This window comes from Phalacrocorax carbo, chromosome 34 (genome assembly GCF_963921805.1).
Source record: "Phalacrocorax carbo chromosome 34, bPhaCar2.1, whole genome shotgun sequence".
Lineage (NCBI taxonomy): Eukaryota > Metazoa > Chordata > Aves > Suliformes > Phalacrocoracidae > Phalacrocorax > Phalacrocorax carbo.
The window spans coordinates 636,838-705,137 of NC_087546.1; the positions used below are offsets into that span (position 1 = coordinate 636,838).

A 68,300-nucleotide genomic window follows, 5' to 3' on the forward strand; every position below is an offset into this window, starting at 1 on the left:
GCCGAGGGCGGAGCGGAGCGGAGCTGTGGCCGAGCGTCAGCGGGCTGCGAGTGTAGCGAGGGAGGAGGTGAGCGGGGGCTGGGTGGGGGGCCGCTGCGTGCCGGGTCAAGCCCCGAGGAGGGCTGCGGCGGGGCAGCGGCGGGTCGGAGCGGGCGGTGGGGAGAGCGAGGCTGTGCTGAGGGCTCGGTGGGGCTTCCGGGGGCATCGGCGGGAGGGACGGTGCCCCGCAGGGTGAGAGAGCGGGGAGGGCGGGCTCGCGGCGTGGCGGGAGCTGTGGTGGTGCGTGTGGCGGCTGGGCGGGCGGCCGTGTTGTGGCGCAGAGCATGGCGGGAGCTGTAGTCCTTGTGGCGGGGGGCTGCCGGGCGGCCGTGTTGTGGCGCAGAGCATGGCGGGAGCTGTAGTCCTTGCGGCGGGGGGCTGCCGGGCGGCCGTGTTGTGGCGCAGAGCATGCCGGGAGCTGTAGTCCTTGTGGCGGGGGGCTGCCGGGCGGCCATGTTGTGGCGCAGAGCGTGCCGGGAGCTGTAGTCCTTGTGGCGGGGGGCTGCCGGGCGGCCATGTTGTGGCGCAGAGCATGCCGGGAGCTGTAGTCCTTGCGGCGGGGGGCTGCCGGGCGGCCGTGTTGTGGCGCAGAGCATGCCGGGAGCTGTAGTCCTTGTGGCGGGGGGCTGCCGGGCGGCCGTGTTGTGGCGCAGAGCATGGCGGGAGCTGTAGTCCTTGTGGCGCGCGGCTGCCGGGCGGCCATGTTGTGGCGCAGAGCGTGCCGGGAGCTGTAGTCCTTGTGGCGCGCGGCTGCCTGGCGGCCATGTTGTGGCGCAGAGCATGCCGGGAGCTGTAGTCCCTGTGGCGGGGGGCTGCCGGGCGGCCATGTTGTGGCGCAGAGCATGCCGGGAGCTGTAGTCCTTGCGGCGGGGGGCTGCCGGGCGGCCGTGTTGTGGCGCAGAGCATGCCGGGAGCTGTAGTCCTTGTGGCGGGGGGCTGCCGGGCGGCCGTGTTGTGGCGCAGAGCGTGCCGGGAGCTGTAGTCCTGGCGCAGTGGCTGCCGGCCCTGTCACGTGGCTCGCCGGGGCGCGGCGGGAGGCGCGGTGTTCCGGCGCTCGGGTGCCGGGCGGCCGTGCCGCGTACGGTAGGCGCGGTGTATTTTTGGGGTTGGATTCGTGTTGATTTCTGGGGGCTTCCAGGTGCGGCCGCTCCCCGAGAAGCGGTGAGTTCCCCGGGAGCTGACAGAAGGGAAGAGGGAAAGGAGGAGGACCTTTTCCCCCTGCCCAGGGCGCAGATGATGGCCGCCGCCTCCCCGGCTCACCGGAGCTCCCGCTCAGCCTCCCCTGGCCCCCCCCTTGCCCCGTGCGCCTGCCCCCAGCCCCGGCACCTCCCCGGAAGCGTGCTGCGTAGCCCTTGGCCGCCCCCAGGCCCTGTCGTGAAGGCAGCGAGCCGGCCCTCGAGCGCACTGGATTCCCCCTCGGCGCAGGGGCCCTTAGCAGTAGCGCGGGGAAGGGGCGGTGTGTCCAGAAGCCCCTGCGCAAGGAGGGGCTTTGGCCAGGGTCGATCGACGGTAATGACGGTCGCTGTTTCTTCTTTCCCTCTCCCAGAGACCGTGCTGAGGACGTGGTTGTCTGTCCTTCCCCCGGGGATGCCGTTGACTGCAGCCGTCTCAGGCTTGCGTGGCTTCTCTCTGCCCGGCCTTGCCATCCTCGCAGCGCGGGGGCGAAAAGGGACACACAGAGCCCTTCCCGGCTGTGGACAGGAGCTGCCTCGGCTGAAGCTGGAGACGCCAACGAAAGGTAAAGCAGAAGAAACTGAAGGCGCTCTGGCTGCCAGCTGCCTTCCTGCCGCAGGCAAGAGAGAGCCTGTCCCTGCAGGTGAGGGAGGGAGGATCCCCCTTCGTAGCCCGCAGCGGGCCAGGCCACCAACGTGCACCGCAGGGTCTGTACGCGTAACCGGGAGCTGGGTACGGGCGTGTAGTGCACGAGCGAGCTAGGCTACGTGCCTAGGAAGCCTCATCTCGTAAGAGCGGTAAGACACCCGTGTATCCTCTTTAGGTGGAGGACGGCCTAGAGTCTGGAGCTGCAGAAGAGGCAGGGCGGAGAGGAGGGGAAAGAAGCATCTGAACGGCTAAATTGTGCCAGCAGCGCTGAGAGCGAGAGTCGCGGTGAGTCCTGGGCCACTGGGGCCCCGTTGCCTCTCTTGTGCATCCTGGGCCCTCCCTGTCTCTCCCCTGGCCCCCTCTCTTTCCTTACCTGCTGCAAAATTATTTTTAGGTTTTTTTTTTTTGCGTCCCCCCGCCCCTTCTTTCTCCATCTCGCTCTGAGTGGCTCCCTGCCTCCCCGTCTTTTTGGTCCTCCCTCTCTCTGTCCTGTAGCCTGTGGCTACTTGTTCTTTCTCCGCCTCTCTCTGCCTGGCTCTGGCTCAGTTTTTTATTTTATATTTATGGAGAGAGCATCGGGCGTCCTCCTGTCTTTGCAGGGCTGACCCTGAGGAAGTGTGGTCCGTCGGTCGATAGCATGAATATATATATATTTTGTGGGTGCACAAATCCTTTTCAGAGTGTCAGAGGGTAAGGGTTTTGTTCTGTTCAGCGTAAACATTGTTCTGTTTGGTGTATTTGTCGAAGATGAGAGTTTAGTGGGGGAGGTAGTCAGCTCTCTGGCTGGTTTGAGGTGGGCTATACGTGTTTGTCGGTCACCTCTCACCTGCCAGTTGTTTTGAACTAGTTTTATCTGGTTTTCCTTGGGAGTCACAAGGGGTTTGGGGCTCCCCGGTGGCGGGTGCTGTGGCCAAAAGAGAGAGCAGGGTCACAGAGTGCTTCATTTATGGGGCTGGCCTCGGCCATCTCCTGCACAAACTTCTGGTATGTAGCGATCGGGATTTGATTTCCTGAAGGAGAGGATGATGGAGCTCATCATAAGAGCATAATCATTTTCTCTTCCTTTGGCAGTACGGGCACCCGAGGGCCAGCCTGCTTTTGAGGAACAGCATGAGGATGTCGGTGTCGATGCTCAGCAGTGGAAGGAAGCTTCTTTTGGAGGCCAAGAAGATGAAGTGGAGTACTTATTTGTTGTGTTTGATTTTCATTGCGGGGATGGGGAGGGGTGGGACATGGAAAACGCGGTCCCAGGCAGGGGAGGTGTCTATGATGTGGGAGGCCGTGAGAGAGATCATGGACGCTGCTGGACAGGCGTTAGAACCCGTTGCTCAGGTTGGACGGACCCGGCAGAACCACCGCACCATCTTAAGTAACGCCTGCTCACATACTGAGATTTTGGTAGTTGCCCCCACATCCCCGTTGGCTTTTCCTCGTCGAGCTTGTATTTTGGCAAGAAGCGTCTCTCGTTAAGCGTTTGGGTCTAAGGGGTGTCCACGAGGCTACGTGGTGCCCATCCCCATGAGATTTTGTGACCATCAAGTGATATTCAGCATCCGTCTTATGCCCGTCTCCTGTAACTACTCTGCAGTTTTCACTTAAGGCTTGATAGCGCAGCGTTAGCTGAGGGCGGCATTTCCCGCGCTGGCCCCGCCACGCCGACGGCGTTTCCCCTGCCGGCCGCTGTCCGTTCCCTGTAACTGTGACTCTTGTCCTGGCAGAACCTTTGCCAAAGCCACCTTTGTGCTCCACAGCAGTCTGTTTTCTGTCTCGAGTATGTTTCTTTTCGGTATCGGCTACCCCAAAGCTGTGTACCGTTGGCTCAGGTCTCTCCGTGAGCTTCTGTGAGTAGAGAGAGCCTTCCTCTGTTTTTATCGATGCGTCTCCTGGGGTGGTTTTTTGTTGTCCTTTACAATTTAGTTTTGTCCCAGCTACTGAGGTGTTAATTTAGCTGCTTCGTACCGTTCCCGATACGCTTGTATATTTCCACGTTTCTTTTCATGTTTTTTGTCCTTTGAGACTGATTCAGTTCTGTTAAGGGACTGAGCGAGAGAGAGCGTTGAGGTGACTCCGAATGGTTGATGGTTTTACAGTAAATGATTTACTTTATAACCAGAGATAATTTTTGAGAAGGGGCTCTTAAAAGATTTCATTCTGCTTTGCCATTCTGCTGGCGTAGATGAGCCCCAGCCTTTCTTCGGGAGGCTCATTCTGCTCCTGGGCTTCTCTGGTACTGTTCCTTGAGTTGGTTGCAGGTTTTGAGCTGTCTAAGCTCTTTGGGTAGGTGTGTTTTGACATTTAGAGAGGGGGAGGTTTCTGGCTGAGGTAAGAGAGCAGTCAAAGTTGAGCAGCAGATATATATTAGGAAGTATACTTGTACGAGCTTTTGTTTTTCCTCGGGTCAGTAAGTTTGTGTTGGGTGTTCAGGGGTAGCAAGATGGTCTAATAGTGTGTTTTGGATTGTTTGGTTTTGTGGGGGTGTTATGGTTTTGTCTGGGGTTTTTTTGGTGTTTTGTTTTTGTGTGTGGTAGGTTTTTTGTTTGGTTGGTTTTGCAGGAATTTTATGACTTGGCTGAGGGTAGAAGCGTATATTTTTCCCACCAGTTTTGCCTGTGTGTTGTGCAAGTTGTTGACGTTATCTCTCAATAGGACTGATGCTGAGATGCTGCGGTAGGGGTTAGGGTGAGCGTGTTGTACGCGTCTGTATGTGGAGCTCTAGCCTTCCTTCAGAAAGCAGCAGGGACGTAACGCATAGTGTGTGTCGGGGTACGGAACTGCTCGTCGCCTTTCCCGATCGCCCGCAGAGTACCACGTTGTCCCGAGAACCTTTGCAGCTTGCGGCAGGTCCCTCGTAGATTATAAGCATCGGGGCTTCCGTTATTTTGTGGGCCTGTAGAGAGCACGGAGTCTGCGGGAAGCCGGAAGGTGGGAGGTGCTCGCAGAGCGCGGGGCGGAGGTGGGAAGGGCAGCTCCCGAGGAGCGGCTGACAGAGGGGCTTTAGGGGTGCAAATACAGGGCGGGAGCTGTCGGGAAGGAGTGAGGTTCCTTCCCTGACAGTTCAGGAGGAGAGGAGGGGTTTTTGAAGTCTTGGTACCGGGGGATGGTTGGGAAAGGGGTGTTCAAGTGTTAGCTAATGGTCGCGTTCTGTGTGCAAGCAGCCTCCGGTAGCCCAGTCTCCTTCCCCGTACGTGTCAGCGCGGCCGCTCGAGCATGCTGTCTGCCGAGAGGTTCTCCACGCGGCTGTTCACGGAGTCGCTCAGGAGTGAGTTACCTACAAAGGGAGAGTGTGTCACTACACCAGCCACGCCCGTTTGCTTCCCGTACTGCTTTTGGTGTTTGCCCTATCGGTGTAATTTTTGTGTGTTGCGTGGTTTGACTTTTTCTTGCAGTTTAAGTCATAGGTCTAGGGTTAAGCAGGACAGTCGAGCGAGGCGTGGCAGCAAAGGCGAGCAGATGGCGTCGTGTGCTGTGAAGGGGCGGGCTGTGCGGTCACTCGTCTGGGATTTCTGCCTTTGGGGTCTCTGTGTTGCCAAACAAGTCAGTCAAAACGATTTGTTAGTTTGTTTTGCATGGTGAGCTCTTGCTTTTGGAAAGCAGTGTCTAATATCTGTGTGCCTCTCCGTATTTCCCCAGAAGTGGGCCCGGCATTGAAGGTGACAGTTCCCAGCCATCGGGGACGGACCGAGTACGTGAGCAGGCGCCTGACGCGGCCACTGACCCGGGAGGCACGGATCGGGAGGTGAGGGAGCCGTGTTGGCATGGTAGGGGAAAGGATGAGTCTGGAATGTGGCTGTTGGTGGAGATGCACGGCAGGGAGCCGGACACGGGAGGGAGGGGGCGAACAGAGCATCGTGAGGAGGTAGGTCAGCACGTGACAACGGAGGGGTCGTGCAGTGCGAGCACCTATGTGACTAGTTAACGAAGGGACTCACAAAACTACATGCAAAGCGGGATGTCTGCCCCGAGCTCGTCGGGCAAGGTGAGCGATGAACAGGAAACTGTAGCAGCGGTTATTTTTGAGGTGTGGAATTGTTTGTGAGCGGGCGGCCGCTTCCAGGCGCAGCGGTCACCTTGTCTCTCTGGTTCTCTAGGCGCCGTAGGTGGCGGCGGCCACGACATCCAGCCTCATTAGAGCGTGGGCGAGCGGAAGTTCACGGCGCTTCCGAGGAGGCTGTCGTTGCGGAAGTGGCCGGCGTTGAGTGGTGCGACGCTGAGTGATGGCACCGCACGTTTGGAGATGAAGAGTGTCCGTGTGACCGCAGCCCCATCCTACGTAGCCTGTGTGGCCTTTTTAAAGGATGGCTTTTGAGCCCCCGGATTTGGAAGCGAAGCTGAGGGGCCGATGCGGTCTTTGTGCAGGTGGCCGGTCGGTTGCGGGAAGCGCAGGGGGGGCAGGCAGGGGTTGTCAAATCAGTGGAGGGGACCGTTCAGAGACCGGACACGTTTGGGCCGAGAGAGGTTGTGTTGTCCTTTCTGCAAAACAGAAGCATCTGCCAGGCAGGGGAGTTCCTGCCTGTGCTTGTGCTGTTGTGTGGATTTTGTAGTCTGTCTTTGTTCCTTCCTGTACTCGGGTCTCGATGTGTCTGTTCTCCGTGCTGAGCAGGCACCTAGGTAGCAATATTGAGGGTTTTGCAAGCCCTGGCTCATCGGCATAATGGTAACCGAGAGCTTCCTTTCTCGCATTTTAAGTCTACTGCATAGATTTGTCTTGTGTCTTAAATATTAGACCTTTATAGAAGGTCATCTTTTTGCGGCGGTGATTAAGGCGGCCTCAGTACTGCTGCTGAAGAGCAGTCTGAATACGCAGGGCCCTTTTCTGGGACCTGTTCCCTGCACCTGAACGTTCTGAGGTCTTTAAGAGCGGCTCGTCGCTCGTGCGTCGTCCTAGTTGTGGGTATATGGTTTTTTCGCAGGTGATGATGGTACGTGACATCTCCGCGGATGCTATAGCTGCTTCCTCGCTGCCCTGCAGATCTTCTCGCCCGGTGGCATCTCTGGGCCGGAAGTCCGTGGTCTCGGTGAGAATTTTCTGAGGTGCCGCGATCACGTCGCTTGTAGTATTTGTGAGCAGTGTCGGTCCGTGCACGTCGATGCCTGTGTCAGAGCTGCTCCTCCGCCTGGGGGTGTAGCAATGGTAGAGCGGGGGAAAGAACAGCAATAAGAGTATATGGTTAACGTTAATGTGCGTAGACTGTTTTGGCAACGCCCGTACAACCCTCGTCGGAGCGAGTGGCCGTTGGCAGCGGGCGAGGACGGTAATTTCCGGGGCGTTTTGTGGGTGCCGAGGGGATGACCGTAGCCGTCTGGGAGAGGCAGCTAGAGTGCTAGCTGAGCAGAGGGCATCTCTCAGCTGTTCAAGCTTGTACGTGCGTGGGGCTTAACATTTGATTGAAGGTATTTCCTTTAATGGCATGCAGTAGTTGGGCTCTAGATGGTATTCCTACGTGGAAGCAAGACCTGTGGAATGGTTAAGCTGTTGCTGTGCGTCCAGGTGACTTGTTCTCTCATGCTGTCCTTGCAGAGGATGAAGATGGAGCTGTGCAGGGTGATAGAGCAGAGCTGAGTAGAGCACACTAAGGCGGCGGGTCCGTGTGCAGGATTAAAGGGAAGATGCGACTGAAGGCTATTTGAGGAGCATTTCAGGTGAGCTGGGTCGCAGTGAGGAGGCTCATGGGGCTGGTGACTTTGTTCTCTTTGCTCTCAGGAGCACAGCGCTATCCCTAGGGGCTGGCAAGGTTCTAATTGTGGGGCCGGCGCCCATCGGGTGCCTCATTTTTTGCGTTACAGTTTAAAGTGTGGGTCGCTCTGGTGTCTGAGGAGTTTCTGGGCAGTTGTCTGCGGCGTCGTTCCCAGATGCATGAACAGCTCTGCTCTGTTGCTGTCCATTTTCAGGGAGCGTGACTTCTTTCCTGCATCCTTACAGTCTTAGGTCTTGTAGCTGGGCTTCTTGTGCCTCCTCCCTCTCAGTTTTGAGAGGAACTTCTTGTCACGGGCCCTGACGCTCTTCTAATCTTTTTGGATCGCGTTAGGGCCTCCTTGCGTCACTGTCAGGGTTCCGCAGGTCTTGTTGCTGGACGAGCTCTTCCGTCCAGTTGTCCCTCTGTTTGCCGAGAGCGTTCTCTCGTCTCGGAGGCGCGCAGTTTGTAGCGTTTCTCATAGCGTTGGTGTGTGCGTTTGAGTTTGTCTCGGACCGCCTTGCTGGCCCTGTAGAGTCGGGTAGGTGGCACAGCGAGGAGAGGTTAGGGTTCATCTGTTGCTGTGCCAAGGCTGTTGGGGGAAAGGTTGTACCGTCATCTCGGATTGAGTGGCCCTCCTCAGCGGGCGAGGACCGTAATCACCGTGACATTTTGTGGGCTCGGAGGCCGTGACCGTAGCTGTCTGGGAGAGGCGGCTAGAGTTCAGCTGAGCAGATTACCTCTGCAGGGTGTTCAAGCTTGTACGTGCGTAGGGCTTCATGTTTGAAGTCATATGTTTGTTTTGATGGCAGGTTATAGTCGGTCTTCAGGAACCGTTAAGGTACTGCTGTGCAACCAGGCGACTTGTTTGGTATTGGTTTTGGAGATGCCGAGGGACGAGTCGTGCAGGGCGACGGAGGGGAACTGAGGGGACCGATGTAAGCGGGTGAGGTGGTGCGTGGTGTATATAGAGGGAAGATGTGACCGATGGCTCTATGACTCCGTTGCTCCTTGCGTTTGTCTTTTGTTTTGGGTTTGAAGTAGCGTAGCAATGAGCAAAGGAGGCAAGTCGAGCAAGGCGAGTGGTGATTGGTGGGCTGAAGTAGCAGCTCTTTTCTGAGGTGTTGTGTTGCTGGGGAAGTTATAAGCAATGCGTGTTGTTTGGGTGTTACGGACGGCGGGCGAGCTGGACACGGCACCTGGAAGTGGCGTAGGCTGGGAGGGAGGCTGTCGAGGGAAAGGGGTGCGAGACGGGGATCGGTGCGGGCAGGCTGTGGCATCGGGCAGCATCTCGGGAGGTGCCTTTTCGCTTGGCTTTTTGCAGGTGCCGCTGGCAGGCTCGGAGCGGTGCTGCCGCGTGCCTATGAGAGGTCTGAGAAGGTGGGGCAGCGGCCAGCATCTGAGACCAGAGAATGCTGTGGTCCGTCGTCGAGCTCTTCAGTTTTGTAGGTAACACGTGGGCCGTCTTTGGAACGGCGTATGAGCATTAGAAGCGAGCTGGGTAGTAACGAGGAAGTCACGGGGCGGTGATTTCTCACGAGCGTAACGGTAGTTTACTGTGTGTTGATACATTTGGTGCCACAAGCGATGACGGAAGCGGGGTGTGATGCTGGAACCTGTGCAGAGCAGGTGAGCCGATGGGCATGTTCCTTTTGATGAGGGGGGTGCTCTGGAAGAGAGCTGTGTTGACCCGTGTGATACTTATTGCTGGCTCTGGTGTTTTTTGGGGTGTTTTTTTTTGTTGGTTTTTTTTTTCACGTGATGAAGAGGCACCTGGCCACTGCGAGAATATCCTGGTTAGCTGGTGTGTTTCTTGTTGTGAAAGGATTCATAATCTGGCCCATCTGAAAGCCCCACAGTGTGACTTTTGTTAGGAAGAGATCTTGAAAAATTGAGATATTTCTTATTCAGTGAGGTTGCATTCTATGAACTTGCCATCAGAGTGCATCTTAGAGACAATGTCTTTGTCAGTAGAACTCATCAGCACAAGACTTGCGAAGTACTGCTTTTTTTTCTAAGATGAAAAAATCAATGGTCCTTGCGGAGATCCAAGCACAGCACATACTCCAAATGTTGATGGCATTGGTAGTGCTTGGGTTCTCAGTTGTAACAGTCGAGATCCCATAAAAATACGGTTCCCCTGCATGCTTCGGTACAGCCAAACGCATTAGCATATCTGCCGGTCCTTCTTGGTAGCCCCATGTATTGCAACACTGGGGATTTGATTTGCGTGGGTTTTTGTTGTGGTATTTTTTTTCCCCAAAAGAATTAAAACCGTATCGGGGATCTCTTAACTCACCGATTCTTCTGTCATAAATGAAAGTTTAAAAAAAGCTAACAGCGTCTGATTTACGACGTGACTTGCGCTGTTTCAGCTGTAACTGCCGAGCAGATGTAGCGTACGATTTGTTAGGTGTAATTAAGCAGGTAGGTATTTGTTGTAAATATTTAACGAGGGGCGACTGAATGTTGGGGTGGGGGCGGTTTTTTCCTGCCGGTATTTTGAGGGAGCGCTCTTAAGTATTTTATTTCAGTCTCGCTTTCGATGCGCGTTTCCCTGGCAGTTCAGCAGCATCTCTCGGGCGGGGTAGCTGGGCGGACGTCCCTCCCGACTCCATAACACGCCAAAACCCCCCAGTCACGTTGCTGCTGTGTATTTTGGAGATAGATAATCTTATGGCGGGTGTGAACGGCTGTGTGAGTTAAATGAACGCAGAAGGAAAATGGAAAGCTTTCAGAGCCTAGACGCTCATATTGGATGTGCGTAAACACGCGCCCGCCTTCTCAGCACAAAGTGCATTACTGAGATTTATTCTTAATTTTTTACGTTACTCTTTCAAGTTTGACGCTTCGCTTCAGGCTTCATGGAGCCAGGCAGCAAGACGTGCGGCGGCAGGGCGAGGGCTGTAGCTGCTGCGGCGGATCTGTAAGCGGAGGTTCCGGTTACGGTACAACTTTGCCCCGCAGCCTCACGGGGTTATCTCCCCGCAGCGGTGCCGTAAGGAAGGGATGAGACGTTTTCCAGCACCAGCCAGAGCGTTCAGTGTTACGCGAAGAATCTGTTCAAAATGGTATCGGTTAGTCTTAATACCGTTTTCAAGTGTTCCAGTCCCTCTAGCTTTTAAAGGAGGTGTTGTGTTTTGACGTGACCCGTTTGCCCAGAATCTTGCTGCGGCTCAATTTCCTTCCTATCCCTTGTGCTGACTGAGTTCCTCCATTTTCTTCTGTGCTATTTTATTCACGTGCTGAAATATAGTTTGGGATTTCTGTTTTTCAGATGTCTTCTCAGTGTCTCGTGATGCTCAAGAGATGCCCCCCGGCCCGGGTTTGCCTGCCGGTCGTTAAGCGTGGTGAAGGTAAGGGGCCATCCCTCTGCCTGGGGGCTCCCGGCTCTGTCTCCAGCGGGTGCCCCGCAGGTGCGGCCGCGAGGGCTGCCTGGTGGGGAGAGTCGGGGCCCCCAGGGGCCGGGGCTGTTTGTCGCCCCGGGGAGCCCGTCCCAGCGCGGGAACATGTCCGAGCAGAGCCCGAGAGAGACGTGACACCGTCCTCTGGCACGCTCCCGCTCCGCCGTGGGGCGGCCGCTAGCCTGCGGACAGGGGCTGGGGGGGCTGCAGCTGTTTGGGGGGCTGCCCCACCTTTTAGATTTTAGCAGAGCTCCCCCTTTTCTGGGGGGTGTGGGGGTATGTGTGTGTGTACCTTTGTAAATGGCACTATTAAAGTAATGAGCTGCAGGTTGGAGTAGATTCCCTTGTTTAGTGCCCTTCTTGGGGGTGAATAAAATTGGGGGGGGGGGGGGGGGGGGGGCGGTGTGATGATGTCATGCGGGGCGCCCCGGTGTCACTGGGGGAGCTGATAATGCGTCAGAGGAACAGGTGAGTGGGGGCGTCATGTAGGGGTTCCCCCCCAAAAAGGGGGGTTGCAGCCCCAAAATGCCTGAAAATTGAGGGGGGCTATTACAAAAACCTCTTATTTTATATATATTGACATGTCATATTAATTGATAGATGTATAAAGGGATTTTAAAATAAGAACTTCTCTCTCCTATATTATATAACGGATTTCAGGATACAAAAATTCTACATTGAGATACAGGGTTTTAAACCACAAAAGTAACTCGACTGTCTAAATATCTAAATTAAAAAATAAAGGAGTTTAAAATGAAGAAAAAGGATAGATGAAGGAATTCAAAGCAGAAGAAAGTCTGACTAGAGCGAGCATCTACGCTTAGTGTGTGTTACATAGTCTAAGCAGATGTGTAATCTAAATCGAGGTTATATAGAGTGAAATAAGCCTAGGTATAACTGTAAGTAGATGTCTAAATAGAGAAGTCGAAAAAGATTGAAGTGTCAAAGGGTAAGTAAGCAGATAGCTAGCCTAAATAGGTGGTTTATATACGTGTTAATATGGAAGTCTGAACAGGTATGTGTAAATAGATATGCTGTGTAAGTGTAAATAGCCTAAGTAGGTGTAAGTGTAAATTTAATAGCTAAGTCTAAACAGGTGTTGTATGTAAATGTAAAATAGATAGTATATATAAAATATAGATGTACTCTGTAAGGATGTGTAAGTAGACACACAAGTGCAAATGTCTATGCTATATAAGGTTTTAAAATGCAAAGAAACCATGTTGACAGAGATGTTTATAGAGAGGATTTAAAAATTGGACACACACCCCACCCCCACCCCCCAATCAACTGAAGACACAAAAGCGCTTTCAAATGCTGCCCCTTTCCCGTTCTCCTTCTCCCATCCCGATTTGGGGCCGATTCCCCCAGATGGGGACTTCCCCCTCTGGGGCTGCGCAGGCAGCCTGGGAGCTGCTGCCAGGGCAGACAAACACCCCAAAGCCCCCAAGTCTGGGTCTGCAATGGGGGGTGAAAAACCCCAAACAGGCAAAACACCCAAACAGGTTTGGGGGAAAGAAAACAATTGGGGGCTCCTGGGAAAGCCCACTCCTGCTGGGTTTGTGCAGCTGGAAAGGAAGGGGGGGGGAAAAAAAGCGGTGGCGGGTTGGATGGGTTGGAACCCCACTAACCATTCTCATGCACAAAACCAGGAGCAAAAATCACCGATTTCTTTGTTGTGGAAAGGGCCAAAGAGACCCAGAAGTGAACCGTTTGGAAAAGCAATCCCAACTTTGTTCCTTTGGCTTTTTTTGCTTTTCCATAAGGTAAAACCCCCAAAACCCCCAACAACAAAAAAAGCCAAGCCATCCAAACAGAAATCAGCACCACCAAACGATCGCCCCAAAAACCCCAAATTGGGGAAAATTTGGGGTGAAACAGCAGCAGTTTGAGGGGCATTGCTGGGGCTTATCCGGAATGGATTCTCCGGAGTGGGTCGGTTATCTGGAGCGGATCATCTGCTGCAGGTAAGCCCAGGTGAGTTGCCCGTTGTGGATTATCCTGGGGGGACCCCCCTGGTGTCAGTCATCCCCATGCATGTTCCCCATGGCGTGTCTGCCCAGACATGCCCCTGTCCGGCAGTGTCCGCCTCCTCCCCCGCCCTCCCTCTGCGTGTGTCTGTGCCCTCCCAGACGCTGTCCCCTGAGATGGCCCCCCTGCATGACTTTTTTTCCCCGGTGACATTCCTCCCCCCCGCTTCCCCTGGCCTCCTGTTCTGTGCTCGCTGAAGCCTCGTGCTTACGCAGGATGAGCAGTGGCGAGGCGAGGCGCTGCCAAGCCAACGAAGCCCAAGGCTCAGCAGCGCACAACTCCTTTGCAGGGCAGCCGCTGGCATCTGGTCTGCCTGGCTGCCCTGTGCCCCGACGCACAGCTGCCCCCCTCACCCCGGGCAGCCTGCCTTCAGAGGGGCAGCTGTGTTCCCCTGATGGATTTTCTTCTTTAACCCTCCAGGACCTGTTGACTTGCTGCTCTCCCTGTCCCAGCCCTGATGCCGCAGGCCTACAGCAACTGATGGGGCTTACTCCGGGGGGGGTGTGGGGGTGGGAAAGGGGACCTTTTTCCCCAGGTGGTTTGTGCTGCTTCTCCTCCCTCGGGCGTGGGGTGGGGGCGAGTGGGGCAGGCGGGAGGACAGTGCGCATGCGCAGTGGCGCCTTTCCTGCTCTCTGCCGCCACCGTGTGACCAAACCGCGGTACTGCAGCCAGCAGCCGTGCACGGGCTGTAGCGACACTTCGCCGCGCTCACTTCTCCACGCCACTTAGTGACACCCCCCCCCGCTACCTGGTGACGGCACCGTGGGGGCTGGAGCCGTGTACCACAGCCCTTAGCGACAGGTGTTGACCCCTTGCGATAGCCCGGTGAGGGTGGTGCTGATACTCCTCGCCACGCTCTTAGCAACGGGCCCCGCCCCCGGCGATGGGCGGGCAGGCGGTCTGATGGCTGACCCACCTGGCCCCACCCACCTTAGCGACAGGCCCCGCCCCCTGGCAACGGCCCGGGGGGCGGTGCCGGCTCTCTCCCCTTAGCGACAGGCCCCACCTCCTGGCAACGGCCCGGGGGGCGGTGCCGGCTCTCTCCCCTTAGTGACAGGCCCCGCCCCCTGGCAACGGCCCGGGGGGCGGTGCCGGCTCTCTCCCCTTAGCGACAGGCCCCGCCCCCTGGCAACGGCCCGGGGGGCGGTGCCGTCTCTCTCCCCTTAGCGACAGGCCCCGCCCCCTGGCAACGGCCCGGGGGGGCGGTGCCGGCTCTGTCCCCTTAGCGACAGGCCCCGCCCCCTGGCAACGGCCCGGGGGGCGGTGCCGGCTCTCTCCCCTTAGCGACAGGCCCCGCCCCCTGGCAACGGCCCGGGGGGCGGTGCCGGCTCTCTCCCCTTAGCGACAGGCCCCGCCCCCTGGCAACGGCCCGGGGGGCGGTGCCGGCTCTGTCCCCTTAGCGACAGGCCCCGCCCCCTGGCAACGGCCCGAGCCTGTGTTTGCTCCGCTCGGGGGGGGGGGCTCGGTTTGGGTGTTTTCTCTCCCCCCCCCTCCCGCGCCGGGAGCTCCAGGCGGCTCCCGTACGGCTCCCGGGGCCTTCCCCCCTCGGGGGGCTCGGCCCGCCCCTTTCGCGGGGCGCTGTGGGAAGGGCGGGGGCGGGGCCCGGGGGTCGAAGAGCCCCAGCCGGGGCTCGGGCAGCTCTCGCTGCCCCCGGGCTCCTCTGGCGCCGGGGCTCCCGTGTTCCCTCGGGCGGTCGCAGCTCTGGGGCTGTCTCAGCCCCCCGGGCAGGCGTGCTCTGGCGTTTAGAGAAGCGGAGGCGTTGCCTGAGGTAAGGCTTCCAGAGCTTGGCGCTCTTTGGCAGCAGCTGTACTAGAAAGGTCCCTTGTGGCCTGCTTTGCTTTTTTTCTCCCGGGATGCTGTTTTGGGCGCTGAGGGGGCGGTGAGGCGGTTTAGTGGTATGGTGTTCTGTTTGGGGTTTGGTTTTTGCTTTGCTGGTTTTCTTCCCCCTTGTGAGATCATTTTATTCGTTTATCATTTCACATTATCATTTACCCCGCGCCGTTTCCGTCCCCTCTGGGCAGCAGCGGATCCGCCGCTCGAGGGCGAGGAGCTGGGCCGACAACGGGCCGCTGCAGACTCTGGTCAGGGTACGAGGCTGCTCCCTGGGGAGCCGGCGCAGGGGGCGCGGAGGTACGCGCGGGCACTTGTCGGTGCCCCTGACCGGTGAAGGGGAGGTTAAATTGTAGGAGTGCAAATAAACACATATTATTTAGGGAGGAGTCGTGACTCAATTTAATCGCAGCTATTACTGAACAAACCAGGCAGTCATTATTCCTAATCTGTAATTAAAAAAAATAAAGGCAGTCCTTTTTTATGCCATAAATAGAGTTGCGAGTCATTAATAGCTCAATCTAAATGCAGCCGTTATTAAATCAACTGCAGGCATTAATGACTCCTGATCAGAAACAAAATAAGGAAATTTTAGAATCTAGAATGAAAATCGACCCGGAAAGCTAAATTGGGAGCGGGTAGTACTGAAATTGTAACAGGGCTGTTAGAAAGTTCAGAGGCAGCGACAGCTCCTGCTTCCAACCCAAGCAGTAAACGAAGCTTTAGGTTCTTAAATGAAGAGAAATAAAGGTGAGCTGTTAAACAGTGGCTGGGGTCAAGCGTAGCTATTAAGAAAATTTGCAGGTACGGGTGATTCCTGACCAGAACTAACAATTCCAGAAGATTTAGATTTAAAAACTACAGAGCTAATGGAGTGCCACAACCGCCCGGATGTAACCGCAGCCGCTTTGGGGGAATGCCCCAGCCCCCCCCGCCACCGCTATTAATTACTGCCAAGGAGAGCGAGAGTGAAAGTAGAAGCGGTGCATGTGAAACGCGAGCAGTACGCTTTTCCTAAGTCATCCCTTCGTGTCAGGAGAGGAAAGCAAATGGAAAGAAGATGTTTGCAGGGGGTCTGTGCTGGGTTACCTGCGCGTCTCTTCCGTGCATCCTTGAGGAGACATTTAGCTCCTGTTGGGCGCTCGCAGGTGGGGATAGGGCGAGCTGGAGGCAGGATCGGTGCCGGCACTGATAAAGGGATGGGCGACGAGCTGAGAGAAGAGGGGGCAAGGGCTGAAAAAGGGTCTCCAGTTCTGCAGGGAAGGCAGCGGGATGTGACTTGGCAACCGCTCTGACGAGTGCAGGGTCATTCGCTGCGATGAAGTCGGGGTCTGTGGCTGGCCCGGAGAGGCAGCAGAAATCCCAAACTCTTTGCGGGGGTACCGGCCAGATTAGGGCAACACCTGAACAGTAAAACCATTTAGGGGAAGCAGAGCTGGGCTGCACCGCGTGGCCAACCTCCCTCTTCTCCGTGAGTCCCAAAGGGGCAGCTCCAAGAATGTGCTGAGAATTAATGTCTTGCGCTAAAAATGAGACGCAAGTAGCACCCACCCGTGAATTTTATTTTCTCTCTCGCTCTGCCGCTCCTGCCTGCTTGTCTCTCCTCAGTGCGCACCTGCACCTGTGCTCGGATGGGGCAGCTGAGGGAAGGTGCTGCCATCTCCCCGGCCCCGGCGGACCGCCCCTCAGCTGTGTCCTCTGTCAGGGAGCGTCGTCATCTCTCCTGCCCCCCAGAGCGTGTCCTGTAGTGGCAGACGCGCGGGCTTTTCCCTGCACGCGCATACGGGAAGGGAAGGGAAGGGACGCACAGTGAGAGCTGGGCTTGTCAAAGCGTAATGGGGGTGGTGGGAAGCGTAGCTAGAACCGGAGAGCTACAGCGCAAAAGCGAAGCGGACGGGACACAAAAGTAAAATGGTGCACAGGAATGCTGAGGAGAGAACTCCCGCAGCACGCAGGAAATCAGTGTCAGAATCTATTTTCTTCTGACTGCCGAATTAAAAATAATGGCACGCTTTGCAACGCCAAGCTCGCTCTAATCGTCTGAACTGTTTCTTTCCAGCCCCCCACCGCCCCCAGCACACTGTTCAGCCTCCTCAGCCTGAAATGCCTTGTTTTCCTGCTTTTTTTTTTTTTTTTTTTTTAATGACAGGGCAACTTCTGTTCCCGAGGTGGTGCCTACAGTACAGCTATCTCTTCGAAGGCAGTTTGGTTTAGGTCAGAGAATGTTTAGCCTGGACTGAATCAGCCTCTGTTTCTGTTTCTGGAAATCGTCGGTCCTGTGCATCAAGCCCGGAAAAAAGGAAATATGAACCAAAGGACCTGGGGCCTGCAGGGCTAGGAAAATATTTGAGAAGAGGTTCAGTGGGGAAATGACTGTTTGTCTGTGGGGCGTCCAGGCAAGCAACCCAGCTGCTAGAAAGCGGCGCTGTCCCCAGGGTGGCCTCGGCGGTCCCGTCGGAGTCGGGGGAACAAGGACAAGGCAGGGGGAAGCATCTGGCCTGCCGTGTGGACCGTGACTGTACAAAGCACGTGTGATGCACTGCAAGTTTACCTGTTTAAACTGTGAGTTAAAGAAGGTGTGCAGTTGCTTTGTAAACAGCCGACGCTCTAAAGCTACACCCATCTAATTGCTAGCTGTATTAAATCTATCGTATTGCTGTTTCTGCATTAAAAAAGAAAAAAACCAACACACCTATGTAAGCACGTCTAAGTACAATGGAAAACCACTGTTTAACGCGTGGCATGTGCGGGTGGTTTTTTTGGGGCGGGGGGGTGGGGTGTATGACAAAAACCTGCGAGAGACACACGCACACACGCACATGTCATGTTTAGCGCTCACCTAAACCCAAAAAAGAAAATCCACTCTTTATTTTGCAGCATTAGCATTAGCTTCCAGCGCACAGCCTGAGCGCGCACCTCTGCTCTCACCGTCTGCTCCCTCTTCAACCGTGCGTGGCTGTCATCAGCTTGCACAGGCTTTGCTCGTGCAAGTTTCCGCGACGGCTTACGAGAAGGCAGGCAAACAGACCCAGCAAGACGCGTAGTGCCTTCCTCTATGGGCTCCGTCCAGCCTTTGTTAAAATGAGCAGAAAAGACATCTGCTGCGGCCTTTGCCCTGACTGACTCTTACAGAGAGCATCTGACTTGACCTGCAGCAAAGCCATGCCCCAGGCAGCAGCACGTACTGGCGCGGACCGCGGTTTCACCCACCTGCTTTACTGCGCCGGTCCTTTCCCACGGCCGATGCCGCAGATGTGGCGCGGCCCACCCCCAGACCTCTTTACGAGGGTTCCCTGGGCTCTGCAAGTCGCCTGCTGGACGTGTTGCTGATTCGGGCACGGGCAAAGTCAGCTTCTTCGCTGGCCTCGGGCCAGGGCAGCCCCGTACCTGAGGGAAACTGAGAATATCTCCAGCGAGATCTCACCGGGAGGCTGGGACCTCGTCAGTAGGGGAGAAGGCCAAGCGACTGACACTGAAAGGGAGCTCTTTGCTAGGCTGTAGATCGTAAAGTTAAAAAAGAAAACAAACCTGCCTTTTTTAAAATGCCCCCCTTTGAGTCTGCCACGTTTGATACAGATTTTTTAAATTGCAGGGTCTATCTCCTACAGGCCTCATGCAAAGGGAAGCGAGTACCTCTGGCTCTCAGGACAAGGGGGTCCCTCAGGAGCCCAGGTGCTCACGCCAGCCGGCATCTGGCACAGCACAGGGCAGGAGCTTTGGCAGTAGTACGTGAGCTGAGAATGAGAGTCCAGCAGCGCCGCACGCTTCTCCTGTGAGCCGCCGAGGCTCGCGCGCTGTGCCTTCCGCAAATAAAAGGCCAGAAGAGTCAGCATTTCTGCTAGTTCCAGCCTCATCCGCACCCTCGTCGGTGTAGCTGTAAGCAAGCGTCCCGTAGCGACTGGGAGCGTGGCAGCTGGGCTTCCTGCGCTGCCTTAGGTTGTGCCCTTGGAGAGACCCTTCTCCGAGCCCCGTGAGCCCCGGGGTGGGTGGGCTGCGGTGCCGTTCAACGCTGAATAGGCACGAAGGCCTGTAAACAAAATGTATTTATATCGCACCCATACCCGGCAGCCAACCGCCGCTTTATTTACGTATCCTGCACCTCCTGCCGACGCTTTTAAACTTAGCCGATATTGCCGCAGTTTTCACTGACGGGGCAGGGGACTGCCACGCTGCAGGGGCAGTGTCTGGGTGTCTGCCACGGACACAGACGTCCTCAGCTGGGTAGGGACAGGGTGAGAGCTGGAACAACTCTGCTGACATGTACGGGCCGTCCCAGGGCAAGGCTCCTGGGTCTGGGGGCTGAAAGGCGAGCCGCGCTGGGTGGTTGGTGTGGGAGCTGTGGAGCAAGTAGGGGGGAAAAAAAGCAACAAGAAAAAACCATCCAAATGTTTCACAGCAGGTAGAAAGCTTGGCAGAAAGCAAACTGAATGCTGTAAAGACAAAAGCCGAAAGCCGGCTATGGACTGGACGAAAAGAGTCAGTGCCACGGAAGGAGGTTATTTCTTCCACTGACCGTAGGAGGCTTTTTTGTGAGAAAACACAACACCTCTTCTTTCGGCTACGGCGCGGTACCGCAGCAGTAACGGGCCAGAGCGTGCGAGCGCCTCTGGCAGTATCGGTAACGGCCGGGGCACGGCCGAACGGCCAGCCCACCTTCCGCACAAGGAGAACACCGTTCCCCTGGAACGCCACGCAGACCCAGGACGGGTACGGCGGAGGCCGAGCCCAGGCGCCCCCATTGCCAAGGACCACCTTGGCCTCGCAGCGTCTCACGCTGCGGGGTGTTTTGCAGGCCGTGGCTAAGCTCAGGCCCCCTGCTCGTGGCTGCCCCCGGTCCCCCGGCGCCGGTCGGGCCCCAGCCCCCAGCGCGGTGCGGCGCAGGGCAGCGGCCCAGCAGGGCGGCCCCACGGGCCCCAGCCCGCACCCCCCCCCCCGTGCCTGCGGGCAGGGCCCCGCGGCCGCCGGCCCCTTCCTCCTCTGCTCGCTCCCGTCGCGGACGGCTCGGTACGTGTCACGAGCGGCAGCCCCGTTCAGCCGCTCCCGGAGGGCGCGCGGCTCTGCCCGGCCGTGACCGGGGCCCGCAGGGGTCTCTCGCTCGCCCGCTCGCCCCGAAAGGAGCCGGCCCCGAGCCGGCGCGTCCCGCCCCGCCCGGCCCTCGGCGCCCTCGCGAGCTGAGCGCGGCCCGGCCAGCAGGGGGCGCTGGCGCTCACCGGCTGGGCGCGGGGGCGGTCCGGCGCGGGGGCGGGGCCGGTGGGGGCCGGTCCTTCCGGCCGCCCTCTAAGGGCCGCCCCGCGGGGCCCGGGCTTCCGGTGGCGCGTGCGCGGCGGAGCGGAGGTGGGAGAGGTGCGTGGGGCGGCCGGGTCGCGAGGGGTCTCTTTGCGGTGCCGGGGCCCCTCTGCGGCCCGGCGTGGGAAGCCCGTGGCCGGCGGAGACTGCTCGGAGCTGGGCGGGGAGCGCCGCGGCAGTCCGGCCGCAGGCAGCCATCCCCTGCGGTGGCCGGCATCCCCTCGGGACTCCTGGAGGCCTGGCGGCTCCCGATCCTCGTCTGCGGCAGCCGCCTGAGAGAGCAGCGCGGCCGTAGCCGGGGGCCGGAGAGCGCTGGTGGGTGAGTTCGGGCAGCGGTGGGGGCTCCGTGTGGGCCGGGGGTGGGGGGGGCTCCGTGCGGGCCCGACCCTGGGCCGGGCGGGGGGGGCTCCGTCGCGCCGGGCCTGGGCCGGGCTCGGTGCCGGGCGGGAGGAGCTCCGTCGCGCCGGGCCCGGGGCCGGGCGGGGGAGGGGGGGGCTGGCTCCTCCGTGCCGGGCCCGGGGCCGGGCGGGTGAGGGGGGGGCTGGCTCCTCCGTGCCGGGCCCGGGGCCGGGCGGGGGAGGCGGGGGCTGGCTCCTCCGTGCCGGGCCCGGGGCCGGGCGGGGGAGGGGGGGGCTGGCTCCTCCGTGCCGGGCCCGGGGCCGGGCGGGTGAGGGGGGGGCTGGCTCCTCCGTGCCGGGCCCGGGGCCGGGCGGGGGAGGGGGGGGCTGGCTCCTCCGTGCCGGGCTCGTGCCGGGGGGGGGCTGGCTCCTCCGTGCCGGCCCCGGGGCCGGGCTCGTGCCGGGGGGGGGCTCCGTGCCGAGCTCGGGCCCCGCAGAGAAGCCCTGGTCGGGCATCGTTCTCTTTTGCACAATGTAGGGCTTTCCCCGTTTATTTTCTGTGTACTGTGTTTTGGGCCACCTGAAACCCTTTGGCCGGGGAGGTTTGGTGCGGGGAGATGGCAGGTCTGGAGCCTGAAAGATCTCGGGTGGGGGGCGGGGGAGGTATTTTTGCCTTAAAACTCTGGGCCCACCTCGTGTGTCATGTCGTGAGTCTCGTGACTGTGGCAAATGGCTCAGTCGGGCGTTTTCTGATAAAAAACTTCTGAACGTGTGCGTGTGTAGGCACGGGGAGATTTGCGCAGGGTGACGGAGCCCCTTGCGCTTCTGTGCTAATGTCTACCTGTTCTAGATCTCCAATGTTGGAAAGCCTTTGTTTAGTGCCTGGTTGTGCCTGCGTAACAAATGTTTTAGCTGCTGATGTGTTATACCTCTGCTGTGAACTTTTTCCTGGGTGGCTTGATTGTTTCTGGTTGTCCGTGTAAATCTAGGCAGCTATTTTCTGCCCGGTGGTGAAGCCTATCGCTTTGGATAACAAAGGGCAGGAGAGCAATAAAGAAAAAGGTGATCTGTCTGCTGCAGCTCCTTGCAAACGATTCGTTCCTTATTTTCTGCCCTTGGGTAGGTGTTGTGCTTTCCAGATAACGCAGCCTCTCCTGTGCCTGTCCACGCCGTGCATTTTTGTCCTGCCCTTGCTTGAAAAGGCTCTCCTTGCCTTCCTCCTCTCTGCTGCAGTTGGCTTAATCTCTCGCTGCTGCTGCTGCTGGAAGAGGGATAAAGGGAGTGTTGTCGATGGGGTTGTTAAAAGCTTTTTCGCGGGCTGTAACGCGCGGGAAGGGGTGGGCGGGGGGGGCAACTCAGTACGGGGGAGGGGGGAGGATCAGGCTGCGGGGAAAATGGGAAACCAACATCACCTTCCCCTCCTACGGCGCAGCCCGGCCGCACGGCTCCCCGGGGATGCCCCTGCCCGCGGGTGTACCGTGTGTGCGCCCCCCGCGTGGGGCGGGGGACGACGACACACACCCCCACACCGTCGGCGGCACTGGGGCAACCCCTGCCCCAGGGCTCCGCGCTCGTACCCGGCTCTCCCCGCTCCGGCACGGCACGGGGCTGGACGCACCGAGGAGACCCCGGGGCGGCTTCTCGCGGCTGGGTGAGAACAGGGCCCGGCCCCGAGCAGCAGAGCGGGCACCGCCGGTAGCTCGGAGGAGCGGGGCCGGCTCGGCTCGAGGCGTCGGAGCGAAAAGGGACGAGAACCGGCCCGGAGCGTCCGGGGGTTGCGGGGGGGCGGCGGATGGTCCGGTGGCCGGGGTCGGCTCCGTGCCGGGCCGTGGGGCAGCCGGAGCCGCGCCGGGGGGCAGGTGAGGAGCCGCGTGCGTGGCTGGGCGCGCTGTGGGTCGGCGGGTTTCGGCTGTGGGGTCTCCCGGTCCGCGGAGTCCCCGGGGTGGGGTTGCGGGCAGCAGCGGCCCCGGGCCGAGCGCTGTCGTGGGTCGGTGGTTGGGTTTTGGGGCCGAGCCCGTGCCCGGCCGTGGGGAAGTAGGGGCAGCCCCACCCGGCTCTCGGCTGCTCCTCGTCGGGGTCGGGCGGCGGCGGCGACCCCGGCGGGGGCTCCTGCGGTGCCGGGCGGGTCCCCCCTTGCCCGCGAGGCAGGCAGGGACCCCGGCTGCTGCCGCCGCGGTTTGCTGGAGGCGGGCTGGGCCCGGCCCCCTGTGGGGTTGGGGTGCGGGCCCGGCGGTGCCGGGGAAACGAGGCCTGCGAGAGCAGGAGGAAAGCGCTGCCGGGCCGGCGCTGGGCTGCCCCGCCGGGGTGCGGGGCCGGGCCCGCGCAGTTCAGTTCCCGAGGCCTCCCCGACAGTGCCCGCGTGGGCCGTGGGGGTGCGGGGCTGCGGGGTGGCTGCGCTCTCCGCGGCCCTGAGCGTTGCCCGTGGGGACTGCGGAGGGGGCCGGGACGCAGCCAGGCTCAGCTGGTTTGGTCCCTGAGCGGGGAGAGCGCAGCTCTTCTGTTCCTGGGCCGTGAGAGCAGGCTCCTGTGGCTGACGCCGGGGCCCTGAAACAGATCGAGTCGTGCGTTTTGAGGGCCTGACCGAGGGGACTAAGTCGTGTGGTTTGGGGCTGAGGAGCAGAGGTCGAGTGCTGCATTTTTGGGACTTGAGAACAGGCTCAGCAGCTGGGCTTTTTGGCTCAGAAACGGTCCCAAAGTGAGCTGGTTTGGGGGCCAAAAGCAGAAGCCGGTTTGGCTGCTTGTGCAGGCTGGGGGGTTGGGGTGGGGTGGGGGCATTGGGGGCTGCAGGGGAAAGCAGGGGTTGGGCAGGGTACGCGGACCCTCCCCGGAGGTGGGGGTCCGGTCACATCGGACCCCGAAGTTCGGGAGGCCGGCATGCACCAGAGCGAACTCGCCACCTGAGGCGGGTCTCTGGAGGAAGGGTGCTTTTTGGATCCAGCACAGCACACCCTCTTTGGGTCCAGCTCTTCTTTCTGTGCTGCTTAGGATAGTTATTAACCAATTAATTAATCATACAAACTAAGTCACAGCAGCTCTATCGGCTCCATCGTGGTTCGGAGCTCTGAATCAGTTTCACTTGGTGTCTAACACGTTTTTTTCCCCAAGGAGAGGCTAAGTTTCAAAGTTAGTTCTCACAAGTGTGTCAGTCGACAAAATTGAGTTATGATTATTAAAACCACAAAGGTGACAGGAGTCTCACAGATCTGGTCTATTTCTGAAAATGTATTCATCCCATGCAGATGTCGTCGGGATACAGATCATCTGCATCTTCATGCTCTGACAAGACAAGATGCTGAGACAGGGATGAGCTCCAGAAGGACTGCGGAAAAGAAAAAAAAACCGCACTCCACAAAGTCATGGGGCTTTTTTTTTGCGTTTGGGGGGGCGGGGTGGCTTTAACAAAAGAGTGCAGTGTTGGCTGGCAGCAGCCTGCAGGGCATCTTTGCTGCCTGATCTCTCCTTTTCTTCTCTTTTACAGCCCTGAAAGAGGAGTGGTTGTCATTTGGATAGTTTTAGAAGAGCAGTTAAGTTCCTCGCCTGTGTCAATGTGCTGGTAATACCAGGAAGGTGAACGGTTGAACCGGTCGGGCGGGTGGGAATAACTTGGCTGCAGGTAGAACTTCTGAGGGAAGACCAGCAAAACCAGGAAGCAAATAGCAAGTTCCCCAAAAATGTGCGGGTGTCAAGCACGTAAGCGTTTCATTGCCGAATGTTTTTGGGAATATGTTCCAAATGGCTATTTTTGGTAAACATAAATTTTCAGGAGATTCAGGGTTGTGTGTGGCAAAACATGTCCCTCTGTTTTTGTGTCCTGCCGCACAAACGGCCGGCGGCAGGGCTCTTGTTCCCTGCTCTCGATATTGCCCCAGCAGGGCTGCGATATTTAGACCTAAGTGGGGATGGGTTTAGGAGTGGAAGGAGAGAGAACGCCTGTGTTCTGTAAGGGCTGTGAATGCTGACCCTTTGTCTCCGTCTGCTGCTTTTCCTGTGCGGGTGATGAAGCTGTTTTACTTTTCTCTGTTGTTCCTCGTCTAAATAGCTGCAAGGCTGTCGCCGCTGTGGGTGTGCAATTTGTGTTGCTGTGTTTCTGTGGAGTCCTAGCCACGGCTCGCTTCTAGTGTGGCCAAGGGTCAAGGTAGGGCTTTCAGCTTAAAGCTTCAGAAGCGCTGCGCGCTGAGATGGGTGTAGGTGAAACTGCTGTTGCGCCTGCAGCTGTGCTCGCAGGGATGCTGGGCGGCTCCGCATCAGACCGGCGAGGTGCCCGTGGACCTCCGTCGGGCTGCGCCCTGGGTGCGCGAGCGTGCCGTGGGTTTGCTGTTCCGGCTTGTACGTGCGAGGGCTTAACGTTTGATTTAACGCATTTCCTTTAACGGCAGGCTGTAGTTGGGCTCTAGATGGTATTCCTACGGGGGCGCAAGAGCTGTGGAATGGTTAAGCTGTTGCTGTGCCTCCAGGTGACTTGTTCAGTAACACTGTTTTTCCAGGTGCAGATGGATGAGTCGTGCAGGGCAACGGAGGAGAGCCCAGGGGAGCGCTGGAAGAAGGTGAGTCTGTGTAGTACTGGAGGGAAGATGTGACTGATGGCTATAGGGCTCCATTATGGGTTTTACTCTTTTTTTTTGTGATCCGAGGGCGCTAAGCGATGAGCCGAGCGTGATCTGGGCCCTGGAGGTGAGTCAGGCAAGGTGACCGGTGCTTGGTGGGCTGGAGTAGGTGTTCTTTTTCAGGTTATTCAGGTTTTTTTTTCCCTTGTCTTCACTTTCCCATCCCAATTTGGGGCCGATTCCCTCAAACGGGGACTTCCCCCTGTGGGGCTGCTTATGCAGCCTGGGAGCTGCTGCCTGGGCACAAAAATACCTCAAACCCCCTGACTCTGGGTCTGCAATGGGGGGTGAAAAAAACAGAAAGAATTCTGGTGGAAAGAAAACAACTTGGGGCTTCTGGGAAAGCCAACTCCAGCTGGATTTGTGCAGCTGGAAAGGGAAAAAAAGGGTGGTGGTGGGGAAGGAACAACCACCTAAAAGCACCCACCAACCATTCTCATGCACAAAACCGAAAGTGAAAATGACCATTTTTTGTAGGGTAAAAGCACAAAAAGTCCCCACAGAACTCAGTAGTTTGGAAAAGCAACCCCAATTAATACATTATGTAAAGAAGGCAGGGGAAAAAAAAGAAAACCAAAACAAAACCCTATCACAACCCTGATGCCACATGCCTACAAGCAGTTCCTGGGGCTTATTCTGCGGGGGTGGGGGACCCAACCTTGTTCCCCAGGTTTGCTGTGCTGCTTCTCCTCCCTCAGGCATGGGCGGGGGGGGCAGTGGCATGGACAGTAGCAAGCACCAGATTTTTTTAAGCAGTCGAGAGGAAAGGACTGAAATGCTCGAGACGCTTTGCTGTTTGGTGCAGAGGCAATGAACGGTGCTGCTGGGGCTGCGAGGGGGAAAGGTGCAGAGGAATAGAAGCTCTGTGGATGCAGCCAAGTTACGGTTTCTGGATGGTATTAATCGAGAAGAGTAATTCAGATAATGCTGCTGCCCAGCGACCAGAGTTGGGTACTGAGCCCGGGAGCCGCGCACGCGCGGTGGCGTCCCTGTGATCCCCATTGCTCTCTCCGCAGGTGACAGCCCTGCGATGCTGCGGTGCCTGCGAGGTGATGCCGCCGTGCTCGTTGCTGCTTCCTGGTAAGGAAAGGCCTCCTCCGCTCCTGCTGCAGCGTGGTGGTGTGTCGGACACGATTCCCTGTGTCGGGTGAGGCCTAGGGCTGCCGGCGAGGTGAGCGAGCCCCTTTGGTGGGTGCCGGGGTGTCTCCTTGTGTGCCTGCACTACTGGGGCTGGTGGGATGGGAAGCTTCAAACGACCTGCCGAGGCAGGCTTCTGGTATGCTAAAGGCGAGCGGGTGAGGGCAGCCCCAGGAGTTACCCGGGAGCTGATAGAAGGGAAGAGGGAAAGGAGGAGGAGGAGGATGACCTTTTCCCCCTGCCCAGGGTGCAGAAGATAGCCGACTCCCCAGCTCACCAGAGCTCCCCCTCAGCCTCCCCTGGCCCCCCTTGCCCCCCCGTGCTCCTGCCCCCAGCTCCGGCACGAGCGAGCTAGGCTACGCTACGTGCCTAGGAAGCCTCATCTCGTAAGAGCTGTGAGACACCCTTGTATTCTCTTTAGGTGGAGGACGGCCTAGAGTCTGGAGCTGCAGAAGAGGCAGGGCGGAGAGGAGGGGAAAGAAGCATCTGAACGGCTAAATTGTGCCAGCAGCGCTGAGAGCGAGAGTCGCGGTGAGTCCTGGGCCACTGGGGCCCCGTTGCCTCTCTTGTGCGTCCTGGGCCCTCCCTGTCTCTCCCCCCTGGCCCCCTCTCTTTCCTTACCTGCTGCAAAATTTTTTTTTTTTTTTTTTGGCGCCCCCCCGCCCCTTCTTTCTCCATCTCGCTCTGAGTGGCTCCCTGCCTCCCCGTCTTTTCAGGCCTCCCTCTCTCTGTCCTGTAGCCTGTGGCTACTTGTTCTTTCTCCGCCTCTCTCTGCCTGGCTCTGGCTCCGTTTTTATTTTTTTATTCCTCCTGCTCTGTTCTGTAGCCTGTCGGTATTTTGTCTTTCTCTGGCCCTCTTGGTCTGACTCCGTGTGTTACCGAAAAACGCGGTAAAATCGGAAACAACTCCTCAACGCCGATTTAGTATTAAAGAGCAGGCGTTCTTTGTTCACGGCGCCAGATGCACGGGGGATCGCTTCTCCTGGCGTGCGTACCTCACACACCTTTCCCGTAGAATTTGTAGATCAAAATTTTACGTATTCATACATATTCATTATCGTCCTGTCTACTGATCGGTACAAACTGGCTCGTTCCGTATGTAAATCGCTGCGCAGGCTCGGTGGTGGTCCGTGAGTCGGTGGTCGCGATCTCCCCCTGCCAGAATTGCCTTTTACCTTCTTGGCTCTTAATCTTGGCAGTCTTGGCTAGTTTTCTCAGTGCGCTACACGAAACCGCGTTTTGTCATCCTTTTCTGACAGAAGCACGTTGTCTGTTGTTCTGCTGACATTAACGATCGCCTAGGGACTAAAATGCAGATCGACAGATGCGCTGATTCGTACGCTCCGTGTTCCCGTAATGGAACACTGTCTCTGGTTGGTTGATTTCATCGCTTTGGTTACATTTCCCCCCTTTGGAAGTTTTGAAATAATCATTTTCTCAATACTTCCATCCTAGATCAATAATATTCCACTATGTCAGTTCAGTGTTTGGTTCATCTTCTCAAAGTTTTCACTTGATTGTGGTCTCTAGGGCATATGCAGGTTCCATTTTATACCCAAAATTTTATTAATTTGTTGAACTACCTCTGCAAAAAAATGTGGTCCTCTCCCAGAGGACATTCCTGTTGGCACTCTAAATCTTGGTATTATTTCTTTCAGCAACATTTTAACTACTACTCTAGCTTTGTTGGTGCAGCACGAGAAAGCTTCTGGCCAACTAGAAAATTTGTCCATCAGCACTAACAAATACTGCTATATCTATTTTGTCTGGGTAACTCAGAGAACTTAATTTGCTAATAATTTCCGGGAGAATTTTTTGTTTTGTTACTCCTAAAGGTGGTTTCCTTTGGTTCAGGGGATTATTTCTAGGACAGATTGGACACTTAGCTACCATGGGTTTAATTATTCTTGTCATGCCTACACACGCTACAGATGCTTTTAAACTCAAAACCGTAGCATCTACACCCTAATGTGTTTGCTCATGCTTTTCTTTTGCAAGTTCTGTCATAACTTGTGGGGTTGTTATTATTATTACTTGTTTTTCTGGTGTTACCTACCATCTCTCTGTGTTTTGTGATGCTTCCAATTGTTCTGCTAATTGCTCATCCAATTTATTATAATAATCTCGGTTTCAACTTTGGAATTCCGATCTGTTTTACTGGTACTAGTGCAAGGATACCTTGCTCTGCAGTCCTCTTTGCAGCTTTATCTGTCAATCGTTTGCTTATGTTTACAGCCGTCTGGCCGAATCGATGAGCTTTGCAACGCTTTACCGCCACTTCTTTTGGTTTCTGCACGTCTTCCGGAAGTTGGAGAATGTCTTCTTTATGCTGTATCAATGATTCTTGGGCTGATGGCAGTCCTTTTTCCTTCCCAGTAGCTCCATGATCGTGGATCACACCAAATGCATGTTTGGAATCAGTCTAGATATTTATCCTTCGTCCTTCTGCCATTCGCAGAGCTCGCTTCAACGCTACCAATACTGCTTTCTGTGCTGAGGTGTTCGCAGGCAGCGCCCCTGACTCCATTCCCTCGGCGGTGATAACGACAGCATATCCGGCCATTCTCTTCTCGCCCAGAGCTGCTTCCATCTGTAAACAACTCCAGATCAGGATTTTCCCAGAGGTTTGTGTCTCAGGCCTGGTCTGCTGGAATAGACTTGTTCAATAGTTAGCAAGCGATCGTGTTCGAAATTGTCCGTAAGGTTTTCTGTTGTTAAAAACATACAGGATTCAGTATAGCAGTAGCCTTCGATTCCACATGGTCTTGTTCTAACAGAACAACTTGATATTTCAACATTCTGCTAAGGGATAGCCAACGACCCCCGTTTTGTTCTAAAACAGTCACCGCTATGTGCGGGACACATACTGTCATCTTTTGTCCCATTGTTAACTTTGGGGCTTCCTGGATCGGCAGCGCTGCTGTTGCCACTGCCCGTAAACATCCAGGCCATCTTTTACTCACGTGGTCGAGTTGTTTGGAGAAGTAGCCCACGGGTCTCTTCCAGGTTCCCAGTCGCTGTGTCAGCACTCCAAGGGCTAAATGTTGTCTTTCGTGGACAAACAGCTCAAAAGGTTTAGCGAAATCGGGTAGGCCTAATGCAGGGGCCATCACTGAGGCTCTTTTCAGTTCTTTGAATGCCGTTTGGCATCCGGGCGTCCAGGTTAAATATTTATCCTTTGATTCTTTCAGTGCCTCGTATAATGGTTTTACATACAGTCTGTAGTTCAGAATCCAGAGCTGACGCTATTTCACTATTTTCAGAAAAGCTCTCAGTTCCTTCGGGCCGCAAGGTTCGGGAATTTGACAAATAGTTTCTTTCTTTTCACTTTCTAATTGTCTTTGTCTCTGAGATATTTCAAATCCTAAATAAATGGCTGCTTCTTCTCCTATTTGGGTTTTGTTTCTGGAAACTCCGCATCTTCCTTGGCCCAGAAAATTTAAAAATTTCAAAACATTATTCTTTACTTTCTGCCACTATCAGAATGTCGTCTGCATTCTGTAACAGTATGCCTCTCCCTGGGTTCTGTTTTTTCTAGACATTTCTATATTTCTAATTTTTTTTCTTGCCAGCTGAGTCCCAAATATCGTAGGACTAATTTTAAATCCTTGTGGAAGTACGGTCCATGTTAGCTGTGTCTTTCATTCTGTGGTGGGGCTTTCCCATTCCAAAGCAAATAGGCTTTGACTTTTTATGCCTGGAGGTATGCAAAAGAAGGCATCCTTCAAATCTAGTACAGTAAACCATTTATGCTCCTCCTTTAAAAGAGGTCAGTAAAGTGTATGGATTAGCTACTACCGGATGTAGATCTTGGACCACCTGAGATATAGCCCTTAAATCGTGAACCAGCTAATACTCTTTGCCTCTAGATTTCTTTACTGGCGGCACAGGAGTACTATATTCTGATTCACATTCTACTAAGAGCTCATATTCTGAAAAAAATTTATAATTAACTTCTCTAATCCTTTTCGAGCCTCTCGCTTAATACGGTATTGTTTTTGCCTTACCGGCTTGGCTCCAGGCTTTAAGGTTACTTTTACCGGCTCTGCCCGCTTAGGTCGCTCCGGAGCTCCGCTCGCTCAAACCAAAGGAATTACTACGTTTTCCACTTCTTCGGGAACCTGTTCCTCCCTGGAGGAATCCTGTAACATAAACGCTCTCGCCTCTGTGGCTTTTGATTCTGTTCTGGTATTAGTAATTTAATCTCTCCATCTTTAAAAGTTACTTGAGCATCTAATTTACTTAATAGATCTCATCATAACAGAGGCAGTGGACATTCAGGCATATACAGAAACTGGTGAGTTGCCCATTGCTTCTCCAATTTAAACTTTAATGGCTCTAAGAAAGGCTAATTTTTCTTTGCCCTGTCGCACTAACAACACCTACTGGTTTATGATCAACTTTCTCTTTACGTGTATTCAATACCAAAGAAGTGGCTCCCGTATCTACCAAAAATTCTATTTCTTCATTCCCTAGCTTCAGTGTAACCAGGTGTTCAGCTAGGGTTGATTCCTCTGGTCTCCTTCATGCCAAGCTACTTCAAGCATTTTACCCAGATCTCTGGATTCAGGTTCTTCTAGTTTCTGAAGGTTTTTTTACTCCCCCCCCCACCCCCCCCAATCTGGGGCTGATTGTCTTATGAATATAGAGACCAACTGAATTGCTTTTTCTGTTTTTTTCTGGGTTCAAATGAGTATATTTTCTGGTGGTCACCTTCAGCCTTTCCATAAAGGCTGAAGGGGGGGACTCCTTTAATTCTTGTCTCACTTAATAAATGGGTCAAAATTTATGGCTTTTGGCATTGCATGTCTTACTCCAAATAAAATCTGTCTCTGACATCTAGTCAACATTCCCCTGGGTCCTGGCTGATTAGGGTCCCACTTGGGATTTGTAGATGGAAAATTCTTATTCGTTGTTCTCTGTAAATTCCTGTTAGCATGTGCTCCCTGCACCTGCCTTCTGGCTGTATTCAATACTATTTTCTTGTCAGTTCCATCAAGTGAAGTATCCAGTATCACAAGTAGAGCAACACTTCAAGTTCTCACCACATTTTCCTCTTTTCAGAAACATTGCCGTAGAATCCTGTGGACATATCTCACGCTGTTTCTGCCACGCTGGATGATTCCACAGTGTAAAGAACAAATCAACATATGCCACTTCTTCCCATTTGCCTTCCCTTTTTACAAAACAACATTAATTGCAAGATGGTATGATATTGCAATGTCTCCTGTTCTGGCCATTCGTGCCCACCTTCCAATTGATACGTTGGGCACCAATGATTGCAATATTCAATTAATGGTTTCCGAGTTAGTGGGTCATCACCCCCGATGTCTTTCCAGTGCTTCAAAGTACATCCCAAAGGTGTTCTCTGTGGGATAGGTTTCTTACTCAGAAATGCTCCCATCTCCCAGTCGACTAGCAGTTGTGATAGTGCACTATCACAAATAGTAGTCAGAGGGACTCCAACCCCCGTTAGAGGTCTCACTGGGATCTGTAGCCCCCTGCTAGATATCCCTGGAGACTTCAACCCCCTGTTGAAGACCCCCCTACCCTCGGGTCCCGCTCCACAGGCTTTCGCCTAGCAGAGACTTACCAACCGAGGTACCTCTTGGCCCCAACCCTGCGTGGCTTTTGCCGCGCCTTACGGGCAGGCCTGTGGGACTCAAACCCACTATCCTATCCTATGTGGGAAGCTAACGCCACATATTATTCTACCTAAGTTTCTTCGTAAACGAATGCCTTGTTTACTTCAGTCCAGGGGATCTTTCTCAGAATTCTCTGGCCTGGGGATCGGAAGCTCTCCCCAAGAATTCCTTGGGGCTGGCTGCAGGTCCCACGGTCCTGCGGATCCGTCGAGATTCAAAAGCAGGTTCCCATCTGGGGTGCCAAAACTGTTACCAAAAAACACGGTAAAATCGGAAATATCTATTCAACACCAATCTAGTATTAAAGAGCAGGCGTTCTTTATTCACGGCGCCAGATGCACGGGGGATCGCTACTCCTGGCGTGCGTACCTCACACACCTTTCCCGTAGAATTTGTAGATCAAAATTTTACGTATTCATACATATTCATTATCGTCCTGTCTACTGATCGGTACAAACTTGCTCGTTCCGTATGTAAATCGCTGCGCAGGCTCGGTGGTGGTCCGTGAGTCGGTGGTCGCGATCTCCCCCTGCCAGAATTGCCTTTTACCTTCTTGGCTCTTAATCTTGGCAGTCTTGGCTAGTTTTCTCAGTGCGCTACACGAAACCGCGTTTTGTCATCCTTTTCTGACAGAAGCACGTTGTCTGTTGTTCTGCTGACATTAACGATCGCCTAGGGACTAAAATGCAGATCGACAGATGCGCTGATTCGTACGCTCCGTGTTCCCGTAATGGAACACCGTCTCTGGTTGGTTGATTTCATCGCTTTGGTGACACCTGTTCCTGTTGTTCAGTTTCTTCTTTTTTGGCTTTGTGTGATTCTCTCTGTGATTCTGTTTTTCTCTGCCTCGCTTTTCCCAGCTCCCCGTCCCTCACTTTGAATACCCGTTATCCTTCACCAGCTCACTCTCCCTTGGTTGCCATCCCCGTTTCTGAGTTCCTCCTGCTTTGCCACGTAGCCCGTGACTTTTTTCTTAATCTCTCTCTGTCTGCCTCAACGCTCCCGCCGCGCTTTTTAGTTCGTCTGCTCTGCTCTGTACCCTGCTACTGTTCTTGCCTGCCTGAGTTCTTCTCTGTCCAGCTCCCTTTCCCTATTCTTGAATTCCTGTTCTTCCTGCACCCGCCGCTGTTCCCTGTGATCTCCGTCTCCCTCTGTCCAGCTCCCTGTCCCTAGGTTTTAATTCCTGCCTCTGCCCGCCGTAGCCCGTCTAGATTTTTCTCTTGGCCTCTCTCTCTGTCCAGCTCCCCCTCTCTGTGTTCTAATTCCACGTTCTCTGTCACGTAGACCCGTGCTATTTGTTTGTCCTCATCTCTCTCTGTCCAGCTCCTTGCTGCTATGTTTTATTTCTTCCCTCTCTGTCTGTCTTTGTAGCCCATTGCCGTTGTGTGTTTTTTTTTTTTTTTTTTCCTACTTGTTTCTTCATGTGTCTCTGTCTGCCTCCCAGTGCCTGATCTTTAATTCCTCCTTCCCTGTAGGCCGCTGTTCCTTTTTTCCATTCTACATTGTGTTCTCTTTGGTCTCCTGTTCTTATTCATCGATTCCCTCCTCGCCGCCCTGTGGCCTGTCCCCATTTTATTGTTGCGCCTCTCTCCCTCTCTCTGGCTTCTTGCCCCTGTTTTGAAAATTCCTCCCTCTCTTCTCTCTTCCCTGTTGGCCGTGTGATCTTCAGCCTTTCTCCATCTCTTTCTGCCCAGCTCTCTGTGTCTATTCATTAATTCTTCCCTCTCTGCCCTGTAGCCTGTAGCTTTTGTCCTTTCTCCATCTTGCTGTCTCTGGCTTCCCCGTGACCCTGTTTTAGAATTGTTTCTCTCTCCTTTCTGTACGCATTGCGATTCCTTTTGCTCCCCATCTCCCTTTGTTTTGGGTGGTTTTTTTTGTTGTTGTTTCTCTGGCTCCCTGTCCCTAATTCTTAATTCTCTGCCTTCTCGTGCTCTGTACCACGTAGCCCCATGGTTTGTTTTGTGGTGTTCCCTCCCCGGCCCCTTCCCTCCGTTGTTGGCTGTCTCGGCTCCCTGTCCCCGTGGCTTCATTCTTCCCTTTCTGCCCTGTTCTTGTCGCTTGTCTTGTCTGTCTCCATCGCGCTCGGTCCAGCTTCCTGCCCCTATTCTTCTTTCCTCCCTCGCTGTCGTGCTGCCTGCCCCAGGTTCTTTGTGCGTCTCCAGCCTGCTCCTCTTCCTTCTTTGTTGGTCTGTGTCCTGCTCTTCCCCCCTCTTTCTGCTGCCTCTCTTCCCCTCTCTCTGCTGCTTGTATCTCCACCTCCGTCAGGCTCCCTGTCCTTCTCTGGCCGTCCTGTTCCCTGCCTCGTGCCTTCTCACTACACGCACACACGCCCCCCCGCCCCCGTCCAGCTGGCTGCCGCTCTTCTCTTCTCTTCTCTCTTCCTACTGTCCTGTGCCCTGCTCCTCACCTTTGGTGGCCTCCCCCTCTGCCCAGCAGCCTGTCGCTCCAGGAGCCAGGCGACGGACGGTCCCTTTCCTGCCAAACGCGGACAAGCGCGTGCCGTGGTTTAGCCCCAGCTGGCAACTCTGCACCAGGGAGCTGCTTGCTCGCTCCACCCTCAGTGGGCTGGGGGAGAGAGCTGGAAGGGTAAAAGTGAGAAAAATCATGGGCTGAGATCAAGACTGTTTAATAGGTAAAGCAAAAGCTGTGCGTGGAAGCAAAGCAAGGAATTAATTCACTCCTCCTTTTCGGCGGGCAGGTGTTGAGCCACCTCTGGGAAAGCAGGGCTCTGTCATGTGTCATGGTTACTTAGGGAGAGAAATGCCGTAGCCCCCCCCCCCCCCCCCCCCCAAGGACTCCCCCTTCTTCCCCCAGCTGCGTGTGCTGAGCATGATGTCAAATGGTATGGAATATCCCTTTGGTCAGTTAGCTGGGAAAGCTTTCCCAGCTGTCCCAGCCTACTTGCTGGTGGGGCACTGAGAGAACCAGAAGAGGCCCTGACTGTGGAAGCAGTGCTCAGCAAGAACCAAAACATCTCTACATTATTAACGGGGTTTTGAGCATAAATCCAAAACGTATCCCTTCCTAGCTACTGTGGAGAAAATGAGCACTATCCCAGCCACCACCAGCTCCGTGCGGCTGCGGCAACGGCGGCCGAGGTGGCCTTGGGGCAGGGGGAGCGTTGGGGACCCTGAGCCACGAATCGCTCCTGGGACTTGTTACGTGCGCGCCTGCACCAACACCTGCCCTCTCCTTTGGCCTGAGGGCTGCGTTTGCGCTCCCTTGGCGTGGGGCAAGGGGCTGTGACGGAGCCCGGGGGAGGAGGTGGTGCACTGTGGGGGTGAGGGGAGGGGGCCCCCCGTTGCTGCTGCGCCTCAGCTGTGGGCGGGGTCTGGCTGGAGGAGCCCCAGGTGCGGGCAGTGGGGCTGGCGGTGCCGGCTCCTCCCTGGAAAAGGGGTGGTGCCCTGCTCCGGGGGGCCAGTGTGAGCCGAGGGCGGAGCGGAGCGGAGCTGTGGCCGAGCGTCAGCGGGCTGCGAGTGTAGCGAGGGAGGAGGTGAGCGGGGGCTGGGTGGGGGGCCGCTGCGTGCCGGGTCAAGCCCCGAGGAGGGCTGCGGCGGGGCAGCGGCGGGTCGGAGCGGGCGGTGGGGAGAGCGAGGCTGTGCTGAGGGCTCGGTGGGGCTTCCGGGTGCATCGGCGGGAGGGACGGTGCCCCGCAGGGTGAGAGAGCGGGGAGGGCGGGCTCGCGGCGTGGCGGGAGCTGTGGTGGTGCGTGTGGCGGCTGGGCGGGCGGCCATGTTGTGGCGCAGAGCATGCCGGGAGCTGTAGTCCTTGCGGCGGGGGGCTGCCGGGCGGCCGTGTTGTGGCGCAGAGCATGCCGGGAGCTGTAGTCCTTGTGGCGCGCGGCTCCCGGGCGGCCGCGTTGTGGCGCAGAGCGTGCCGGGAGCTGTAGTCCTGGCGCAGTGGCTGCCGGCCCTGTCACGTGGCTCGCCGGGGCGCGGCGGGAGGCGCGGTGTTCCGGCGCTCGGGTGCCGGGCGGCCGTGCCGCGTACGGTAGGCGCGGTGTATTTTGGGGGTTGGATTCGTGTTGATTTCTGGGGGCTTCCAGGTGCGGCCGCTCCCCGAGAAGCGGTGAGTTCCCCGGGAGCTGACAGAAGGGAAGAGGGAAAGGAGGAGGACCTTTTCCCCCTGCCCAGGGCGCAGATGATGGCCGCCGCCTCCCCGGCTCACCGGAGCTCCCGCTCAGCCTCCCCTGGCCCCCCCCTTGCCCCGTGCGCCTGCCCCCAGCCCCGGCACCTCCCCGGAAGCGTGCTGCGTAGCCCTTGGCCGCCCCCAGGCCCTGTCGTGAAGGCAGCGAGCCGGCCCTCGAGCGCACTGGATTCCCCCTCGGCGCAGGGGCCCTTAGCAGTAGCGCGGGGAAGGGGCGGTGTGTCCAGAAGCCCCTGCGCAAGGAGGGGCTTTGGCCAGGGTCGATCGACGGTAATGACGGTCGCTGTTTCTTCTTTCCCTCTCCCAGAGACCGTGCTGAGGACGTGGTTGTCTGTCCTTCCCCCGGGGATGCCGTTGACTGCGGCCGTCTCAGGCTTGCGTGGCTTCTCTCTGCCCGGTGTTGCCATCCTCGCAGCGCGGGGGCGAAAAGGGACACACAGAGCCCTTCCCGGCTGTGGACAGGAGCTGCCTCGGCTGAAGCTGGAGACGCCAACGAAAGGTAAAGCAGAAGAAACTGAAGGCGCTCTGGCTGCCAGCTGCCTTCCTGCCGCAGGCAAGAGAGAGCCTGTCCCTGCAGGTGAGGGAGGGAGGATCCCCCTTCGTAGCCCGCAGCGGGCCAGGCCACCAACGTGCACCGCAGGGTCTGTACGCGTAACCGGGAGTTGGGTACGGGCGTGTAGTGCACGAGCGAGCTAGGCTACGTGCCTAGGAAGCCTCATCTCGTAAGAGCGGTAAGACACCCATGTATCCTCTTTAGGTGGAGGACGGCCTAGAGTCTGGAGCTGCAGAAGAGGCAGGGCGGAGAGGAGGGGAAAGAAGCATCTGAACGGCTAAATTGTGCCAGCAGCGCTGAGAGCGAGAGTCGCGGTGAGTCCTGGGCCACTGGGGCCCCGTTGCCTCTCTTGTGCATCCTGGGCCCTCCCTGTCTCTCCCCCCTGGCCCCCTCTCTTTCCTTACCTGCTGCAAAATTTTTTTTTTTTTTTTTTGGCGCCCCCCCGCCCCTTCTTTCTCCATCTCGCTCTGAGTGGCTCCCTGCCTCCCCGTCTTTTCAGGCCTCCCTCTCTCTGTCCTGTAGCCTGTGGCTACTTGTTCTTTCTCCGCCTCTCTCTGCCTGGCTCTGGCTCCGTTTTTATTTTTTTATTCCTCCTGCTCTGTTCTGTAGCCTGTCGGTATTTTGTCTTTCTCTGGCCCTCTTGGTCTGACTCCGTGTGTTACCGAAAAACGCGGTAAAATCGGAAACAACTCCTCAACGCCGATTTAGTATTAAAGAGCAGGCGTTCTTTATTCACGGCGCCAGATGCACGGGGGATCGCTCCTCCTGGCGTGCGTACCTCACACACCTTTCCCGTAGAATTTGTAGATCAAAATTTTACGTATTCATACATATTCATTATCGTCCTGTCTACTGATCGGTACAAACTGGCTCGTTCCGTATGTAAATCACTGCGCAGGCTCGGTGGTGGTCCGTGAGTCGGTGGTCGCGATCTCCCCCTGCCAGAATTGCCTTTTACCTTCTTGGCTCTTAATCTTGGCAGTCTTGGCTAGTTTTCTCAGTGCGCTACACGAAACCGCGTTTTGTCATCCTTTTCTGACAGAAGCACGTTGTCTGTTGTTCTGCTGACATTAACGATCGCCTAGGGACTAAAATGCAGATCGACAGATGCGCTGATTCGTACGCTCCGTGTTCCCGTAATGGAACACCGTCTCTGGTTGGTTGATTTCATCGCTTTGGTGACACCTGTTCCTGTTGTTCAGTTTCTTCTTTTTTGGCTTTGTGTGATTCTCTCTGTGATTCTGTTTTTCTCTGCCTCGCTTTTCCCAGCTCCCCGTCCCTCACTTTGAATACCCGTTATCCTTCACCAGCTCACTCTCCCTTGGTTGCCATCCCCGTTTCTGAGTTCCTCCTGCTTTGCCACGTAGCCCGTGACTTTTTTCTTAATCTCTCTCTGTCTGCCTCAACGCTCCCGCCGCGCTTTTTAGTTCGTCTGCTCTGCTCTGTACCCTGCTACTGTTCTTGCCTGCCTGAGTTCTTCTCTGTCCAGCTCCCTTTCCCTATTCTTGAATTCCTGTTCTTCCTGCACCCGCCGCTGTTCCCTGTGATCTCCGTCTCCCTCTGTCCAGCTCCCTGTCCCTAGGTTTTAATTCCTGCCTCTGCCCGCCGTAGCCCGTCTAGATTTTTCTCTTGGCCTCTCTCTCTGTCCAGCTCCCCCTCTCTGTGTTCTAATTCCACGTTCTCTGTCACGTAGACCCGTGCTATTTGTTTGTCCTCATCTCTCTCTGTCCAGCTCCTTGCTGCTATGTTTTATTTCTTCCCTCTCTGTCTGTCTTTGTAGCCCATTGCCGTTGTGTGTTTTTTTTTTTTTTTTTTCCTACTTGTTTCTTCATGTGTCTCTGTCTGCCTCCCAGTGCCTGATCTTTAATTCCTCCTTCCCTGTAGGCCGCTGTTCCTTTTTTCCATTCTACATTGTGTTCTCTTTGGTCTCCTGTTCTTATTCATCGATTCCCTCCTCGCCGCCCTGTGGCCTGTCCCCATTTTATTGTTGCGCCTCTCTCCCTCTCTCTGGCTTCTTGCCCCTGTTTTGAAAATTCCTCCCTCTCTTCTCTCTTCCCTGTTGGCCGTGTGATCTTCAGCCTTTCTCCATCTCTTTCTGCCCAGCTCTCTGTGTCTATTCATTAATTCTTCCCTCTCTGCCCTGTAGCCTGTAGCTTTTGTCCTTTCTCCATCTTGCTGTCTCTGGCTTCCCCGTGACCCTGTTTTAGAATTGTTTCTCTCTCCTTTCTGTACGCATTGCGATTCCTTTTGCTCCCCATCTCCCTTTGTTTTGGGTGGTTTTTTTTGTTGTTGTTTCTCTGGCTCCCTGTCCCTAATTCTTAATTCTCTGCCTTCTCGTGCTCTGTACCACGTAGCCCCATGGTTTGTTTTGTGGTGTTCCCTCCCCGGCCCCTTCCCTCCGTTGTTGGCTGTCTCGGCTCCCTGTCCCCGTGGCTTCATTCTTCCCTTTCTGCCCTGTTCTTGTCGCTTGTCTTGTCTGTCTCCATCGCGCTCGGTCCAGCTTCCTGCCCCTATTCTTCTTTCCTCCCTCGCTGTCGTGCTGCCTGCCCCAGGTTCTTTGTGCGTCTCCAGCCTGCTCCTCTTCCTTCTTTGTTGGTCTGTGTCCTGCTCTTCCCCCCTCTTTCTGCTGCCTCTCTTCCCCTCTCTCTGCTGCTTGTATCTCCACCTCCGTCAGGCTCCCTGTCCTTCTCTGGCCGTCCTGTTCCCTGCCTCGTGCCTTCTCACTACACGCACACACGCCCCCCCGCCCCCGTCCAGCTGGCTGCCGCTCTTCTCTTCTCTTCTCTCTTCCTACTGTCCTGTGCCCTGCTCCTCACCTTTGGTGGCCTCCCCCTCTGCCCAGCAGCCTGTCGCTCCAGGAGCCAGGCGACGGACGGTCCCTTTCCTGCCAAACGCGGACAAGCGCGTGCCGTGGTTTAGCCCCAGCTGGCAACTCTGCACCAGGGAGCTGCTTGCTCGCTCCACCCTCAGTGGGCTGGGGGAGAGAGCTGGAAGGGTAAAAGTGAGAAAAATCATGGGCTGAGATCAAGACTGTTTAATAGGTAAAGCAAAAGCTGTGCGTGGAAGCAAAGCAAGGAATTAATTCACTCCTCCTTTTCGGCGGGCAGGTGTTGAGCCACCTCTGGGAAAGCAGGGCTCTGTCATGTGTCATGGTTACTTAGGGAGAGAAATGCCGTAGCCCCCCCCCCCCCCCCCCCCCAAGGACTCCCCCTTCTTCCCCCAGCTGCGTGTGCTGAGCATGATGTCAAATGGTATGGAATATCCCTTTGGTCAGTTAGCTGGGAAAGCTTTCCCAGCTGTCCCAGCCTACTTGCTGGTGGGGCACTGAGAGAACCAGAAGAGGCCCTGACTGTGGAAGCAGTGCTCAGCAAGAACCAAAACATCTCTACATTATTAACGGGGTTTTGAGCATAAATCCAAAACGTATCCCTTCCTAGCTACTGTGGAGAAAATGAGCACTATCCCAGCCACCACCAGCTCCGTGCGGCTGCGGCAACGGCGGCCGAGGTGGCCTTGGGGCAGGGGGAGCGTTGGGGACCCTGAGCCACGAATCGCTCCTGGGACTTGTTACGTGCGCGCCTGCACCAACAGCTGCCCTCTCCTTTGGCCTGAGGGCTGCGTTTGCGCTCCCTTGGCGTGGGGCAAGGGGCTGTGATGGAGCCCGGGGGAGGAGGTGGTGCACTGTGGGGGTGAGGGGAGGGGGCCCCCCGTTGCTGCTGCGCCTCAGCTGTGGGCGGGGTCTGGCTGGAGGAGCCCCAGGTGCGGGCAGTGGGGCTGGCGGTGCCGGCTCCTCCCTGGAAAAGGGGTGGTGCCCTGCTCCGGGGGGCCAGTGTGAGCCGAGGGCGGAGCGGAGCGGAGCTGTGGCCGAGCGTCAGCGGGCTGCGAGTGTAGCGAGGGAGGAGGTGAGCGGGGGCTGGGTGGGGGGCCGCTGCGTGCCGGGTCAAGCCCCGAGGAGGGCTGCGGCGGGGCAGCGGCGGGTCGGAGCGGGCGGTGGGGAGAGCGAGGCTGTGCTGAGGGCTCGGTGGGGCTTCCGGGTGCATCGGCGGGAGGGGCGGTGCCCCGCAGGGTGAGAGAGCGGGGAGGGCGGGCTCGCGGCGTGGCGGGAGCTGTGGTGGTGCGTGTGGCGGCTGGGCGGGCGGCCGTGTTGTGGCGCAGAGCATGGCGGGAGCTGTAGTCCTTGTGGCGGGGGGCTGCCGGGCGGCCGTGTTGTGGCGCAGAGCATGCCGGGAGCTGTAGTCCTTGTGGCGGGGGGCTGCCGGGCGGCCGTGTTGTGGCGCAGAGCGTGCCGGGAGCTGTAGTCCTTGTGGCGGGGGGCTGCCGGGCGGCCGTGTTGTGGCGCAGAGCATGCCGGGAGCTGTAGTCCTTGTGGCGCGCGGCTCCCGGGCGGCCGCGTTGTGGCGCAGAGCGTGCCGGGAGCTGTAGTCCTGGCGCAGTGGCTGCCGGCCCTGTCACGTGGCTCGCCGGGGCGCGGCGGGAGGCGCGGTGTTCCGGCGCTCGGGTGCCGGGCGGCCGTGCCGCGTACGGTAGGCGCGGTGTATTTTTGGGGTTGGATTCGTGTTGATTTCTGGGGGCTTCCAGGTGCGGCCGCTCCCCGAGAAGCGGTGAGTTCCCCGGGAGCTGACAGAAGGGAAGAGGGAAAGGAGGAGGACCTTTTCCCCCTGCCCAGGGCGCAGATGATGGCCGCCGCCTCCCCGGCTCACCGGAGCTCCCGCTCAGCCTCCCCTGGCCCCCCCCTTGCCCCGTGCGCCTGCCCCCAGCCCCGGCACCTCCCCGGAAGCGTGCTGCGTAGCCCTTGGCCGCCCCCAGGCCCTGTCGTGAAGGCAGCGAGCCGGCCCTCGAGCGCACTGGATTCCCCCTCGGCGCAGGGGCCCTTAGCAGTAGCGCGGGGAAGGGGCGGTGTGTCCAGAAGCCCCTGCGCAAGGAGGGGCTTTGGCCAGGGTCGATCGACGGTAATGACGGTCGCTGTTTCTTCTTTCCCTCTCCCAGAGACCGTGCTGAGGACGTGGTTGTCTGTCCTTCCCCCGGGGATGCCGTTGACTGCGGCCGTCTCAGGCTTGCGTGGCTTCTCTCTGCCCGGTGTTGCCATCCTCGCAGCGCGGGGGCGAAAAGGGACACACAGAGCCCTTCCCGGCTGTGGACAGGAGCTGCCTCGGCTGAAGCTGGAGACGCCAACGAAAGGTAAAGCAGAAGAAACTGAAGGCGCTCTGGCTGCCAGCTGCCTTCCTGCCGCAGGCAAGAGAGAGCCTGTCCCTGCAGGTGAGGGAGGGAGGATCCCCCTTCGTAGCCCGCAGCGGGCCAGGCCACCAACGTGCACCGCAGGGTCTGTACGCGTAACCGGGAGTTGGGTACGGGCGTGTAGTGCACGAGCGAGCTAGGCTACGTGCCTAGGAAGCCTCATCTCGTAAGAGCGGTAAGACACCCATGTATCCTCTTTAGGTGGAGGACGGCCTAGAGTCTGGAGCTGCAGAAGAGGCAGGGCGGAGAGGAGGGGAAAGAAGCATCTGAACGGCTAAATTGTGCCAGCAGCGCTGAGAGCGAGAGTCGCGGTGAGTCCTGGGCCACTGGGGCCCCGTTGCCTCTCTTGTGCATCCTGGGCCCTCCCTGTCTCTCCCCCCTGGCCCCCTCTCTTTCCTTACCTGCTGCAAAATTTTTTTTTTCTTTTTTTTTGGCGCCCCCCCGCCCCTTCTTTCTCCATCTCGCTCTGAGTGGCTCCCTGCCTCCCCGTCTTTTCAGGCCTCCCTCTCTCTGTCCTGTAGCCTGTGGCTACTTTTTCTTTCTCCGCCTCTCTCTGCCTGGCTCTGGCTCCGTTTTTATTTTTTTATTCCTCCTGCTCTGTTCTGTAGCCTGTCGGTATTTTGTCTTTCTCTGGCCCTCTTGGTCTGACTCCGTGTGTTACCGAAAAACGCGGTAAAATCGGAAACAACTCCTCAACGCCGATTTAGTATTAAAGAGCAGGCGTTCTTTATTCACGGCGCCAGATGCACGGGGGATCGCTTCTCCTGGCGTGCGTACCTCACACACCTTTCCCGTAGAATTTGTAGATCAAAATTTTACGTATTCATACATATTCATTATCGTCCTGTCTACTGATCGGTACAAACTGGCTCGTTCCGTATGTAAATCACTGCGCAGGCTCGGTGGTGGTCCGTGAGTCGGTGGTCGCGATCTCCCCCTGCCAGAATTGCCTTTTACCTTCTTGGCTCTTAATCTTGGCAGTCTTGGCTAGTTTTCTCAGTGCGCTACACGAAACCGCGTTTTGTCATCCTTTTCTGACAGAAGCACGTTGTCTGTTGTTCTGCTGACATTAACGATCGCCTAGGGACTAAAATGCAGATCGACAGATGCGCTGATTCGTACGCTCCGTGTTCCCGTAATGGAACACCGTCTCTGGTTGGTTGATTTCATCGCTTTGGTGACACCTGTTCCTGTTGTTCAGTTTCTTCTTTTTTGGCTTTGTGTGATTCTCTCTGTGATTCTGTTTTTCTCTGCCTCGCTTTTCCCAGCTCCCCGTCCCTCACTTTGAATACCCGTTATCCTTCACCAGCTCACTCTCCCTTGGTTGCCATCCCCGTTTCTGAGTTCCTCCTGCTTTGCCACGTAGCCCGTGACTTTTTTCTTAATCTCTCTCTGTCTGCCTCAACGCTCCCGCCGCGCTTTTTAGTTCGTCTGCTCTGCTCTGTACCCTGCTACTGTTCTTGCCTGCCTGAGTTCTTCTCTGTCCAGCTCCCTTTCCCTATTCTTGAATTCCTGTTCTTCCTGCACCCGCCGCTGTTCCCTGTGATCTCCGTCTCCCTCTGTCCAGCTCCCTGTCCCTAGGTTTTAATTCCTGCCTCTGCCCGCCGTAGCCCGTCTAGATTTTTCTCTTGGCCTCTCTCTCTGTCCAGCTCCCCCTCTCTGTGTTCTAATTCCACGTTCTCTGTCACGTAGACCCGTGCTATTTGTTTGTCCTCATCTCTCTCTGTCCAGCTCCTTGCTGCTATGTTTTATTTCTTCCCTCTCTGTCTGTCTTTGTAGCCCATTGCCGTTGTGTGTTTTTTTTTTTTTTTTTTCCTACTTGTTTCTTCATGTGTCTCTGTCTGCCTCCCAGTGCCTGATCTTTAATTCCTCCTTCCCTGTAGGCCGCTGTTCCTTTTTTCCATTCTACATTGTGTTCTCTTTGGTCTCCTGTTCTTATTCATCGATTCCCTCCTCGCCGCCCTGTGGCCTGTCCCCATTTTATTGTTGCGCCTCTCTCCCTCTCTCTGGCTTCTTGCCCCTGTTTTGAAAATTCCTCCCTCTCTTCTCTCTTCCCTGTTGGCCGTGTGATCTTCAGCCTTTCTCCATCTCTTTCTGCCCAGCTCTCTGTGTCTATTCATTAATTCTTCCCTCTCTGCCCTGTAGCCTGTAGCTTTTGTCCTTTCTCCATCTTGCTGTCTCTGGCTTCCCCGTGACCCTGTTTTAGAATTGTTTCTCTCTCCTTTCTGTACGCATTGCGATTCCTTTTGCTCCCCATCTCCCTTTGTTTTGGGTGGTTTTTTTTGTTGTTGTTTCTCTGGCTCCCTGTCCCTAATTCTTAATTCTCTGCCTTCTCGTGCTCTGTACCACGTAGCCCCATGGTTTGTTTTGTGGTGTTCCCTCCCCGGCCCCTTCCCTCCGTTGTTGGCTGTCTCGGCTCCCTGTCCCCGTGGCTTCATTCTTCCCTTTCTGCCCTGTTCTTGTCGCTTGTCTTGTCTGTCTCCATCGCGCTCGGTCCAGCTTCCTGCCCCTATTCTTCTTTCCTCCCTCGCTGTCGTGCTGCCTGCCCCAGGTTCTTTGTGCGTCTCCAGCCTGCTCCTCTTCCTTCTTTGTTGGTCTGTGTCCTGCTCTTCCCCCCTCTTTCTGCTGCCTCTCTTCCCCTCTCTCTGCTGCTTGTATCTCCACCTCCGTCAGGCTCCCTGTCCTTCTCTGGCCGTCCTGTTCCCTGCCTCGTGCCTTCTCACTACACGCACACACGCCCCCCCGCCCCCGTCCAGCTGGCTGCCGCTCTTCTCTTCTCTTCTCTCTTCCTACTGTCCTGTGCCCTGCTCCTCACCTTTGGTGGCCTCCCCCTCTGCCCAGCAGCCTGTCGCTCCAGGAGCCAGGCGACGGACGGTCCCTTTCCTGCCAAACGCGGACAAGCGCGTGCCGTGGTTTAGCCCCAGCTGGCAACTCTGCACCAGGGAGCTGCTTGCTCGCTCCACCCTCAGTGGGCTGGGGGAGAGAGCTGGAAGGGTAAAAGTGAGAAAAATCATGGGCTGAGATCAAGACTGTTTAATAGGTAAAGCAAAAGCTGTGCGTGGAAGCAAAGCAAGGAATTAATTCACTCCTCCTTTTCGGCGGGCAGGTGTTGAGCCACCTCTGGGAAAGCAGGGCTCTGTCATGTGTCATGGTTACTTAGGGAGAGAAATGCCGTAGCCCCCCCCCCCCCCCCCCCCCCAAGGACTCCCCCTTCTTCCCCCAGCTGCGTGTGCTGAGCATGATGTCAAATGGTATGGAATATCCCTTTGGTCAGTTAGCTGGGAAAGCTTTCCCAGCTGTCCCAGCCTACTTGCTGGTGGGGCACTGAGAGAACCAGAAGAGGCCCTGACTGTGGAAGCAGTGCTCAGCAAGAACCAAAACATCTCTACATTATTAACGGGGTTTTGAGCATAAATCCAAAACGTATCCCTTCCTAGCTACTGTGGAGAAAATGAGCACTATCCCAGCCACCACCAGCTCCGTGCGGCTGCGGCAACGGCGGCCGAGGTGGCCTTGGGGCAGGGGGAGCGTTGGGGACCCTGAGCCACGAATCGCTCCTGGGACTTGTTACGTGCGCGCCTGCACCAACAGCTGCCCTCTCCTTTGGCCTGAGGGCTGCGTTTGCGCTCCCTTGGCGTGGGGCAAGGGGCTGTGATGGAGCCCGGGGGAGGAGGTGGTGCACTGTGGGGGTGAGGGGAGGGGGCCCCCCGTTGCTGCTGCGCCTCAGCTGTGGGCGGGGTCTGGCTGGAGGAGCCCCAGGTGCGGGCAGTGGGGCTGGCGGTGCCGGCTCCTCCCTGGAAAAGGGGTGGTGCCCTGCTCCGGGGGGCCAGTGTGAGCCGAGGGCGGAGCGGAGCGGAGCTGTGGCCGAGCGTCAGCGGGCTGCGAGTGTAGCGAGGGAGGAGGTGAGCGGGGGCTGGGTGGGGGGCCGCTGCGTGCCGGGTCAAGCCCCGAGGAGGGCTGCGGCGGGGCAGCGGCGGGTCGGAGCGGGCGGTGGGGAGAGCGAGGCTGTGCTGAGGGCTCGGTGGGGCTTCCGGGTGCATCGGCGGGAGGGGCGGTGCCCCGCAGGGTGAGAGAGCGGGGAGGGCGGGCTCGCGGCGTGGCGGGAGCTGTGGTGGTGCGTGTGGCGGCTGGGCGGGCGGCCGTGTTGTGGCGCAGAGCGTGCCGGGAGCTGTAGTCCTTGTGGCGGGGGGCTGCCGGGCGGCCGTGTTGTGGCGCAGAGCGTGCCGGGAGCTGTAGTCCTTGTGGCGGGGGGCTGCCGGGCGGCCGTGTTGTGGCGCAGAGCATGCCGGGAGCTGTAGTCCTTGTGGCGGGGGGCTGCCGGGCGGCCGTGTTGTGGCGCAGAGCGTGCCGGGAGCTGTAGTCCTTGTGGCGGGGGGCTGCCGGGCGGCCGTGTTGTGGCGCAGAGCATGCCGGGAGCTGTAGTCCTTGTGGCGCGCGGCTCCCGGGCGGCCGCGTTGTGGCGCAGAGCGTGCCGGGAGCTGTAGTCCTGGCGCAGTGGCTGCCGGCCCTGTCACGTGGCTCGCCGGGGCGCGGCGGGAGGCGCGGTGTTCCGGCGCTCGGGTGCCGGGCGGCCGTGCCGCGTACGGTAGGCGCGGTGTATTTTTGGGGTTGGATTCGTGTTGATTTCTGGGGGCTTCCAGGTGCGGCCGCTCCCCGAGAAGCGGTGAGTTCCCCGGGAGCTGACAGAAGGGAAGAGGGAAAGGAGGAGGACCTTTTCCCCCTGCCCAGGGCGCAGATGATGGCCGCCGCCTCCCCGGCTCACCGGAGCTCCCGCTCAGCCTCCCCTGGCCCCCCCCTTGCCCCGTGCGCCTGCCCCCAGCCCCGGCACCTCCCCGGAAGCGTGCTGCGTAGCCCTTGGCCGCCCCCAGGCCCTGTCGTGAAGGCAGCGAGCCGGCCCTCGAGCGCACTGGATTCCCCCTCGGCGCAGGGGCCCTTAGCAGTAGCGCGGGGAAGGGGCGGTGTGTCCAGAAGCCCCTGCGCAAGGAGGGGCTTTGGCCAGGGTCGATCGACGGTAATGACGGTCGCTGTTTCTTCTTTCCCTCTCCCAGAGACCGTGCTGAGGACGTGGTTGTCTGTCCTTCCCCCGGGGATGCCGTTGACTGCGGCCGTCTCAGGCTTGCGTGGCTTCTCTCTGCCCGGTGTTGCCATCCTCGCAGCGCGGGGGCGAAAAGGGACACACAGAGCCCTTCCCGGCTGTGGACAGGAGCTGCCTCGGCTGAAGCTGGAGACGCCAACGAAAGGTAAAGCAGAAGAAACTGAAGGCGCTCTGGCTGCCAGCTGCCTTCCTGCCGCAGGCAAGAGAGAGCCTGTCCCTGCAGGTGAGGGAGGGAGGATCCCCCTTCGTAGCCCGCAGCGGGCCAGGCCACCAACGTGCACCGCAGGGTCTGTACGCGTAACCGGGAGTTGGGTACGGGCGTGTAGTGCACGAGCGAGCTAGGCTACGTGCCTAGGAAGCCTCATCTCGTAAGAGCGGTAAGACACCCATGTATCCTCTTTAGGTGGAGGACGGCCTAGAGTCTGGAGCTGCAGAAGAGGCAGGGCGGAGAGGAGGGGAAAGAAGCATCTGAACGGCTAAATTGTGCCAGCAGCGCTGAGAGCGAGAGTCGCGGTGAGTCCTGGGCCACTGGGGCCCCGTTGCCTCTCTTGTGCATCCTGGGCCCTCCCTGTCTCTCCCCCCTGGCCCCCTCTCTTTCCTTACCTGCTGCAAAATTTTTTTTTTCTTTTTTTTTGGCGCCCCCCCGCCCCTTCTTTCTCCATCTCGCTCTGAGTGGCTCCCTGCCTCCCCGTCTTTTCAGGCCTCCCTCTCTCTGTCCTGTAGCCTGTGGCTACTTTTTCTTTCTCCGCCTCTCTCTGCCTGGCTCTGGCTCCGTTTTTATTTTTTTATTCCTCCTGCTCTGTTCTGTAGCCTGTCGGTATTTTGTCTTTCTCTGGCCCTCTTGGTCTGACTCCGTGTGTTACCGAAAAACGCGGTAAAATCGGAAACAACTCCTCAACGCCGATTTAGTATTAAAGAGCAGGCGTTCTTTATTCACGGCGCCAGATGCACGGGGGATCGCTTCTCCTGGCGTGCGTACCTCACACACCTTTCCCGTAGAATTTGTAGATCAAAATTTTACGTATTCATACATATTCATTATCGTCCTGTCTACTGATCGGTACAAACTGGCTCGTTCCGTATGTAAATCACTGCGCAGGCTCGGTGGTGGTCCGTGAGTCGGTGGTCGCGATCTCCCCCTGCCAGAATTGCCTTTTACCTTCTTGGCTCTTAATCTTGGCAGTCTTGGCTAGTTTTCTCAGTGCGCTACACGAAACCGCGTTTTGTCATCCTTTTCTGACAGAAGCACGTTGTCTGTTGTTCTGCTGACATTAACGATCGCCTAGGGACTAAAATGCAGATCGACAGATGCGCTGATTCGTACGCTCCGTGTTCCCGTAATGGAACACCGTCTCTGGTTGGTTGATTTCATCGCTTTGGTTACACCTGTTCCTGTTGTTCAGTTTCTTCTTTTTTGGCTTTGTGTGATTCTCTCTGTGATTCTGTTTTTCTCTGCCTCGCTTTTCCCAGCTCCCCGTCCCTCACTTTGAATACCCGTTATCCTTCACCAGCTCACTCTCCCTTGGTTGCCATCCCCGTTTCTGAGTTCCTCCTGCTTTGCCACGTAGCCCGTGACTTTTTTCTTAATCTCTCTCTGTCTGCCTCAACGCTCCCGCCGCGCTTTTTAGTTCGTCTGCTCTGCTCTGTACCCTGCTACTGTTCTTGCCTTTCTGAGTTCTTCTCTGTCCAGCTCCCTTTTCCTATTCATGAATTCCTGTTCTTCCTGCACCCGCCGCTGTTCCCTGTGATCTCCGTCTCTCTCTGTCCAGCTCCCTGTCCCTAGGTTTTAATTCCTGCCTCTGCCCGCCGTAGCCCGTCTAGATTTTCTCTCGGCCCCTCTCTGTCCAGCTCCCCCTCTCTGTGTTCTAATTCCACGTTCTCTGTCACGTAGACCCGTGCTGTTTGTTTGTCCTCATCTCTCTCTGTCCAGCTCCTTGCTGCTATGTTTTATTTCTCCCCTTTAACGAGGGGCGACTGAATGTTGGGGTGGGGGCGGTTTTTTCCCACCAGTATTTTGAGGGAGCGCTCTTAAGTATTTTATTTCAGTCTCGCTTTCGATGCGCGTTTCCCTGGCAGTTCAGCAGCATCTCTTGGGCGGGGCAGCTGGGCGGACGTCCCTCCCGACTCCATAACACGCCAAAACCCCCCAGTCACGTTGCTGCTGTGTATTTTGGAGATAGATAATCTTATGGCGGGTGTGAACGGCTGTGCGAGTTAAATGAACGCAGAAGGAAAATGGAAAGCTTTCAGAGCCTAGACGCTCATATTGGATGTGCGTAAACACGCGCCCGCCTTCTCAGCACAAAGTGCATTACTGAGATTTATTCTTAATTTTTTACGTTACTCTTTCAAGTTTGACGCTTCGCTTCAGGCTTCATGGAGCCAGGCAGCAAGACGTGCGGCGGCAGGGCGAGGGCTGTAGCTGCTGCGGCGGATCTGTAAGCGGAGGTTCCGGTTCCGGTACAACTTTGCCCCGCAGCCTCACGGGGTTATCTCCCCGCAGCGGTGCCGTAAGGAAGGGATGAGACGTTTTCCAGCACCAGCCAGAGCGTTCAGTGTTACGCGAAGAATCTGTTCAAAATGGTATCGGTTAGTCTTAATACCGTTTTCAAGTGTTCCAGTCCCTCTAGCTTTTAAAGGAGGTGTTGTGTTTTGACGTGACCCGTTTGCCCAGAATCTTGCTGCGGCTCAATTTCCTTCCTATCCCTTGTGCTGACTGAGTTCCTCCATTTTCTTCTGTGCTATTTTATTCACGTGCTGAAATATAGTTTGGGATTTCTGTTTTTCAGATGTCTTCTCAGTGTCTCGTGATGCTCAAGAGATGCCCCCCGGCCCGGGTTTGCCTGCCGGTCGTTAAGCGTGGTGAAGGTAAGGGGCCATCCCTCTGCCTGGGGGCTCCCGGCTCTGTCTCCAGCGGGTGCCCCGCAGGTGCGGCCGCGAGGGCTGCCTGGTGGGGAGAGTCGGGGCCCCCAGGGACCGGGGCTGTTTGTCGCCCCGGGGAGCCCATCCCAGCGCGGGAGCGTGGCCGAGCAGAGCCCGAGAGAGATGTGACACTGTCCTCTGGCACGCTCCCGCTCCGCCGTGGGGCGGCCGCTAGCCTGTGGACAGGGGCTGGGGGGGCTGCAGCTGTTTGGGGGGCTGCCCCACCTTTTAGATTTTAGCAGAGCTCCCCCTTTTCTGGGGGGTGTGGGGGTGTGTGTGTGTGTACCTTTGTAAATGGCACTATTAAAGTAATGAGCTGCAGGTTGGAGTAGATTCCCTTGTTTAGTGCCCTTCTTGGGGGTGAATAAAATTGGGGGGGGGGGGGGGGGTGGTGGTGGTGTGATGATGTCATGCGGGGCGCCCCGGTGTCACTGGGGGAGCTGATAATGCGTCAGAGGAACAGGTGAGTGGGGGCGTCATGTAGGGGTTCCCCCCCAAAAAGGGGGGTTGCAGCCCCAAAATGCCTGAAAATTGAGGGGGGCTATTACAAAAACCTCTTATTTTATATATATTGACATGTCATATTAATTGATAGATGTATAAAGGGATTTTAAAATAAGAACTTCTCTCTCCTATATTATATAACGGATTTCAGGATACAAAAATTCTACATTGAGATACAGGGTTTTAAACCACAAAAGTAACTCGACTGTCTAAATATCTAAATTAAAAAATAAAGGAGTTTAAAATGAAGAAAAAGGATAGATGAAGGAATTCAAAGCAGAAGAAAGTCTGACTAGAGCGAGCATCTACGCTTAGTGTGTGTTACATAGTCTAAGCAGATGTGTAATCTAAATAGAGGTTATATAGAGTGAAATAAGCCTAGGTATAACTGTAAGTAGATGTCTAAATAGAGAAGTCGAAAAAGATTGAAGTGTCAAAGGGTAAGTAAGCAGATAGCTAGCCTAAATAGGTGGTTTATATACGTGTTAATATGGAAGTCTGAACAGGTATGTGTAAATAGATATGCTGTGTAAGTGTAAATAGCCTAAGTAGGTGTAAGTGTAAATTTAATAGCTAAGTCTAAACAGGTGTTGTATGTAAATGTAAAATAGATAGTATATATAAAATATAGATGTACTCTGTAAGGATGTGTAAGTAGACACACAAGTGCAAATGTCTATGCTATATAAGGTTTTAAAATGCAAAGAAACCATGTTGACAGAGATGTTTATAGAGAGGATTTAAAAATTGGACACACACCCCACCCCCCAATCAACTGAAGACACAAAAGCGCTTTCAAATGCTGCCCCTTTCCCGTTCTCCTTCTCCCATCCCGATTTGGGGCCGATTCCCCCAGATGGGGACTTCCCCCTCTGGGGCTGCGCAGGCCGCCTGGGAGCTGCTGCCAGGGCAGACAAACACCCCAAAGCCCCCAAGTCTGGGTCTGCAATGGGGGGTGAAAAACCCCAAACAGGCAAAACACCCAAACAGGTTTGGGGGAAAGAAAACAATTGGGGGCTCCTGGGAAAGCCCACTCCTGCTGGGTTTGTGCAGCTGGAAAGGAAGGGGGGGGGAAAAAAAGCGGTGGGGGGTTGGATGGGTTGGAACCCCACTAACCATTCTCATGCACAAAACCAGGAGCAAAAATCACCGATTTCTTTGTTGTGGAAAGGGCCAAAGAGACCCAGAAGTGAACCGTTTGGAAAAGCAATCCCAACTTTGTTCCTTTGGCTTTTTTTGCTTTTCCATAAGGTAAAACCCCCAAAACCCCCAACAACAAAAAAAGCCAAGCCATCCAAACAGAAATCAGCACCACCAAACGACCGCCCCAAAAACCCCAAATTGGGGAAAATTTGGGGTGAAACAGCAGCAGTTTGAGGGGCATTGCTGGGGCTTATCCGGAATGGATTCTCCGGAGTGGGTCGGTTATCTGGAGCGGATCATCTGCTGCAGGTGAGCCCAGGTGAGTTGCCCGTTGTGGATTATCCTGGGGGGACCCCCCTGGTGTCAGTCATCCCCATGCATGTTCCCCATGGCGTGTCTGCCCAGACATGCCCCTGTCCGGCAGTGTCCGCCTCCTCCCCCGCCCTCCCTCTGCGTGTGTCTGTGCCCTCCCAGACGCTGTCCCCTGAGATGGCCCCCCTGCATGACTTTTTTTCCCCGGTGACATTCCTCCCCCCCGCTTCCCCTGGCCTCCTGTTCTGTGCTCGCTGAAGCCTCGTGCTTACGCAGGATGAGCAGTGGCGAGGCGAGGCGCTGCCAAGCCAACGAAGCCCAAGGCTCAGCAGCGCACAACTCCTTTGCAGGGCAGCCGCTGGCATCTGGTCTGCCTGGCTGCCCTGTGCCCCGACGCACAGCTGCCCCCCTCACCCCGGGCAGCCTGCCTTCAGAGGGGCAGCTGTGTTCCCCTGATGGATTTTCTTCTTTAACCCTCCAGGACGTGTTGACTTGCTGCTCTCCCTGTCCCAGCCCTGATGCCGCAGGCCTACAGCAACTGATGGGGCTTACTCCGGGCGGGTGTGGGGGTGGGAAAGGGGACCTTTTTCCCCAGGTGGTTTGTGCTGCTTCTCCTCCCTCGGGCGTGGGGTGGGGGCGAGTGGGGCAGGCGGGAGGACAGTGCGCATGCGCAGTGGCGCCTTTGCTGCTCTCTGCTGCCACCGTGCGGCCAAACCGCGGTACTGCAGGCGGGCAGCCGCGCATGCGCAGTGGCGCCCTTGCTGCTCTCTGCCGCCACCGTGCGACCAGGGCGCGGTACTGCAGGCGGGCAGCCGCGCATGCGCAGTGGCGCCTTTTTCTGCTCTCTGCCGCCACCGTGCGGCCAAACCGCGGTACTGCAGGCGGGCAGCCGCGCATGCGCAGTGGCCACCTGTTGTTTTCTGCGCTCTGCTTTCACCGAGCGACCGAACCCCGGGACTGCAGGCGGGAGCTCCGCTACCCTGGTAGAGATTTCCACCCGCCCCTTATCCGTTCGCGGCAGTCACCGGTCGATCAAAACCGGGTACGGCAGACGGGAAGCCGCCCGTTCCCGAGGGTGAAGTTTTCCTCTGGCCGCTGCTGTTGCCGTGCAAGCAGATGCTGGTACTGCAGGCGGGCGGCCGCGCATGCGCAGTGGCGCCCTTTCCTGCTCTCTGCCGCCACCGTGCGACCAAACCGCGGTACTGCAGCCGGGCAGCCGCGCATGCGCAGTGACGCCCTTTTCTGCTCTGCCGCCACCGTGCGACCAAGGCGCGGTACTGCAGGCGGGCAACCGCGCATGCGCAGTGGCGCCCTTTTCTGCTCCCTACTGCCACCGTGCGACCAAACCGCGGTACTGCAGCCGGGCAGCCGCGCATGCGCAGTGACGCCCTTTTCTGCTCTCTGCCGCCACCGTGCGGCCAAACCGCGGTACTGCAGGCGGGCAACCGCGCATGCGCAGTGGCGCCCTTTTCTGCTCCCTACTGCCACCGTGCGACCAAACAGCGGTACTGCAGGCGGGCAGCCGCGCATGCGCAGTGGCGCCATTTTAGCTCTCTACCGCCACCGTGCGACCAAGGCGCGGTACTGCTGGCGGGCAGCCGCGCATGCGCAGTGGCGCCATTTTAGCTCTCTACCGCCACCGTGCGACCAAGGCGCGGTACTGCAGGCGGGCAGCCGCGCATGCGCAGTGGCGCCCTTTTCTGCTCTCTGCCGCCACCGTGCGACCAAACCGCGGTACTGCAGCCAGCAGCCGTGCACGGGCTGGAGCGACACTTCGCCGCGCTCACTTCTCCACGCCACTTAGTGACACCCCCCCCCCCGCTACCTGGTGACGGCACCGTGGGGGCTGGAGCCGTGTACCACAGCCCTTAGCGACAGGTGTTGACCCCTTGCGATAGCCCGGTGAGGGTGGTGCTGATACTCCTCGCCACGCTCTTAGCAACGGGCCCCGCCCCCGGCGATGGGCGGGCAGGCGGTCTGATGGCTGATGCACCTGGCCCCACCCACCTTAGCGACAGGCCCCGCCCCCTGGCAACGGCCCGGGGGGCGGTGCCGGCTCTCTCCCCTTAGCGACAGCCCCCACCCCCTGGCAACGGCCCGGGGGGCGGTGCCGGTCTCTCCCCTTAGCGACAGGCCCAGCCCCCTGGCAACGGCCTGGGGGGCGGTGCCGGCTCTCTCCCCTTAGCGACAGGCCCCGCCCCCTGGCAACGGCCCGGGGGGCGGTGCCGGCTCTCTCCCCTTAGCGACAGGCCCCGCCCCCGGCAACGGCCCGGGGGGCGGTGCCGGCTCTCTCCCCTTAGCGACAGGCCCCGCCCCCTGGCAACGGCCCGGGGGGCGGTGCCGGCTCTGTCCCCTTAGCGACAGGCCCAGCCCCCTGGCAACGGCCCGGGGGGCGGTGCCGGCTCTCTCCCCTTAGCGACAGGCCCCGCCCCCTGGCAACGGCCCGGGGGGCGGTGCCGGCTCTGTCCCCTTAGCGACAGGCCCCGCCCCCTGGCAACGGCCCGGGGGGCGGTGCCGGCTCTCTCCCCTTAGCGACAGGCCCCGCCTCCTGGCAACGGCCCGGGGGGCGGTGCCGGCTCTCTCCCCTTAGCGACAGGCCCCGCCCCCTGGCAACGGCCCGGGGGGCGGTGCCGGCTCTCTCCCCTTAGCGACAGGCCCCGCCCCCTGGCAACGGCCCGGGGGGCGGTGCCAGCTCTCTCCCCTTAGCGACAGGCCCCGCCCCCTGGCAACGGCCCGGGGGGCGGTGCCGGCTCTCCCCTTAGCGACAGGCCCCGCCCCCTGGCAACGGCCCGGGGGGCGGTGCCGGCTCTCTCCCCTTAGCGACAGGCCCCGCCCCCTGGCAACGGCCCGGGGGGCGGTGCCGGCTCTCTCCCCTTAGCGACAGGCCCCGCCCCCTGGCAACGGCCCGGGGGGCGGTGCCGGCTCTCTCCCCTTAGCGACAGGCCCCGCCCCCTGGCAACGGCCCGGGGGGCGGTGCCGGCTCTATCCCCTTAGCGACAGGCCCAGCCCCCTGGCAACGGCCCGGGGGGCGGTGCCGGCTCTCTCCCCTTAGCGACAGGCCCCGCCCCCTGGCAACGGCCCGGGGGGCGGTGCCGGCTCTCTCCCCTTAGCGACAGGCCCCGCCCCCTGGCAACGGCCCGGGGGGCGGTGCCGGCTCTCTCCCCTTAGCGACAGGCCCCGCCTCCTGGCAACGGCCCGGGGGGCGGTGCCGGCTCTCTCCCCTTAGCGACAGGCCCCGCCCCCTGGCAACGGCCCGGGGGGCGGTGCCGGCTCTCTCCCCTTAGCGACAGGCCCCGCCCCCTGGCAACGGCCCGGGGGGCGGTGCCGGCTCTCTCCCCTTAGCGACAGGCCCAGCCCCCTAGCAACGGCCCGGGGGCGGTGCCGGCTCTCTCCCCTTAGCGACAGGCCCAGCCCCCTAGCAACGGCCCGGGGGGCGGTGCCGGCTCTCTCCCCTTAGCGACAGGCCCAGCCCCCTAGCAACGGCCCGGGGGGCGGTGCCGGCTCTCTCCCCTTAGCGACAGGCCCCGCCCCCTGGCAACGGCCCGGGGGGCGGTGCCGGCTCTCTCCCCTTAGCGACAGGCCCCGCCCCCCGGCAACGGCCCGAGCCTGTGTTTGCTCCGCTCGGGGGGGGGGCTCGGTTTGGGTGTTTTCTCTCCCCCCCCCCTCCCGCGCCGGGAGCTCCAGGCGGCTCCCGTACGGCTCCCGGGGCCTTCACCCCTCGGGGGGCTCGGCCCGCCCCTTTCGCGGGGCGCTGTGGGAAGGGCGGGGGCGGGGCCCGGGGGTCGAAGAGCCCCAGCCGGGGCTCGGGCAGCTCTCGCTGCCCCCGGGCTCCTCTGGCGCCGGGGCTCCCGTGTTCCCTCGGGCGGTCGCAGCTCTGGGGCTGTCTCAGCCCCCCGGGCAGGCGTGCTCTGGCGTTTAGAGAAGCGGAGGCGTTGCCTGAGGTAAGGCTTCCAGAGCTTGGCGCTCTTTGGCAGCATCTGTACTAGAAAGGTCCCTTGTGGCCTGCTTTGCTTTTTTTCTCCCGGGATGCTGTTTTGGGCGCTGAGGGGGCGGTGAGGCGGTTTAGTGGTATGGTGTTCTGTTTGGGGTTTGGTTTTTGCTTTGCTGGTTTTCTTCCCCCTTGTGAGATCATTTTATTCGTTTATCATTTCACATTATCATTTACCCCGCGCCATTTCCGTCCCCTCTGGGCAGCAGCGGATCCGCCGCTCGAGGGCGAGGAGCTGGGCCGACAACGGGCCGCTGCAGACTCTGGTCAGGGTACGAGGCTGCTCCCTGGGGAGCCGGCGCAGGGGGCGCGGAGGTACGCGCGGGCACTTGTCGGTGCCCCTGACCAGTGAAGGGGAGGTTAAATTGTTAGAGTGCAAATAAACACATATTATTTAGGGAGGAGTCGTGACTCAATTTAATCGCAGCTATTACTGAACAAACCAGGCAGTCATTATTCCTAATCTGTAATTAAAAAAAATATAAAGGCAGCCCTTTTTTATGCCATAAATAGAGTTGCGAGTCATTAATAGCTCAATCTAAATGCAGCCGTTATTAAATCAACTGCAGGCATTAATGACTCCTGATCAGAAACAAAATAAGGAAATTTTAGAATCTAGAATGAAAATCGACCCGGAAAGCTAAATTGGGAGCGGGTAGTACTGAAATTGTAACAGGGCTGTTAGAAAGTTCAGAGGCAGCGACAGCTCCTGCTTCCAACCCAAGCAGTAAACGAAGCTTTAGGTTCTTAAATGAAGAGAAATAAAGGTGAGCTGTTAAACAGTGGCTGGGGTCAAGCGTAGCTATTAAGAAAATTTGCAGGTACGGGTGATTCCTGACCAGAACTAACAATTCCAGAAGATTTAGATTTAAAAACTACAGAGCTAATGGAGTGCCACAACCGCCCGGATGTAACCGCAGCCGCTTTGGGGGAATGCCCCAGCCCCCCCAGCCACCGCTATTAATTACTGCCAAGGAGAGCGAGAGTGAAAGTAGAAGCGGTGCATGTGAAACGCGAGCAGTACGCTTTTCCTAAGTCATCCCTTCGTGTCAGGAGAGGAAAGCAAATGGAAAGAAGATGTTTGCAGGGGGTCTGTGCTGGGTTACCTGCGCGTCTCTTCCGTGCATCCTTGAGGAGACATTTAGCTCCTGTTGGGCGCTCGCAGGTGGGGACAGGGCGAGCTGGAGGCAGGATCGGTGCCGGCACTGATAAAGGGATGGGCGACGAGCTGAGAGAAGAGGGGGCAAGGGCTGAAAAAGGGTCTCCAGTTCTGCAGGGAAGGCAGCGGGATGTGACTCGGCAACCGCTCTGACGAGTGCAGGGTCATTCGCTGCGATGAAGTCGGGGTCTGTGGCTGGCCCGGAGAGGCAGCAGAAATCCCAAACTCTTTGCGGGGGTACCGGCCAGATTAGGGCAACAGCTGAACAGTAAAACCATTTAGGGGAAGCAGAGCTGGGCTGCACCGCGTGGCCAACCTCCCTCTTCTCCGTGAGTCCCAAAGGGGCAGCTCCAAGAATGTGCTGAGAATTAATGTCTTGCGCTAAAAATGAGACGCAAGTAGCACCCACCCGTGAATTTTATTTTCTCTCTCGCTCTGCGGCTCCTGCCTGCTTGTCTCTCCTCAGTGCGCACCTGCACCTGTGCTCGGATGGGGCAGCTGAGGGAAGGTGCTGCCATCTCCCCAGCCCCGGCGGACCGCCCCTCAGCTGTGTCCTCTGTCAGGGAGCGTCGTCATCTCTCCTGCCCCCCAGAGCGTGTCCTGTAGTGGCAGACGCGCGGGCTTTTCCCTGCACGCGCATACGGGAAGGGAAGGGAAGGGAAGCACAGTGAGAGCTGGGCTTGTCAAAGCGTAATGGGGGTGGTGGGAAGCGTAGCTAGAACCGGAGAGCTACAGCGCAAAAGCGAAGCGGACGGGACACAAAAGTAAAATGGTGCACAGGAATGCTGAGGAGAGAACTCCCGCAGCACGCAGGAAATCAGTGTCAGAATCTATTTTCTTCTGACTGCCGAATTAAAAATAATGGCACGCTTTGCAACGCCAAGCTCGCTCTAATCGTCTGAACTGTTTCTTTCCAGCCCCCCACCGCCCCCAGCACACCGTTCAGCCTCCTCAGCCTGAAATGCCTTGTTTTCCTTCTTTTTTTTTTTTTTTTAATGACAGGGCAACTTCTGTTCCCGAGGTGGTGCCTACAGTACAGCTATCTCTTCGAAGGCAGTTTGGTTTAGGTCAGAGAATGTTTAGCCTGGACTGAATCAGCCTCTGTTTCTGTTTCTGGAAATCGTCGGTCCTGTGCATCAAGCCCGGAAAAAAGGAAATATGAACCAAAGGACCTGGGGCCTGCAGGGCTAGGAAAATATTTGAGAAGAGGTTCAGTGGGGAAATGACTGTTTGTCTGTGGGGCGTCCAGGCAAGCAACCCAGCTGCTAGAAAGCGGCGCTGTCCCCAGGGTGGCCTCGGCGGTCCCGTCGGAGTCGGGGGAACAAGGACAAGGCAGGGGGAAGCATCTGGCCTGCCGTGTGGACCGTGACTGTACAAAGCACGTGTGATGCACTGCAAGTTTACCTGTTTAAACTGTGAGTTAAAGAAGGTGTGCAGTTGCTTTGTAAACAGCCGACGCTCTAAAGCTACACCCATCTAATTGCTAGCTGTATTAAATCTATCGTATTGCTGTTTCTGCATTAAAAAAGAAAAAAACCAACACACCTATGTAAGCACGTCTAAGTACAATGGAAAACCACTGTTTAACGCGTGGCATGTGCGGGTGGTTTTTTTGGGGCGGGGGGGGTGGGGTGTATGACAAAAACCTGCGAGAGACACACGCACACACGCACATGTCATGTTTAGCGCTCACCTAAACCCAAAAAAGAAAATCCACTCTTTATTTTGCAGCATTAGCATTAGCTTCCAGCGCACAGCCTGAGCGCGCACCTCTGCTCTCACCGTCTGCTCCCTCTTCAACCGTGCGTGGCTGTCATCAGCTTGCACAGGCTTTGCTCGTGCAAGTTTCCGCGACGGCTTACGAGAAGGCAGGCAAACAGACCCAGCAAGACGCGTAGTGCCTTCCTCTATGGGCTCCGTCCAGCCTTTGTTAAAATGAGCAGAAAAGACATCTGCTGCGGCCTTTGTCCTGACTGACTCTTACAGAGAGCATCTGACTTGACCCGCAGCAAAGCCATGCCCCAGGCAGCAGCACGTACTGGCGCGGACCGCGGTTTCACCCACCTGCTTTACTGCGCCGGTCCTTTCCCACGGCCGATGCCGCAGATGTGGCGCGGCCCACCCCCAGACCTCTTTACGAGGGTTCCCTGGGCTCTGCAAGTCGCCTGCTGGACGTGTTGCTGATTCAGGCACGGGCAAAGTCAGCTTCTTCGCTGGCCTCGGGCCAGGGCAGCCCCGTACCTGAGGGAAGCTGAGAATATCTCCAGCGAGATCTCACCGGGAGGCTGGGACCTCGTCAGTAGGGGAGAAGGCCAAGCGACTGACACTGAAAGGGATCTCTTTGCTAGGCTGTAGATCGTAAAGTTAAAAAAGAAAACAAACCTGCCTTTTTTAAAATGCCCCCCTTTGAGTCTGCCACGTTTGATACAGATTTTTTAAATTGCAGGGTCTATCTCCTACAGGCCTCATGCAAAGGGAAGCGAGTACCTCTGGCTCTCAGGACAAGGGGGTCCCTCAGGAGCCCAGGTGCTCACGCCAGCCGGCATCTGGCACAGCACAGGGCAGGAGCTTTGGCAGTAGTACGTGAGCTGAGAATGAGAGTCCGGCAGCGCCGCACGCTTCTCCTGTGAGCCGCCGAGGCTCGCGCGCTGTGCCTTCCGCAAATAAAAGGCCAGAAGAGTCAGCATTTCTGCTAGTTCCAGCCTCATCCGCACCCTCGTCGGTGTAGCTGTAAGCAAGCGTCCCGTAGCGACTGGGAGCGTGGCAGCTGGGCTTCCTGCGCTGCCTTAGGTTGTGCCCTTGGAGAGACCCTTCTCCGAGCCCCGTGAGCCCCGGGGTGGGTGGGCTGCGGTGCCGTTCAACGCTGAATAGGCACGAAGGCCTGTAAACAAAATGTATTTATATCGCACCCATACCCGGCAGCCAACCGCCGCTTTATTTACGTATCCTGCACCTCCTGCCGACGCTTTTAAACTTAGCCCATATTGCCGCAGTTTTCACTGACGGGGCAGGGGACTGCCACGCTGCAGGGGCAGTGTCTGGGTGTCTCTCACGGACACAGACGTCCTCAGCTGGGTAGGGACAGGGTGAGAGCTGGAACAACTCTGCTGACATGTACGGGCCGTCCCAGGGCAAGGCTCCTGGGTCTGGGGGCTGAAAGGCGAGCCGCGCTGGGTGGTTGGTGTGGGAGCTGTGGAGCAAGTAGGGGGGAAAAAAAGCAACAGGAAAAAAACATCCAAATGTTTCACAGCAGGTAGAAAGCTTGGCAGAAAGCAAACTGAATGCTGTAAAGACAAAAGCCGAAAGCCGGCTATGGACTGGACGAAAAGAGTCAGTGCCACGGAAGGAGGTTATTTCTTCCACTGACCGTAGGAGGCTTTTCTGTGAGAAAACACAACACCTCTTCTTTCGGCTACGGCGCGGTACCGCAGCAGTAACGGGCCAGAGCGTGCGAGCGCCTCTGGCAGTATCGGTAACGGCCGGGGCACGGCCGAACGGCCAGCCCACCTTCCGCACAAGGAGAACACCGTTCCCCTGGAACGCCACGCAGACCCAGGACGGGTACGGCGGAGGCCGAGCCCAGGCGCCCCCATTGCCAAGGACCACCTTGGCCTCGCAGCGTCTCACGCTGCGGGGTGTTTTGCAGGCCGTGGCTAAGCTCAGGCCCCCTGCTCGTGGCTGCCCCCGGTCCCCCGGCGCCGGTCGGGCCCCAGCCCCCAGCGCGGTGCGGCGCAGGGCAGCGGCCCAGCAGGGCGGCCCCACGGGCCCCAGCCCGCACCCCCCCCCCGTGCCTGCGGGCAGGGCCCCGCGGCCGCCGGCCCCTTCCTCCTCTGCTCGCTCCCGTCGCGGACGGCTCGGTACGTGTCACGAGCGGCAGCCCCGTTCAGCCGCTCCCGGAGGGCGCGCGGCTCTGCCCGGCCGTGACCGGGGCCCGCAGGGGTCTCTCGCTCGCCCGCTCGCCCCGAAAGGAGCCGGCCCCGAGCCGGCGCGTCCCGCCCCGCCCGGCCCTCGGCGCCCTCGCGAGCTGAGCGCGGCCCGGCCAGCAGGGGGCGCTGGCGCTCACCGGCTGGGCGCGGGGGCGGTCCGGCGCGGGGGCGGGGCCGGTGGGGGCCGGTCCTTCCGGCCGCCCTCTAAGGGCCGCCCCGCGGGGCCCGGGCTTCCGGTGGCGCGTGCGCGGCGGAGCGGAGGTGGGAGAGGTGCGTGGGGCGGCCGGGTCGCGAGCGGTCTCTTTGCGGTGCCGGGGCCCCTCTGCGGCCCGGCGTGGGAAGCCCGTGGCCGGCGGAGACTGCTCGGAGCTGGGCGGGGAGCGCCGCGGCAGTCCGGCCGCAGGCAGCCATCCCCTGCGGTGGCCGGCATCCCCTCGGGACTCCTGGAGGCCTGGCGGCTCCCGATCCTCGTCTGCGGCAGCCGCCTGAGAGAGCAGCGCGGCCGTAGCCGGGGGCCGGAGAGCGCTGGTGGGTGAGTTCGGGCAGCGGTGGGGGCTCCGTGTGGGCCGGGGGTGGGGGGGGCTCCGTGCGGGCCCGACCCTGGGCCGGGGGGGGGGGGGCTCCGTCGCCGGCCCGGGCCGGGCTCGGTGCCTGGCGGGGGGGGGAGCTCCGTCGCGCCGGGCCCGGGCCGGGCTCGGTGCCTGGCGGGGGGGGGAGCTCCGTCGCGCCGGGCCCGGGGCCGGGCGGGGGGGGGGCCTCCGTCGCGCCGGCCCCGGGGCCGGGCGGGGGAGGGGGGGGGGCGGGGGAGGGGGGGGCCGGCTCCTCCGGGGCCGGGCGGGGGAGGGGGGGGCCGGCTCCTCCGGGGCCGGGCGGGGTGGGGGGGGGGCCGGCTGGGGGAGGGTGGGGCTGGCTCCTCCGTGCCGGCCCCGGGGCCGGGCGGGGGAGGGTGGGGCTGGCTCCTCCGTGCCGGCCCCGGGGCCGGGCGGGGTGGGGGGGGGGCTGGCTCCTCCGTGCCGGGCCCGGGGCCGGGCGGGGGGGGGGGGGTCGGCTCCGTGACCGGCCCGGGCCCGTGCTCGTGCCGGGGGTCGGCTCCGTGACCGGCCCGGGCCCGTGCTCGTGCCGGGGGTCGGCTCCGTGACCGGCCCGGGCCCGTGCTCGTGCCGGGGGTCGGCTCCGTGCCCGGCCCGGGCCCGTGCTCGTGCCGGGGGTCGGCTCCGTGCCGGCCCCGGGGCCGGGCGGGGGGGGGGGGCTCCGTGCCCGGCCCGGGCCCGTGCTCGTGCCGGGGGGGGGGGGCTCCGTGCCCGGCCCGGGCCCGTGCTCGTGCCGGGGGGGGGGGGGGCTCCGGGCCCGGCCCGGGCCCGTGCTCGTGCCGGGGGGGGGGGGGCTCCGGGCCCGGCCCGGGCCCGTGCTCGTGCCGGGGGGGGGGGCTCCGTGCCGAGCTCGGGCCCCGCAGAGAAGCCCTGGTCGGGCATCGTTCGCTTTTGCACAATGTAGGGCTTTCCCCGTTTATTTTCTGTGTACTGTGTTTTGGGCCACCTGAAACCCTTTGGCCGGGGAGGTTTGGTGCGGGGAGATGGCAGGTCTGGAGCCTGAAAGATCTCGGGTGGGGGGCGGGGGAGGTATTTTTGCCTTAAAACTCTGGGCCCACCTCGTGTGTCATGTCGTGAGTCTCGTGACTGTGGCAAATGGCTCAGTCGGGCGTTTTCTGATAAAAAACTTCTGAACGTGTGCGTGTGTAGGCACGGGGAGATTTGCGCAGGGTGACGGAGCCCCTTGCGCTTCTGTGCTAATGTCTACCTGTTCTAGATCTCCAATGTTGGAAAGCCTTTGTTTAGTGCCTGGTTGTGCCTGCGTAACAAATGTTTTAGCTGCTGATGTGTTATACCTCTGCTGTGAACTTTTTCCTGGGTGGCTTGATTGTTTCTGGTTGTCCGTGTAAATCTAGGCAGCTATTTTCTGCCCGGTGGTGAAGCCTATCGCTTTGGATAACAAAGGGCAGGAGAGCAATAAAGAAAAAGGTGATCTGTCTGCTGCAGCTCCTTGCAAACGATTCGTTCCTTATTTTCTGCCCTTGGGTAGGTGTTGTGCTTTCCAGATAACGCAGCCTCTCCTGTGCCTGTCCACGCCGTGCATTTTTGTCCTGCCCTTGCTTGAAAAGGCTCTCCTTGCCTTCCTCCTCTCTGCTGCAGTTGGCTTAATCTCTCGCTGCTGCTGCTGCTGGAAGAGGGATAAAGGGAGTGTTGTCGATGGGGTTGTTAAAAGCTTTTTCGCGGGCTGTAACGCGCGGGAAGGGGTGGGCGGGGGGGGCAACTCAGTACGGGGGAGGGGGGAGGATCAGGCTGCGGGGAAAATGGGAAACCAACATCACCTTCCCCTCCTACGGCGCAGCCCGGCCGCACGGCTCCCCGGGGATGCCCCTGCCCGCGGGTGTACCGTGTGTGCGCCCCCCGCGTGGGGCGGGGGACGACGACACACACCCCCACACCGTCGGCGGCACTGGGGCAACCCCTGCCCCAGGGCTCCGCGCTCGTACCCGGCTCTCCCCGCTCCGGCACGGCACGGGGCTGGACGCACCGAGGAGACCCCGGGGCGGCTTCTCGCGGCTGGGTGAGAACAGGGCCCGGCCCCGAGCAGCAGAGCGGGCACCGCCGGTAGCTCGGAGGAGCGGGGCCGGCTCGGCTCGAGGCGTCGGAGCGAAAAGGGACGAGAACCGGCCCGGAGCGTCCGGGGGTTGCGGGGGGGCGGCGGATGGTCCGGTGGCCGGGGTCGGCTCCGTGCCGGGCCGTGGGGCAGCCGGAGCCGCGCCGGGGGGCAGGTGAGGAGCCGCGTGCGTGGCTGGGCGCGCTGTGGGTCGGCGGGTTTCGGCTGTGGGGTCTCCCGGTCCGCGGAGTCCCCGGGGTGGGGTTGCGGGCAGCAGCGGCCCCGGGCCGAGCGCTGTCGTGGGTCGGTGGTTGGGTTTTGGGGCCGAGCCCGTGCCCGGCCGTGGGGAAGTAGGGGCAGCCCCACCCGGCTCTCGGCTGCTCCTCGTCGGGGTCGGGCGGCGGCGGCGACCCCGGCGGGGGCTCCTGCGGTGCCGGGCGGGTCCCCCCTTGCCCGCGAGGCAGGCAGGGACCCCGGCTGCTGCCGCCGCGGTTTGCTGGAGGCGGGCTGGGCCCGGCCCCCTGTGGGGTTGGGGTGCGGGCCCGGCGGTGCCGGGGAAACGAGGCCTGCGAGAGCAGGAGGAAAGCGCTGCCGGGCCGGCGCTGGGCTGCCCCGCCGGGGTGCGGGGCCGGGCCCGCGCAGTTCAGTTCCCGAGGCCTCCCCGACAGTGCCCGCGTGGGCCGTGGGGGTGCGGGGCTGCGGGGTGGCTGCGCTCTCCGCGGCCCTGAGCGTTGCCCGTGGGGACTGCGGAGGGGGCCGGGACGCAGCCAGGCTCAGCTGGTTTGGTCCCTGAGCGGGGAGAGCGCAGCTCTTCTGTTCCTGGGCCGTGAGAGCAGGCTCCTGTGGCTGACGCCGGGGCCCTGAAACAGATCGAGTCGTGCGTTTTGAGGGCCTGACCGAGGGGACTAAGTCGTGTGGTTTGGGGCTGAGGAGCAGAGGTCGAGTGCTGCATTTTTGGGACTTGAGAACAGGCTCAGCAGCTGGGCTTTTTGGCTCAGAAACGGTCCCAAAGTGAGCTGGTTTGGGGGCCAAAAGCAGAAGCCGGTTTGGCTGCTTGTGCAGGCTGGGGGGTTGGGGTGGGGTGGGGGCATTGGGGGCTGCAGGGGAAAGCAGGGGTTGGGCAGGGTACGCGGACCCTCCCCGGAGGTGGGGGTCCGGTCACATCGGACCCCGAAGTTCGGGAGGCCGGCATGCACCAGAGCGAACTCGCCACCTGAGGCGGGTCTCTGGAGGAAGGGTGCTTTTTGGATCCAGCACAGCACACCCTCTTTGGGTCCAGCTCTTCTTTCTGTGCTGCTTAGGATAGTTATTAACCAATTAATTAATCATACAAACTAAGTCACAGCAGCTCTATCGGCTCCATCGTGGTTCGGAGCTCTGAATCAGTTTCACTTGGTGTCTAACACGTTTTTTTCCCCAAGGAGAGGCTAAGTTTCAAAGTTAGTTCTCACAAGTGTGTCAGTCGACAAAATTGAGTTATGATTATTAAAACCACAAAGGTGACAGGAGTCTCACAGATCTGGTCTATTTCTGAAAATGTATTCATCCCATGCAGATGTCGTCGGGATACAGATCATCTGCATCTTCATGCTCTGACAAGACAAGATGCTGAGACAGGGATGAGCTCCAGAAGGACTGCGGAAAAGAAAAAAAAACCGCACTCCACAAAGTCATGGGGCTTTTTTTTTGCGTTTGGGGGGGCGGGGTGGCTTTAACAAAAGAGTGCAGTGTTGGCTGGCAGCAGCCTGCAGGGCATCTTTGCTGCCTGATCTCTCCTTTTCTTCTCTTTTACAGCCCTGAAAGAGGAGTGGTTGTCATTTGGATAGTTTTAGAAGAGCAGTTAAGTTCCTCGCCTGTGTCAATGTGCTGGTAATACCAGGAAGGTGAACGGTTGAACCGGTCGGGCGGGTGGGAATAACTTGGCTGCAGGTAGAACTTCTGAGGGAAGACCAGCAAAACCAGGAAGCAAATAGCAAGTTCCCCAAAAATGTGCGGGTGTCAAGCACGTAAGCGTTTCATTGCCGAATGTTTTTGGGAATATGTTCCAAATGGCTATTTTTGGTAAACATAAATTTTCAGGAGATTCAGGGTTGTGTGTGGCAAAACATGTCCCTCTGTTTTTGTGTCCTGCCGCACAAACGGCCGGCGGCAGGGCTCTTGTTCCCTGCTCTCGATATTGCCCCAGCAGGGCTGCGATATTTAGACCTAAGTGGGGATGGGTTTAGGAGTGGAAGGAGAGAGAACGCCTGTGTTCTGTAAGGGCTGTGAATGCTGACCCTTTGTCTCCGTCTGCTGCTTTTCCTGTGCGGGTGATGAAGCTGTTTTACTTTTCTCTGTTGTTCCTCGTCTAAATAGCTGCAAGGCTGTCGCCGCTGTGGGTGTGCAATTTGTGTTGCTGTGTTTCTGTGGAGTCCTAGCCACGGCTCGCTTCTAGTGTGGCCAAGGGTCAAGGTAGGGCTTTCAGCTTAAAGCTTCAGAAGCGCTGCGCGCTGAGATGGGTGTAGGTGAAACTGCTGTTGCGCCTGCAGCTGTGCTCGCAGGGATGCTGGGCGGCTCCGCATCAGACCGGCGAGGTGCCCGTGGACCTCCGTCGGGCTGCGCCCTGGGTGCGCGAGCGTGCCGTGGGTTTGCTGTTCCGGCTTGTACGTGCGAGGGCTTAACGTTTGATTTAACGCATTTCCTTTAACGGCAGGCTGTAGTTGGGCTCTAGATGGTATTCCTACGGGGGCGCAAGAGCTGTGGAATGGTTAAGCTGTTGCTGTGCCTCCAGGTGACTTGTTCAGTAACACTGTTTTTCCAGGTGCAGATGGATGAGTCGTGCAGGGCAACGGAGGAGAGCCCAGGGGAGCGCTGGAAGAAGGTGAGTCTGTGTAGTACTGGAGGGAAGATGTGACTGATGGCTATAGGGCTCCATTATGGGTTTTACTCTTTTTTTTTGTGATCCGAGGGCGCTAAGCGATGAGCCGAGCGTGATCTGGGCCCTGGAGGTGAGTCAGGCAAGGTGACCGGTGCTTGGTGGGCTGGAGTAGGTGTTCTTTTTCAGGTTATTCAGGTTTTTTTTTCCCTTGTCTTCACTTTCCCATCCCAATTTGGGGCCGATTCCCTCAAACGGGGACTTCCCCCTGTGGGGCTGCTTATGCAGCCTGGGAGCTGCTGCCTGGGCACAAAAATACCTCAAACCCCCTGACTCTGGGTCTGCAATGGGGGGTGAAAAAAACAGAAAGAATTCTGGTGGAAAGAAAACAACTTGGGGCTTCTGGGAAAGCCAACTCCAGCTGGATTTGTGCAGCTGGAAAGGGAAAAAAAGGGTGGTGGTGGGGAAGGAACAACCACCTAAAAGCACCCACCAACCATTCTCATGCACAAAACCGAAAGTGAAAATGACCATTTTTTGTAGGGTAAAAGCACAAAAAGTCCCCACAGAACTCAGTAGTTTGGAAAAGCAACCCCAATTAATACATTATGTAAAGAAGGCAGGGGAAAAAAAAGAAAACCAAAACAAAACCCTATCACAACCCTGATGCCACATGCCTACAAGCAGTTCCTGGGGCTTATTCTGCGGGGGTGGGGGACCCAACCTTGTTCCCCAGGTTTGCTGTGCTGCTTCTCCTCCCTCAGGCATGGGCGGGGGGGGCAGTGGCATGGACAGTAGCAAGCACCAGATTTTTTTAAGCAGTCGAGAGGAAAGGACTGAAATGCTCGAGACGCTTTGCTGTTTGGTGCAGAGGCAATGAACGGTGCTGCTGGGGCTGCGAGGGGGAAAGGTGCAGAGGAATAGAAGCTCTGTGGATGCAGCCAAGTTACGGTTTCTGGATGGTATTAATCGAGAAGAGTAATTCAGATAATGCTGCTGCCCAGCGACCAGAGTTGGGTACTGAGCCCGGGAGCCGCGCACGCGCGGTGGCGTCCCTGTGATCCCCATTGCTCTCTCCGCAGGTGACAGCCCTGCGATGCTGCGGTGCCTGCGAGGTGATGCCGCCGTGCTCGTTGCTGCTTCCTGGTAAGGAAAGGCCTCCTCCGCTCCTGCTGCAGCGTGGTGGTGTGTCGGACACGATTCCCTGTGTCGGGTGAGGCCTAGGGCTGCCGGCGAGGTGAGCGAGCCCCTTTGGTGGGTGCCGGGGTGTCTCCTTGTGTGCCTGCACTACTGGGGCTGGTGGGATGGGAAGCTTCAAACGACCTGCCGAGGCAGGCTTCTGGTATGCTAAAGGCGAGCGGGTGAGGGCAGCCCCAGGAGTTACCCGGGAGCTGATAGAAGGGAAGAGGGAAAGGAGGAGGAGGAGGATGACCTTTTCCCCCTGCCCAGGGTGCAGAAGATAGCCGACTCCCCAGCTCACCAGAGCTCCCCCTCAGCCTCCCCTGGCCCCCCTTGCCCCCCCGTGCTCCTGCCCCCAGCTCCGGCACGAGCGAGCTAGGCTACGCTACGTGCCTAGGAAGCCTCATCTCGTAAGAGCTGTGAGACACCCTTGTATTCTCTTTAGGTGGAGGACGGCCTAGAGTCTGGAGCTGCAGAAGAGGCAGGGCGGAGAGGAGGGGAAAGAAGCATCTGAACGGCTAAATTGTGCCAGCAGCGCTGAGAGCGAGAGTCGCGGTGAGTCCTGGGCCACTGGGGCCCCGTTGCCTCTCTTGTGCGTCCTGGGCCCTCCCTGTCTCTCCCCCCTGGCCCCCTCTCTTTCCTTACCTGCTGCAAAATTTTTTTTTTTTTTTTTTGGCGCCCCCCCGCCCCTTCTTTCTCCATCTCGCTCTGAGTGGCTCCCTGCCTCCCCGTCTTTTCAGGCCTCCCTCTCTCTGTCCTGTAGCCTGTGGCTACTTGTTCTTTCTCCGCCTCTCTCTGCCTGGCTCTGGCTCCGTTTTTATTTTTTTATTCCTCCTG

General features: G+C 58.2%; 3 long non-coding RNA genes across 4 annotated transcripts; all 3 read left to right on the top strand.

Moving 5' to 3' along the window:
• The first annotated feature begins 14,453 nt into the window (after nt 1–14,453).
• On the top strand, nt 14,454–17,882 carry LOC135310347 (uncharacterized). 2 transcript variants are annotated; one of them, XR_010370440.1, is made up of 3 exons: nt 14,454–14,735; nt 14,989–15,097; nt 16,947–17,882. It is a non-coding gene; the product is annotated as an uncharacterized LOC135310347 (long non-coding RNA). The 2 variants fall into 2 exon arrangements; XR_010370439.1 differs by having other exon boundaries at nt 14,989–15,054.
• A 2,419-nt stretch (nt 17,883–20,301) lies between these two features.
• On the top strand, nt 20,302–26,394 carry LOC135310401 (uncharacterized). Its single transcript, XR_010370452.1, has 3 exons — nt 20,302–20,402; nt 24,906–24,965; nt 26,042–26,394. It is a non-coding gene; the product is annotated as an uncharacterized LOC135310401 (long non-coding RNA).
• A 28,860-nt stretch (nt 26,395–55,254) lies between these two features.
• Nucleotides 55,255–58,405, top strand: LOC135310382 (uncharacterized). The gene is made up of 3 exons (XR_010370450.1): nt 55,255–55,658; nt 55,912–56,020; nt 57,867–58,405. It is a non-coding gene; the product is annotated as an uncharacterized LOC135310382 (long non-coding RNA).
• Nucleotides 58,406–68,300: the final 9,895 nt, after the last annotated feature.